Raw genomic sequence first — 72,089 nt, 5'->3', positions numbered from 1 at the left:
AAGCAGAGATCAAATTGCCAACATCTGCTGGATCATCAAAAAAGTGAGAGTTCCTGAAAAATATCTACTTCTGCTCTATTGATTATGCCAAAGCCTTTGACTGTGTGGATCACATCACACTGTGGAAAATTCTGAAAGAGATGGGAATAGCACACCACCTGACCTGACTCTTGAGAAACCTGTATGCAGGTCAGGAAGCAACAGTTAGAACTGGACACAGAACAACACTGGTTCCAAATCAGGAAAGGAGTACGTCAAAGCTGCATATTGTCACCCTGCTTATTTAACTTATATGCAGAGTACATCATGAGAAATGTTGGGCTGGATGAAGCACAAGCTAGAATCAAGATTGCCGGGAGAACTATCAATAACCTCAGATATGCAGATGACACCACCCTTATGGCAGAAAGTGAAGAGGAACTAAAGAGCCTCTTGATGAAAGTGAAAGACAAGAGTGAAAAAATTGGCTTAAAGCTCAACATCCAGAAAACTAAGATCAAGGCATCTGATCCCATCACTTCAGGGCAAATAGATGGGGAAACAGTGACAGACTTTATTTTTCTGAGCTCCAAAATCACTGCAGATGGTGACTGCAGTCATGAAATTAAAAGACGTTTGCCCCTTGGAAGAAAAGCTATGACCAACCTAGACAGCATATTAAAAAGCAGAGACATTACTTTGCCAACAAAGGTCCATCTAGTCAAGGCTGTGGTTTTTCCAGTGGTCATGTACAGATGTGAGAGTTGGACTATAAAGAAAGCTGAGTGCAGAAGAATTGATGCTTTTGAACTGTGGTGTTGGAGAAGACTCTTGAGAGTCCCTTGGACTGCAAGGAGATCCAACCAGTCCATCCTAAAGGAGATCAGTCCTGGGTGTTCATTGGAAGGACTGATGCTGAAGCTGAAACTCCAATACTTTGGCCACCTGATGTGAAGAGCTGACTCGTTTGAAAAGACCCTGATATTGGGAAAGATTGCAGGCAGGAGGAGAAGGGGATGACAGAGGATGGGATGGTTGGACGGCATCACCGACTCAATGGACATGAGTTTGGGTAAACTCTGGGAGTTGGTGATCGACAGGGAAGCGGGCATGCTTCAGTCCATGGCGTCGCAAAGACTCAGACACGACTGATCTGAACTGAACCATTTTTAGGAATATCAGTCAAACTTTTAGGATGATTGTTCATTTGAGAAAGTATCAGTGATCATGTTTTATACATTTTAAATATGCTGGGGATATTTTCTAGTATAGTGATTAATCAGAATACTTTCAGAATCTTTGACACTTTTAAACAGTTTGCTCTTGATACACTCTTTGTTGTGGTATATTGTAGGTATTTTTAATGAGCATTTGGTATCTAGTCAACATGAAATTAAATAATATAGTAATCAAACCAGGGTCTTCTGCATTGTAGGAAGATTCTTTACCAACTGAGCTACCAGGGAAGTTCTCATGAATTCATATCGCTTCACTAATAATAGTAACAAGTAAGTTAAGAATCCTCACTTTACTTTCAAGTTTATATATTTCTTTTGGTAGAAGATTGTTTTCGATACAATAACGTTGCTTCTTGATGTCAGAATACTTTCTGTTGATTTCATTATTCATTTTTATCACTTTTGTTTCATATTCTACTAATTTTATGAATGATTTTTTTCTCTTTGTATTTTTAAATAGTTAAATTTAAAGATAATAGAAAAGGACTTTTTGTATACATTATAGTAATATGCCATTTCTCACTTATTTTATTACAACATGCCAAAACATCCCATCAAATTTCAGTTAGCAGTATTTTTGACCTCATTAAATACATTGTTCCTATCTCAAAAGGAAAAATTGATGTCTTCATAATATTATATGCTGCCTTGTTTTTTATATTCTTGACAGAAGAGAATATCTTTTTGACTGATGATTGATGAAAAAGAAATCTTCAGCTTACAGTGCTAAACATCTCAAGACTGCAACATTTCCTCAGACTGGTATCTTTCTCCATAAATTTCAGACCTTATTTTTCCATCACCACCCCGCACTTCCAAAGCTGAGCTTCATGTTATGTTCACATCATGATACACAGTCGGCCCTTCCCTCTGATCCACAGAGCACCGTGAGTCACCACGGTGGGGACCAGGAGCCCACTCAGAAGCTGTTCGTTCACTGAGAGAGCTGGTAATGAAAGCTGAAAGTGACAGCAAGCTGCAGAACTATCTTCTACAAAATCCAAGCTCAAGGTATGGGATTCAGTGGGATTTCCCCAAGGCTGATCCCCAAAATTCTGGTGGCTTCAGCAATGCCATCTGGCAAAGGCGACAAATAGTATGTTTTCTATTGTGTGTCTTTTACCGCAATGAACAATTAAAAAAGAATTAGAAAATCATCATTTTTCACCTCCCCTAAGAAGTAATTAATTTGGCAACTATTATGGTAAAGAATCTCCCCACAGTGCAGGAGACCCAGGTTCAGTCTCCCTGGGGAAAGTTCCCTGGAGAAGGGAATGGCTCTCCACTCCAGTATTCTTACCTGGAGAATTCCATGGACAGAGGAGCCTGGCAGGCTACAGCCCATGGAGTCACAAAGAGTCAGGCACGACTGACCAACTAATTGAACAGGCCTTAAATCAAAGATTGATGTGGAGTGTTGCAAAGGAGAGACCAGACTGTCACCACTTGAAATCTCTGATCAATTTCAGCATCACTAAAAGTGGAACCACCAGATTGTTCAGGCCTCTGATATGGTGCAAACTGAAACACAAGGTTTTTATACCCTTTTCAAAAATGTTAAATCTATTTCTAATCAAGACTTGAAATAATTTCCATTTAGACTAAAAAAGTAGGTGCAGAGAGATCAAGACTATAACATAAAATTTTGATGAAAACTTTTGATTGTTACAGATTCACACCTAACACAGTAAGACACAGAAGCCAACTTAACATTATTTTCTCAGGGTTTTTGTGTACTATTTTCCACTTTTAAAATGTAGACATAATCATATTATATATCCACTCCTCTGGAAGAAGGCAGGAATAGATTGAAAACTATGATCAAGCAAGTCAGATACAGTTAGACAACACAGTAAATGCATGCTTGAGATCATTTAAGCTCCTCATGGCTGGTGTCCATTTGGAAGCAACTAAGGAACCAAGGATTCCCTGGTGGCTCAGAGGTTAAAGTGTCTGCCTCCAATGCAGGAGACCTGGGTTCGATCCCTGGGTCGGGAAGATCCCCTGGAGAAAGAAGTGGCAACCCACTCCAGTATTCTTGCCTGGAGAATCCCATGGACGGAGGAGCCTAGTGGGCTACAGTCCATGGGGTCACAAAGAGTTGGACACGACTGAGCGACTTCACTAAGGAACCAACAGAGGGCTTCCCTGGGGGCTCAGACACTAAAGAATCTGCTTGCAATTCAGGAGACCTGTGTTTGATCCCTGGCTGGGAAGATCCCCTGGAGAAGGGAATAGCTACCTACTATAGTATTTTTGCCTGGAGAATTCCATGAACAAAGGAGCCAAGCGGGCTACATCCATGGGGTTCCAGAGAGTCAGACACAACTGAGCAACGATCACTTTCACTGTTTGTTTTTTTTTTTCCCCCCAAGAAACCAACAGAACCATTAAAGGCAAAGCAAGCTTTCTGGAGCTCCTTTTTAAGCCTCATGGCAGATTTTGGATATCAGTTTTATTATAAAACTGATTATCTGTCTTCTAGTAAATTATTCATTTGAAGAAATGATTAAATTGCATCAAAAGGAAAAATTCATTTGAAAACTCCAAAATTACAAAATATTTGTTTTCCATTTTGTTGTTTTTATACCTACTTCTTTGTTTGAAAACAGAGGTGGTCTATTTATTTATTTGGTAAAGCATTCTGAGGGCTCACAGAGGCACCTGATTATGACCAACCTCAGCTTGCTAGTCAAGGTTCCAGAAAGTTCAGTTTCTTAAGACCTATAATCATTGGAAGCACTGATGCTGAAGCTGAAGCTCCAGTATTTTGGCCACCTGATGTAAAGAACTGACTCATTGGTAAAGACTCATGCTGGGAAAGATTCAGGGCAGGAGGAGAAGGGGGCAACAAAGGATGAGATTGTTGGATGGCATCACTGACTCAATGGACATAAGTTTGAGCAAACTCCTGAAGTAGTAAAGGACAGGGAAGCCTGGCATGCTATCATCCATGGGGTGGCAATGAGCCGGACACAACTTAGTGATGAAACAACAAAATCATCTCCAAGAGTACTGGCATTGTCTCTTCCTCCATTTTTTTTGGAATTGGGGATGACATGTTGGACATACAGAAAACTGTTTATTTACTATCCAAATTTTATACATTCAACTTTAAAGTGTTCACTTCCATCCCCCATTCTTCCCGAAAGAAAAGACAAAAATATTTCTGTTCCAAGTTGATGGAATGTTAAACTACCCATTCTAGCTTTTTCTTTTCTTTCAGGTTATATAAAATATCACTTCAAATAAATTGAACAGGTCGTCCATTTAAATAGTGCATAGATGTCTCATTTCCTGAGATGAAACAAACTTCCTGCAAAGCTAAAGTATATATTATGGAAAAATACAATGCAAACAATCAAGTACATAGAAGTGCAACATACTTTGGAACTACTTCAGGCTTTTAGATTGGTATGATTATGCTGTCATGTAAACAATCTATATGAATTCCTTTTGCTCTAGCAATTGCAAAATAAATTGTTGTCAGAGATTGGAAATCTTTTGATATGCCCTCTTAATATGAAAAAGAATCGGAGACCACACATTTCTGAAATAGCAACATTGGACAAGGTAAACTATGTGAAGAGAAACAAGTGGAAAAATACATTGCAGAACAATTTTCATAGAGCAAAGAAATTGCCGACGACATCTTGTTAGAAATATGTGTGAAGTTCCTCCCTTAAAGAAGTTTCATGAAAGTTTCCTAAGTTCAAGAAGATAAAGTATAGAAAATGATTTTTGAAACCTTTAGATGTGGTGGAATCTGCAGGGGAGATAGTGACAATTGTGAATAAACGAAGACAACTGGAAATTTTAAACTGCTTCTTTGGTGAACCTGACGAGGAAATGATAAAGAAATGTGTCAGACCTCTGGTTCACTATTTTAGGAGGTATCTATGCAACATCTATGCAGTCAGTAAGAATGACTGAAAGCTTTGTATAGTCACTGTGAAACTTTATCTACCTCAATGTTTTTAATAGAAACAGATGTTGATGCGTGTTGCCTGTTCCCTGGTAACATGCACATCCAGGTTCACACACACTCTTAAAGATGCTCTGTTTATCCCCCACCATGCTGCTCTGCATACAAGCCAGAGTCAAATTGACTTAATGATTTGGGCTGCATTCCAGAGTAAACCTCTGAAGACTGATGGATGAAAAGAAAAACCCACCTGTTACTAGGATACCAAGGTCCTTTATCTTCTGACATTCAATAGTAAATTGGAAACAAGTCGAAGACACACTCATAATGCAAGAAAGCAGCTTGAAAGCCATGCTGCTTCCATAGACATCTCATTACAAACTGGCTTAGAGAACATTGCCCATATTAAAGACATTGGTAAAATCTTCCATAAAGTAAGAGTCACTAAAATGCAGATTAGAAACAGCAGAGGGATTTAATTTGAAAGAGTCGCATAAAGTTTGGGTCATACCACTGAAGCAGAATACACCATTCCTGCTTTCATTCTCTGGTGCAAAGTTTTAAGCTGAGCTAAATGAAAAAAAAAAAATGTTTGAATGTGCTCCAAAACCTGGAAATAATTTTGTACTTTACATGTCCTCTGTTATTATACCTATCAGGGAGGGACTATACAAATGCTTTATGAATGTAGTTATTAAATTACTCTCCAGGCTTGTCTTCCTTGTCCTAAATAATACAATTTCTTTTTAACATATTCTCCCATTTCTCGACTCTTTAATTATGGCTATCACTTACCATGATTTCTTCAGTTTCTCTAGGCGACCTTGACTTGCCACATTGTAAAATTTTCATCAAATGACTGAAACTTAGCTATTTGTATTTAAATTTGTGTGAGTTGTACAGGATTGTCATGTGATTTTCATGACATATTTTCATATGACATACAATATACACATAAGATTAACATTTTCTACTTACAAGTATCATTGGTATAAGACAGCTATAGAATTTCTATATGATTTTCTATATAATTAACTAGAACATCAGTATAATCTGAGAATCATAAGACAATTTTAAATGATTATCTTACCAGTGTAGTAAGGTGTTGTTATCATAATATAAGAGCAATCAAATTTTACATTTTCTGCAATATTTCAAAGGTAGCAATCACTAGCATGGGAAACGCATCACTTAGCTTTCTCTTCTTTTCTGAGAAATAAGAAAACGTGTTGTGGGTGATTTTAGCCAGAAGAGTACATTCAGTTTTCTGTACACAGAGTTGTCTCTCTGTTCCTAGCCTTGAGCTCTGAGCAGTATAGTACCAAGAGACTCCCATTTAAAAGGACTCTGGAGACCAGATCATTTATGTCAGCACTGTGCTGTGTGAAATTAACACATTGTACTTGTCAAAGGGCTATTGTAATGGAAATCTATTCTGCAGTTGACTCCAGAGACCACAAATCATTTTCCCTGCCTGAAGACATGTCTTCAAGAAAAAAGCCAAGAGATGGCTTTAGGTTGTTATGGAGGTGACATTGCTGCAAAGACAAGCTTAACCACACGAAGCAGCAGAAGAGTCAAGCTTACCGTATTTCTCAAAGTCAAAATGATGATCCTTAAAAAGATACTGGGACAAAGAAACTAAAAATCCCTGACTTTTCCACACTCTTTAGCTTACTACTTTGAAAGGATGAGCTGTAGGACTTTGAATCCTATAGGCAAATGTCTTTCAGTGGTTTGTGTCCCTTCTAGGGGCTATAATGTGGTGTCATGGAAAGAGCCCTTTCTTAAGAATCAGGAGACCTGAGTTTGAGTCCAGATCTGACGTTATTTGGCCCTATAACCCTGACAAGGCCACTTAATCATTCTTCAAGTTCTTTATTTGTAAAATGAAGGAATTTGACCAATATTCCAATGATACCATAAGAAATTTATTTTGTTCTATAATTTATCAGTCTCTACTTATTGTTAGAACATATTTAGATTAGTTCAAGATAATAATTGATCACAAAAATAAACATCTCACATTCTGGTAGGCAAAATAAGGTGCCGAATGCACATTTGAGGGTTTCCCTATAGGCTTCCCTGGTCTCAGGCGGTAATGAATCTGCCTGCAGTGCAGAGACCTGGGCTCATTCCCTGGGTCAGGAAGATTCCCTGGAGAAGGCAATGGCAACCCACTCCACTATTCATGCCTAGAGAATCCCACGAACTCAGAAGCCTGGCTGGCTACAGTCCATGAGGTTGCAAAGAGTTGGACAGAGCTGAAAGACTAACACTTTCACTCCCACAGCACAGGCCTTGGGACAGGTTTTGTAAAAGCCTTCTCAACCTGACTCAAGAATGCAGCATCTTGGACTACTATAAACAAACAAATGTTCCTGCTTCATTCCCACAAATTTGGCTTGTCAAACCTATAGAAAATAAATGCATTTTCAGCTACGTTTTGGGGTGAAGATAATATCTTGGGGCATTTTCTCAGCAACCCCCTGTGAATTGGTCATTATATCTACAATGAGAAAAAAGAGACACAATTATATTTAATGGAACAGATAAAATATGGTGAACATGATCAAGCAAGAGCAGTTATTGTAATTTGCATTCTTAGGAATTTCTGTTACTGACTGATGTTTAGATTAGGTGGACAAAACAGAACTCAACCTTGCTCTAGACCCATAGAATCCACACATGGTGGCTTGTAATTGACACTATAAGACCTCACAGCCAAATTGTAGTAATATTAATAGTTAATATTGTCATTTATAAGCAATATTGAGAAGCTAATTACTATTATTAACTAAAATAATGTTAGAAACACTCAAAAAGTTGTTAATGAACAGCAGAAAACTGGAATCGGGTTATACAAAAAGGCACCAATAGGTCATTTGGTAGACCTGAGTTTGAGCAAGCTCCGGGAGTTGGTGATGGACAGGGAAGCCTGGCGTGCTGCAGTCCATGAGGTAGCTAAGAGTCAGACATGACTGAGTGACCGAACTGACCTGAATTGGACACCTGGTGCCCTGTGATGACTTTTGTGTAGGGCTTCACTCTCTTTACTCCCGTCTCTGCCGAACCATCATGCCAGGTTAACAAACCAGGGAGGTAGTTGGCAGCTTCTTTGACTTTTATTCACCTAGGCAGCTTAATCTTTTGTTTTTCCACTTTAATTATTTTATTTTCCTGATTATTAATTCATTCTTATAAAACACGTAATAATGCAGAAATGAATAAAGCATCAGTCATAAAGCTCCTATAATTGAGAAAATGTTTAGGGATGAACTAAAACTCAAGGATATTTGTTGCACGTATATGACTTACAAGTCCAACAAAAAAGTGAAGCATTTTTGGTTCAAAATATACGGAATTATGAAGAAGAGTGGAATAAGGTATCCCTTTTCCAAATATGGTCATTCAAATGGCAAACAAGCATTTCTGAAGTATAAAGACAACCATGAGAAAGGTGAGCCATACACACCAGATATCTGGAGAACAAGCCTAGTTTTCTATTTTATTTCCTAACAGAACATACACTTAAACATGTCCTTTCATGGCCAGCAAGCAGAGTGCAGTGGAGCAAAACAGTCTTGTCTAGTGGTCTGAAACAGACTTAGGAATAAGTAAAATTAGTAGGTCATGAATCAAAAATATACATGAACAAAATAAAGACATACCAAAAGACTGACTTTTTAAGCACCTTAACATTCAAGAAGGATGAATAATTTATAACTACAATGTACTCTTTTTGTTTTTTTACAAAAACACTCATAAGTAGGGAATGAGAAGTTCTTTTCTTAATAGAGAAAATAAATCCACTTTAAACCAAAGTAAATGTTTTTAATCAATCATGGGACACTAGAGGCATTACTATTACAATTGATTAAAGAATAAAACAATGATTAGGCTGCTGAATTTGAAGGAAGAATGTAAACATTAAATTCGTATTAATGGTTAGCTGCTTTTATCTTCATTTAGTAGCAATCAACATTAAAAAGTTATGTATTAGACTCCAATGATGTCTCAGTAAACTGGTAAGGTATTGAGGATTTTGGTGATAAGTAAACACGGTTGCTGTATTTAGGGAGTTCTTAGTTTAGAGAGGAGATAGACAAGTATACGAAGAATTTTAGATGGTTATGACCTCTGCTATGATGATAATGGTTAAGAAGTGATTGCTATGGGGGGTATTTAAGAAGGGTAGCCTCTATATTATGTCCTAACAAGCAGACAGGACTCAGGACAGTAAATTGAAAATGGAATGCAAATTATAGATAAAAGGAAAGGGGTGCAAAAAGCTTTGGGAGCAAGACAGCAGAATGTATTTAATGAATTGTGAATGGTTTTCAAAGGCATTGTCTAAACAGTCCTTAATATGTTAAGCTTCACTAATTTTGTATTTTGATATATTTTGGAAATGACCAAAATATTATATGACTCCATTCTTTATGGCTATGAGTTGGTATTAATTATTACTGCAAGAAAATCCTTTCTTATCATTAGTTTGACTTGATTCCTAGTCATAGCAGAGCCTCCTTATGTTCCAATTCTTGCACTGGCCATTGCTTTTTATAATTCATTTACTGAAGCATCAATTCCAAATCTCTGTGTTTGTATTTAATATCTGCCCCAGAACTCCAGAGTATTTCCAGCTTTCTCAAAACCATGGCGCTAGCTACATAGGACTGTCTTGGGAAATCTTCCACAGTTCATTATTTATACTAGAAGTGCTTGATTAGGTCATGTCTAGAAGACTGACAGGGTCTACTTCAAATATGGAAGTCATCTTCATAAAGTTATTAATTCATCCTACCCCCATTTTTACGTCTTTCAGAACTTTAACAACCCTCTGAAATTTTCTATGTGCTCTCATGGGATGAAACATTGTATCCACAAATAAGTAATCACATTTCATTTCAGTAAGATTTACCTTTAAAATAAGCTTTATCTCTTGTTTGCTGATAGAAGTCCATTTTGAGCTAGAGTAGTTTTTATGATGGAATATAACCAGGAAGCTTACAGTCTTTTACTTTGTTTTTTTTTTCCCTTACTGTACCAGGAGGCTTGTGGGATTTTAGGTCCTGGATACGGTATTTAACTCAGGCCCATGGCAGGACCACCAAGGAATTCCCAATCTTTGCCTGCTGACCTTAGAAAATAGCTTGCAATTCAGCATCTATGTGGAACATATAGTCAATAAACACGCATTGAATAAATAAATGAATGTTGATGGATCTGCATTTACATTACTGACTAGATAGTCTCTGAGGTCCAAGTTAGCTCTAAATTTTGAAAGTTCTCTAGAAAAAAAAAGTGTAAGGAAAACCACAAATTTTCTTCAAAATTTTTAGAAGAGGAAGAAGAGAGAAGGAAAAGTACAGGTGAAGGAGAGGGAGGAGGAGAAGGATAGAAAATCTGCAGTTGGGAGACGCAACACAGTGAGGAGTTCGTTTTGAATGATGGTCTGGAGTGTCCCATGTCATGCATATTCAGACAACACAATTCAAATCATAACATCTGTTCCCTTAGGAAGGAATTTGAGCCCTAAAAGGTAAATAATGTGGAGGACTATTTAATCTATCTGCAGAACACTTCCTAGGTAACACAAGTGTCCTGATCAGGTAAAGAGGTTTTGAGAACTACAAAGGTGATTTATTTAGTTGGGCAAAGATGTTCGTCAACAGCAGAAAAATCTTGGAAAATTCCTTAAAAAGGAAATAATTTTTTTTTTAACAAAATACAATTCAGTTTGCCCAGAAAGCTAGGAAGTTGTGGAGCTGGCTTGAACAAGAATTAATATACACGTTGGGAAACTTTCCTTCCTTGGCAGGTCCTTCATAGCACACGTACAAAATGTTATTTTTCAAGACACAGTATGAAGCTTAGATCATGCCCATGTTTAAACAGAACTGCTCTTTATACCAAGGCTTCATCAGACTGTAGATCGGGTGACGGGATGGTTACAGTTCTACACAGATACAACCAGAGAGAATAACTTCCTCTGGTGGGGTAAAAGTACCCACGACCTCGAAATTGGGCAGGAGGCTTTTTTTTGTCCAAAATGATTTTGAAAATGACTATCTCTCTGAGAACACTGGATTAGAAAACCATACTCCCAAGATTTCAGCAGAACAGAGGCACAAGAAGCAAGAAAATCTAATTATAAAGTAGCCCCTGGAAGAGAGGCAGAGAAGGAAAAAGCCAACAACTCTGATCAATCATTCACTGATTCACTCATATGGGAATGAATGTATGAATGCCCGCTGTGTGCCAAGTGCTATTCTAGGCTCTTGCAATAGGAGAGTGGGTACAAGTCAAATTACCTCTGCCCGCTTACACTTTATGTTCTTATAGAAGATAGTAAAGATAAATAAATAGCAATAGCCAAAACAGAAACTGTCAGCTTGTGACACATGCTATAGAGAAAAATTGATCAGAAAAGGAAAGATAGGGATTGGTGAGTTGAGGAAAAGGGAAGATATGATTTTCAACAGACAGGTCTGGAAAGGCTTCCCTGAGAAGATTAATTTAGGCAAAATCTGAAGCAGGTGAGAGTGAGAGTTAAGGCTATCTAGGGGAGAATGCTGGCAGAGGAAGAAGCTCTTCTTTTATGCAATAAGATTTGGCTTCAGTATTTTATTTAGCTTATTGAAGAAAAGCCAGTGTTCCTTAGAAATAGACACAGTGAAGATTCTCAAGTGTAAACTGTGAGCAGTTTCAGAAATTTCAAACAGTTGGCGTGAAACACCTTCCAATGAGGAAATAATAGGTTGTCAAAGACTAGCATGGACTCAGAAGAGCATAGGTTATGCAGGCAGGCTCATAGAAAACATGTCCTGGAATGCACTCCTTTAGTTGCATCTGGCTCAGAGCTTCATCAAGCCTGCATAGGTAAATATCAAAACCATCCGGTGAAGAATTAGTAGTTTATTGTGATTAACATGTACTGAGGGCTTCCATAGTGGCTCAGTGTTAAAGAATCCACCTGCCAATGCAGAAGACATAGTTTTAATCCCTGATCCAGGAAGATCCCAAATACTGTGCAGCATCTAAGCCCATGGGCCACAACTATTGGGCCTGTGTTCTAGACCCGGGAGCCACAGCTACTGAAGCCCATGCTCCCTAAAGCAATGTGCTCTGTGTGCTCTGCAACAATGAAGCCACTACAATGAGAAGCCAGCCCGCCACAGGAGAGTAGCCCCGACTCTCTGCGAATACAGAAAAGCCTGTGCAGCAATGAAGACCCAGCACAACCTAAATAAACAAAGAAAATGATTAAAAAATATGTATTTAATGCTCATTGTGTGTCACCCAATGTACCAAGAACTTTCCAAGCACCATCTCATATAATCCTCACAATAACCTTAAATAATCTGTAGGACTGCTGTCTTCATTTTAAAAAAATAAAATTAAGATATGGGGAGGTTACATAATTTGCTCAGAAAGTTAGTAAGTTGTGGAGCCAGAATTTGAACTGAGGCAGTTTAGTTTCTGTGTTACAGGTTGAGAAAGAATGTGTCATGTTCAACTGTATAGACAACAACATAAAATTCTCATCCCTTCTATCTTTAATTAAGTGTATTTAAAAGAAACACATCAAGAATGATAATGTAGATAACTTCAGACATTATTACAGACATAAGAAATCAGGCAGAAGCATCAGCTGTCAGCTGGTTGTCATCAAGGTAAACATTCTGCCCCATGAGAAGCTGCCCTTTAACAAAGGGCATTCATAATGGGCTTTATTCTTTAAGCTTAGCTGTGGACAGCTGACCCTGGCTATGGAAACTGAATGGGGAAGAGGAAACCCAGAGGAACCCCTTCCTTACTGCTTCAGGAGGCCAACATACAGAGCAATTACATATAAAACACAAGCGGGAACAGGGTCTCTGAGTTGGTTTTTGTCTAATAATCACTGTAAATGTGCAGAAAGGAAATTGCAAACACTTATCATTAATGCCACACCCCTTTAGCAACCTTCATCTAATTTTTCTTCCCAACTTTATCCCTTTTTATGTATCATTATTTCCTGAAAAATGCTTGAACAAAATCTGGGAACAATGCAAAGACTTTGGAAATAAAAACACGATTTCTCGTATCAGGTGTTTCAAAACCGATAAAAGCTTTCTCTTTTTAAAAGACAGATGTTAACAATCAAAGGTAATTTTTTTTCCTGGAAACTATTTTCAAGTATTAATAAAAGGGCACTAGAATATTTTCTAGGAAAACAGTCACATAAAGATCCCTCGCATGCATGCATGCGTGTTCAGTTGTGTCTGACTCTTTGGGACCCCATAGACTGTAGCCTGCCAGGATCCTCTGTCCATGGGATTCTCGAAGCAAGCGTACTGAAGGGTTGCCATTTCCTTTTCCAAGGTATCTTCCTGTCCCAGGGATCCAACCCTTGTCTCCTAGGCACCTGCATTGGCAGGGCGGTTCTTTACCACTGAGTCAACTGGAAAACCCAAGGATCCCTTGGTCATTGATGAAGCAAATAATAAAATTAACTTTGTTACATGTCTATTTGGATTTCTTCTGAAGCCATTGTACTGAACTTCTTAAGTAAACTATCATATCTTCTCCTGAATTATCTAGCCAATTGCCTCTGTTTTTTCCCTCGCTTTGCAAGATAAAAGCTCGGTACTTAAATTATTTCAAAATGTACACATTTATTTTGAGTATAATTGCTTTACAATGTTACATTCGTTTCTGCTGTTCAATGAAGTGAGTCAACTATACGTGTACATATATCCCCTCCCTCTTGAGCTTCCCTCCTAACCATCCCACCCCTCTACATTATCACAGAGCATCAAGCCGAGTTCCCTGTATTATACGGTAGCTTCTCACTCGCTATCTTACAGTGTAGATATGTCAATCCTACTCTCCCAATTTGTCTCCCCTCCACTCCTCACATCCACACATCTGTTCTCTACATCTGTGTCTCTCTTTCTGCCCTGCAAACAGGCTCATCTGTACCATCTTTCTAGATTCCATACAGATGCATTAAATTACAATATTTGTTTTTCTCTTTCTGGCTGTCTTCACTCTGTATGATAGACTCTACATCCATCCACATCACTACAAATGACCCAATCTTTCCTTTTTATGGCTGAGTCATAGTCCAGCGTGTATATGTGCCACAACTTCTTTATCCATTCATCTGCTGATGGACGTTTAGGTTGGGGCCATGTCCTACCTGTTGTACACAGTTCTGCAATGAACATTAGGCAATATGCACCCCTTTATTGAAAGCTATTAGTTGCAAGATTTTGTTTGTTGTTCCCCTCGTTTTCTCAACTAGTGACTCTTAGTTATTTTAGGTCAACAAACTGGGTAGTTCCACATAGGCATAATAGCTTTGCTTATGTCTGTATATATATGAATATTACCTGCCAGTTATCTCAGTGAAATTCACAGTTTTGAAATAGCTTTAACATACAGCATCCCTTACTATTTCCAGGAAACCAAGGCTTCTGAGTAGTGGGAATATCATAAAGAAAATGACCCAGCATTTTCCGGCTGGAAGTTAACCTCTATTAGAGAATGAAGTCACTAAATTATAGGCTCTTCACTTTCTTACTCAAATTGACCCTTTCTAATGACTTAATTGACTGTCTCAGATTCTTCAGAACTATCACTGACTTTGTGGAAAACAGCTTGAAATGAGGCATGATCAAGACTTTAAAAGTTTTGATATAGACCCGTGGGCAGAGAAGCCTGGAGGGCTGCAGTCCATGGGGTCGTAAGTGTTGGACGTGACTTAGCGACTAAACCGCCAGCACCAGCATATTATAGAACGATCTCTCAGTGTTCCTTCTGGCTGAGAAACCACACCTACCCGCTTGTCTCTACACACCACACCTGTGGGTTTTGTTTTATGTCGTAATTATGTAATTTAGGCTGGAGTCCCACCAGACTGAAGGACTATCCCTGTAATGGTCGCTTTCATTTTAAAGGTCTGAGTTTGGATGCTCCTGATGCATGCTTCAATATTGCTACTTGGTCAGTGATATTTAAGCTTCTCTCTGTTTTCATACACATGGCACAGAGACCCTTCACAAATATTTGTCTTTGTATCTACTTGATGAGTGAATAGTGGCCTGGAATTAACTTTCGTTGTTGTTCAGTTGTTCAGTCGCTCAGTTGTGTCTGACCCTTTGCAACCCCATACACTGCAGCATGCCAGGCTTCCCTGTCCATCACCAACTCCCAGAGCTTGCTCAGACTCATGTCCATTGAGTCAGTGATGCCTTCCAACCATCTCAGACTCTGTCATCTCCTTCTCCTGTGCCTTCAATCTTTCCCAGGATCAGGGTCTTTTCTAAAGTCAGCTCTTCACATCAGGTGGGCAAAGTATTGAAGTTTCAGCTTTAGCCTCAATCCTTCTGATGGATATTCAGGATTGATTTTCCTTAGGATTGACTGGTTTTATCTCCTTGCAGTCCAAGGGACTCTCAAGAGTCTTCTCCACCACCACAGTTCAAAGTATCAATCCTGTGGTGCTCAGCCTTTCTTATGGTCCAATTCTCACGTCCATACATGACTACTGAAAAAACCATAGCTTTGACTATATGGACCTTTGTTGGCAAAGTAAATTCTTGAAAATTGGATTAAAGATTTACAGAATTCACTTTATTTCTCACAATATTCATTTGCATAGTGATTTTCAGCCTATAACATCCAACAACTCAAATTTTCTAAATTTGATCTTACAATTATATTGTTAATACTCTTTTCTTTATGATGAAAAAGGCACTAGACTGATTGACAGTGGGACTTTGTTTTTCTCATGAGTGAGCTTTGGATTCATATTAGAAGGCTTAACATCTTGGCTCCTTCAAACTGCATGCCAGTCATCACCCAGTTAGGCTTATTTTGGGCACTGGATAAGGTATGCTTCATTACCAACTGTAGCCCCAATGTCTATGTCTGAACTTTAAGAAAAAATTTCAACGTATATTTCCAACATTGAAACTCAACTTTATCTTTTGCTTTCTCTTTGTTTTAACTTTATTGTTCGTGTCAGTATTTGCTCAAGTTGGCAGAAATTCCCTTCAACTCATTTTCTTTGACCAAATAGGTCAGCAGGTCTTCATCTTGTTCTTGAATCATTCCCCATCTTTGAAAGTCTTAGAGATAACGCCAGCTGTCAGTGCTGTCAAGTTATTGCTGCCCCAGAGGCTTAGGAGTCCCTCACACAAATGATCGGATACATGTATCCGTGTTGTCGAGTCCGCTTCCGTCCACCCAAAATTATCACAAGACAGTTCATCAGCTGTTCAGTTCAGTTCAATTCGGTCGCTCAGTCATGTCCAACTCTTTGCGACCCCATGGACTGCAGCATGCCAGGCTTCCCTGTACATCACCAACTCCCAGAGCCTACTCAAACTCATGTCCATTGAATCAGTGATGCCTTCCAACCATCTCAGACTCTGTCATCTCCTACTCCTGTGCCTTCAATCTTTCCCAGCATCAGGATCTTTTCAAATAAGCCAGTTCTTCATATCAGGTGGCCAAAGTATTGGAATTTCAGCTTTAGCATCAGTCCTTCCAGTGAATATTCAGGACTAATTTCCTTTACAGTGGACTGGCTGGATCTCCTTGATGTCCAAACTATCAAGAGTCTTCTCCAACACTGCAATTCAAAAGCATCAATTCTTTGGCGCTCAGCTTTCTTTTTAGTCCAACTCTCACATCCATACATGACTACTGGAAAAACCATAGCCTTGACTACACAGACCTTTGCTGGCAAAGTAATGTCTCTGCTTTTTAATAGGCAGTCTAGATTGGTCATAGCTTTTCTTCCAAGGAGCAAGCGTCTTTTAATTTCATGGCTGCAAACACCATCTGCAGTGATATAGGAGCCCAAAAATATAAAGTCTGTCACTGTTTCCACTGTTTCCACATCTATTTGCCATGAAGTGATGGGACCAGATGCCATAATCTTAGTTTCCTGAATGTTGAGCTTTAAGCCAACTTTTTCACTCTCCTCCTTCACTTTCATCAAGAGTCCCTTTAGTTCTTCTTCACTTTCTTCCATAAGGGCGGTGTCATCTGCATATCTGAGGTTACTGATATTTCTCCCGGCAATCTTGATTCCAGCTTGTGTTTCATCCAGCCCAGCATGTCTCATGTTGTACTCTGCATATAAGTTAAATAAGCAGGGTGACAATATACAGCTTTGACATACTCCTTTCCCAATTTGGAACCAATCTGTTGTTTCATGTCCAGTTCTTCCTGACCTATATACAGGTTTCTCAAGACACAGGTCAGGTGGCCTGGTATTCCTATCTCTTTCAGAAATTTCCACTGTTTATTCTTATCCACACAGTGAAAGGCTTTGGCATAGTCAACAAAGCAGAAGTAGATGCTTTTCTGGAACTCTCTTGCTTTTTCAATGATGCAACAGATGTTGGCAATTTGATCTCTGGTTCCTCTGCCTTTTCTACACTTGATCTTAGCCAAAAGGCTGAGAAGCGATCCTCTGCCTTTTCTAAAACCAGCTTGAACATCTAGAAGTTCACGGTTCATGTATTGCTGAAGCCTGGCTTGGAGAATTTTGAGCATTACTTTACCATTGTGTGAGATGAGTGCAATTGTGCAGTAGTTTGAACATTCTTTGGCATTGCCTTTCTTTGGGATTGGAATGAAAACTGACCTTTTCCAGTCCTGTGGCCACTGCTGAGTTTTCCAAATTTGCTGACATATTGAGTGTGGCACTTTCACAGCATCATCTTTTAGGATTTGAAATAGCGCAACTAGAATTCTCTCACTTCCACTAGCTTTGTTCATAGTGATGCTTCCTAAGGCCCACTTAATTTGTGTTCCAGGATGTCTGGCTCTAGGTGAGTGATCACACCATTGTGATTATCTGGGTTGTGAAGATCTCTTTTGAATAACTGTTCTGTGTACTCTTGCCACCTCTTCTTAATATTTTCTGCTTCCAGAAAATTAGAGATACCAAGGGAACTTTTCATGTAAAAATAGGCACAATAAAGGACAGAAATAGTATGGACCTAACAGAAGCAGAAGATATTTTTAAAAGTTGGCAAGAATACTCAGAACTATGCAAAAGAGATCATCAGCTGTACTCCTATAAAAAATAAAAAGTTAAAAAAAAAAAGGAAGCTCAGATACTCAGCCACTCTTTATATCTCACTCATGGGTCAATATGGAAGCTCTGTGTTTTTCATCAAACTCTCAAGAGCAGGCACTAAGGCTATATTTACAAATATGAGACTCAAGCAGCAAGTTGAGTTTTAAAGATTTGATCAACTAACCAGTTGTTTTATTCATAGGCTGTCAATCATTGCAAATATTTACTCCAAATTGATAACAGTTTTTTTCATAATGTATATAACCAGAACTTCAAACGAAACTGAGTATAAAATCCTATGATAGTGAGTTAGTAAAGATCATCAACTGATGTAACAATACCCAAATCTTGGAAGCAGCACAATGAAAAGGAAGGGACCCAAGTTTCTGTCCTCCGGAGCTTTCCCCTTTTCTAAGTCCATGCACTCTTCTCTGTTTAGCTGAAAGATATGGAAGGAGGACAAGAATTATGCACTGGAGTGTTTTGAAGTCCAGATCCGGTAATACATTACATCACTTCCGCACACATGCTATTGTCTGGAATTTTGCCCCAGGAATCTCCTGATTGCAAGGCCCCTGAGAAATGTGGTGCGGCTTTGTGCCCAAGAGGAGAGGAAACCATTCTGATAAATGCTCATCGCTGTCTGCCACAAACAGTGCTGTGGGCCGTTCTTATGTATTCTCTGTTCACACTACTGGGATGGTAGAGGACATAATGACAGTGGAAACAATCACTGTCAAATACATCTATGAAACTCTCAGGTTGAAATATGAAGAAATCGGTGCCCAGATTCCAGAATCACTCCTCAGATATTTAGAAAGTTGTATGAAGCAAGTTTGCTTCCTTGTTTCTTATTTTCAGCCTTTAAGTAGGTTTAAAAGTTTGCCTGTTTCTCTCCTTAAAAATACAAATATGTAACAATAATATTGCAAGTGTGTGTAGCAACTTCAGATTTTCAAATATATCACTGCAATTTGAGATTTAGTTTTCACTATCCTAATTTCAAGGGAAAATTAATGATTTGAATCAGTGTAATGGAAGCTATTAGAGTAGAAATAAGGCTGCAAGTTGGTTTTCTGACATTCAGTGCAGGTCTTTTTTTCTTCAACACAAAGAAATAGAGGAAAACAATAGATAAGAAAGACTAGAGATCTCTTCAAGAAAATTAGAGATACCAAGCGAACATTTCATGTAAAGATGGGCTCACTAAAGAACAGAAATGGTATGGACCTAACAGAAGCAGAAGATATTAAGAAGAGGTGGCAAGAATACACAGAAGAACTATACAAAAAAGATCTTCACGACCCAGATAATCACGATGGTGTGATCACTCACCTAGAGCTAGACATCCTGGAATGTGAAGTCAAGTGGGCCTTAGGAAGCATCACTATGAACAAAGCTAGTGGAGGTGACAGAATTCCAGTGGAGTTATTTCAAATCCTGAAAGATGACGCTGTGAAAATGCCACACTCAATATGTCAGCAAATTTGGAAAACTCAGCAGTGGCCACAGGACTGGAAAAGGTCAATTTTCATTCCAATCCCAAAGAAAGGCAATGCCAAAGAATGCTCAAACTACCGCACAGTTACACTCATCTCACACGCTAGTAAAGTAATGCTCAAAATTCTCCAAGCCAGGCTTCAACAGTACGTAAACCGTGAACTTCCAAAAATTCAAGTTGGTTAGAAAAGGCAGAGGAACCAGAGATCAAATTGCCAACATCCACTGGATCATCAAAAAAGCAAGAGAGTTCCAGAAAAGCATCTACTTCTGCTTTATTGACTATGCCAAAGCCTTTCACTGTGTGGATCACAATAAAGTGTGGAAACTTCTAAAAGAGATGGGGATACCAGACCACCTGACCTGCCTCTTGAGAAACCTGTATGCAGGTCAGGAAGCAACAGTTAGAAATGGACATGGAACAACAGACTGGTTCCAAATCAGGAAAGGAGTATGTCAAGGCTGTATATTGTCACCCTGCTTATTTAACTTATATACAGAGTGCATCTTGAGAAATGCTGGGCTGGAAGAAGCACAAGCTGGAATCAAGATTGCTGGCAGAAATCTCAATAACTTCAGATATGCAGATGACACCACCCTTATGGCAGAAAGTGAGGAACTAAAGAGACTCTTGATAAAAGTGAAAGAGGAGAGTGAAAAAGCTGGCTTAAAGCTCAAGATTCAGAAAACTAAGATTATGGCATCTGGTCCCATCAGTTCATGGCAAATACGTGAGGAAACTGTGGAAACAGTGGCTGACTTTAATTTTTGGGTCTCCAAAATCACTGCAGATGGTGATTGCAGCCATGAAATTAAAAGATTCATATTCCTTGGAAGGAAAGTGATGATCAACCTAGACAGCATATTAAAAAGCAGAGACATTACTTTGTCAAGAAAGGTCCATCTAGTCAAGTCTATCGTTTTTCCAGTAGTCATGTATGGATGTGAGAGTTGGACTATAAAGAAAGCTGAGCGCTGAGGAATTGATGCTTTTGAACTGTGGTGTTGGAGAAGACTTTTGAGAGTCCCTTGGACTGCAAGGAGATCCAACCAGTCCATCCTAAAGGAGATCAGTCCTGGGTGTTCATCGGAAGGACTGAAGTTGAAGCTGAAACTCCAGTATTCAGCTACCTGTTGCACAGATCTGACTCATTGGAAAAGACCATGATGCTGGGAAAGATTGAGGGCAGGAGGAGAAGGGGATGACAGAGGATGAGATGGTTGGATGGCATCACTGACTCAATGGACATGAGTTTGAGTAAACTCCAGGAGTTGGTGATGGACAGGGAGGCCTGGCGTGCTGTGGTTCATGGGGTCACAAAGAGTCGGACACGACAGCCGCTGAACTGATTCAGCATTTATATCACAAGTACCTAGTATACCTTCTAATAGAAATAGAAGGAAATAAACGTCACGTTCACTAATTCATTACACCTCTATTTTCTAGATCTTATAGGGAAACATGAAGCATTTTTTATTAGCTAAATAAAAATTGGAAGAGTATTTTAATTTTTTTCCCTCTCTAAACAGCTTAATCACAGTGAATATGAGACTGTGTTGTTTCCCTCAAACTTTCTTACTTACAAAGAAGATAATTTCCAAAGTCAGCAACCACAACAAAAAAACATTTTTAATGTTTTGTTCTATTCAGTGTTAAGGACCCAAAGAATCTAAATAGACTAGACCAGAACTCAAATTCAAGATTTCACCTTACTACCTTGAAGACTGCCCATTTATGGTTTGGAAGAGAACACACAAGTAATGTTCAAAACTAATACTGCATAAAATGTTTTTGAAAGAATTAAAGTAGTCTATCCACTAGATCTCTCACTGAAATGTAAAATTTTTGTCTCAGTATAAAGTATTTATTTAAAAAATTGTGGGTCAAATAATCATCTTGTAATAAAATTCAGAAAGCAAATAGTTTTTTTTGGTTGGGTGAAAATAAAGAGAAATTAAAGATGCTTACCACCAGTGGGGGAATGGGATTAAAAAGGATATGAGGAGAAAATATCTCCAGGCCCACCCACTGTGAGAAGAGGTTCAGTTGGACCCAATAGCTGTAGTCTAAAACCAACATGACAAGAAACAGCAAAAGGAATGAAAACTTGGCCTTCATTCCTGCCCACACACATGCAACTGCAGTGGAAAGACTCAAATGAATTGGCATCTGATAGTTTGCATATTAAGAGAATCAGCAAAGGCTTTCTTGCTCATGTTTGGTTGAAAGCTGTTTTCTAAGTTCACAATATAAAATTATGAACATATTAGTCAAAAGAATTTGTGCTATTATTATTCATGAAAAAGTGCAAGAAAGTATGGAAATAAATAAAAACAGTAAATAAATATCAATGGAAAGGTTATATTTTTTTGCCATTATTGTAAATATTATGTATACTATATTAGAAAGTGAAAGCTATAATGCAGGAATCTTCATCATTAAGACTTGTCATATGTATTTTTTATAACTTTCAGCAAAAAAGGCACCAGATATATTGACTTATCTGTAGAAATAAATCTCATATGCTTAAACACTGGTAACCGATGACTATAATGATTAATAAGGTAATGAAGTTTGTTGTATTAAATCATTAATATAGTCTTATTTGCTTTGCAGTTCTCCCTAGATGGGCATTCCACATAGCAAAAGCTCAATATATAGTTGTTATAATCAATGATAATAATCATAAGATTAATGATAGTTACTGTGGCTCAGATCATCTTTTTTTTTTTTTTTTTTGATCTAATGGTTTTCAAGCCAATCCATCATTTGGAGACCTCTGTGTACCAAAATGCTGTATCCAAAAGTCACCAAACTTATTTGAATTCCATTAACATGTCAAAAGTTTTCCTTTTTAAAGTTTCCAGTTTCAACAAATATTTCTTAGGAACAAAGAAGCAGATACAAATACAAGCTTGCTATGAAAATATTTGATCTGTCCACTGACTATAACTCACTTCAGTAAAAAATTTCTGGAGAAGAAAAAGAAGAATGTCATCTTAAGAAATTATATTGGGGACTTCCCTGGTAGTCCAGGGATTAAGAATCTGCCTTGCAATGCAGGAAATGTGGGTTTGACCTTTGGTCGAGGAACTAAGATCCCACGTACTGGGGACCAACAAAGCACGCAGGTCACAACTGCAACAAAAGATCCCACATGTGTGTCCCATGAAGAGCCTGTGTGCCACAACTAAGAGCAGGTGCAGCCAGATACACAAATAAACATTTAGGTTTCCCTGACGGTCCAGGGGTTAAGAATACACCTTGCAGTGCAGCGAACACCAGTTCAATCCCCGGTCCAGGAAGATGCTACAAACTACGAGGCAACTAAGCCTGTGTGCCCAAAGATGAGCCAATGCTCTAGAGCCTGCGAGCCTTCTAAGTCCATGCATCACAACTACTGACACTTGCATGCTTAGAGCCCACGCTCCACAAGAAGAGAAGCCATCACTATGAGGAGACCAAGCACCACAATGAAAAGTAGCCCTCAGTCTCTGCAATGAGAGAAAGCCGCTATGCAGCAATGAAGACCCAACACAGCCAAAAATAAATAAATAAATAATAATTTTAAATAGATAGATAAATATTTTGAAAAAGGAAAATGATGATGAATGGCAATGGCAATGACTAAATAAAGCCCACCAAAACCTCTCTCTCCCATAAAAACAATAAGAGCACTGGCAAAAATATATATATATATATATATTTAATTTTTTAAAACTCTGGAAATTAACCAAAGGCTTGCAACAAGCTGGAGATCATTTAAGAAAGATGACTAAGCTTCAGTAAGAACAGCAAGCTCTGTGGCATTTACCTTGTTCCAGTCCCCACTCACCTTCACAGTTCTGTGAGAGTCTTAAAAGCCAATAGCCCTGAAATTGCAGTGAAAGCTGGCTGCCTAGCAGAGACTGGAAGTTAAAGAAGGGCTTTGCATTCCTTCAAGTTCTCCTTCCCAGATAACTATTATTTTCTGGCCTCCCTGGCATTGCCCTAGAAAATCCTTTTTGTGAGCCTTGTCTATTTGACCTGATTGAGAGCTCTTTTTCCGAACTGTGGTGTTGAAGAAGACTCTTGAGAATCACTTGGACGGCAAGGAGATCAAAGCAGTAGATCCTAAAGAAAATCAGTCCTGAATATTCACTGGAAGGACTGATGCTGACACTGAAGCTCTAATACTTTGGCCACCCGATGCAAAAAAAAGTCAGTTCATTAGAAAAGACCCTGATCCTGTGAAAGATTGAAGGCAGGAGAAGGGGATGACAGACGATAAGATGCTTGGATGGCATCGCTGACTCAATGGACATGAGTTTGAGTAGGCTCCAGGAGATGATGAAGGACAGGGAAGCCTGGCATGTTGCAGTCCATGGAGTCACAAAGATTCAGACACGACTGAGTGACTGAACAACCAGCGCTCTCTCAGTGCAAAAAAACAGCCTTTTCTCTGGGGTGTTTGTCAAAAACAATCAATGGCAGCTGTTTAACATGACGTGACAACTGCTTGAAGCTGTGATAATGGTTGGGGCAAACAACAAATAGAAGAAAGCACTTAAATGAATACCTGGAGAGTGAAATGCCCAGAGGAGGCTTTAAAAAGTTCCGACAGATTCCTGAGAATCTGAAAAGCAATGTACAAGAGTTGAGTTCTGAAAGTGCATAAGATCTGAGAGGGCTCCACCATCTCACTTCTGGTTACTCTGAGGTTCTGTGTGATCAGGAAGAGAAGACTAAGACAATGCGGCAAACTGCCTGCCTGTGCGTTTAGGGCATGTCTCAAAATAGACCCTGGATCCTTCTTAAAAGGTTTCATCAAAGGCTCCAAAGAGAGACTCATTGGTTCAAGGCCTTTAAAAATATCTCAGACCAGTCATTATCTAACCACTAAGCTAATTGAACAAAGATTTCAGTAGGCTCACACAACAAACAATACAGACTTAGTTTAGGAAATTAAAAGAAAAAGAAAAAAAAAAAAAAAAAACCCAGTCATATTTAAAAAACAGCAACAACAACAAATACTGGTGAGGGGGAGGAATTTTATTTCCAGTGTTACTGCATTATATCACTAAAATGTCCAATTTTCAAAAGCAATTACAGACTATGCGAGGCAATAAGAAAGTGTGGCCTATTCATAGGAAGGAGAAAAGAGTCAACAGAAATTGCATGTGGAGAAGCCCAGACATTGGACTTACTAAACGAAGACATTCTATCTAGCTTAAAATCAGCTATTTCAAATATGTTCAAAGAGCTTTATGAAAGAATGATGTCTCATCAAATAGAGAATATCAATATATAGATATAAATGATGAAAAAGAACCAAAGAGAAATTCTGAGTTGTAAAGGACAATAACTTAATTGAAAAATTCTGTAGAGAGGCTCAATGGAAGATCCAGATGGAAAAAGAATCAATGGACTTGAAGATAGATTATTTGAAGTTCTCTAATCTGAGGAACAGAAAGAAAAAGAAATGAAGAAAATGAATAGAACCTCAAAGTCCTGTGAGATACCATCAAATGTATCAACATATGTATAATAAGAATCCCAGAAAGAAAGGAACAGAAAGAATATTTGAAAGATTAATGACCAAGCCTTTCCAAATTTGATATAAACATTACTCTACACATCCAATAATCTCAATGAAATTCAAGAAGGAAAAACTCAAAGATAGCCAAGTGCAGAGATACCATAATGAAAATTTCATATGCCAAAGCCAAAGAGAGAACCATGAAAGCAACAAGAGAAAAGTGACTAGGACATTCAAAAGGTCCTCAATAAGATTAATAATTCTCATCAGCAGCTGTGAAGGACTGGGGCTTCCCTGGTGGTCTAGTGGTTAAGAATCTGCCTGCCAGTGCAAGGGACACAGATTTGATCTCTGGTCCAGGAAGATCCCACATGCTTCAGAGCAACTAAGCCTGTGTGCCAAAACTACTGAAGCCTGGAGCCTGAGCTCTACAACAAGAGACGCCACTGCAGTGAGGGCACCGTGCACTTCAACAAAGTGTAGCCCCTGCTTGTTGCAATTAGAGAAAGCCCATATGCAGCAAAAATGGCCCAGTGCAGCCAAAATTTATAAATCTTTTAAAAAAAGGAATTGTGAAGGCCTAGAGGCAGTGGAACAACATTTTCAAATGCATAAAGAAACTTTGCCAATCAAAAATTCTATTTCTAGCATGAAGTGAAGTCACTCAGTTGTGTCTGACTCTTTGTGACCCCATGGACTGTAGCCTACCATGCTTCTCTGTCCAGGGGATTTTCCAGGCAAGAGTACTGAAGTGGGCTGCCATTTCCTTCTCCAGAGGATCTTCCCGATCCAGGGATCAAACCTGGGTCTCCCACATTGTAGGCAGATGCTTTACCCTCTGAGCCACCAGACGCTGATGCTGGGAAATATTGAGGGCAGGAGGAGCAGGGGATGACTGAGGATGAGATGGTTGGATGGCATCACCGACACAATGGACATGGGTTTGGATGGACTCCAGGAGTTGGTGATGGACAGGGAGGCCTGGCGTGTTGTGGTTCATGGGGTCACAAAGAGTCGAACTCAACTGAGTGACTGAACTGAACTGAACGTATTAATTATATATATATAACAAAATTGACAAATAGGAGAAGTATACAATTCCACAGTAAGTGGAGATTTTAATATACTACTTTCAATAATGAATAGAAAACTAGACAAATGATTATTGATGAAGTAGAAGACATGAACAGCATCATGAATCAACTGAACCTAACAGACACTTTAAAAACACTCCACAGAACAACAGCAGCAAACACATTCTTCTCAAGTACACAAGGAACATTCTCCAAGACAGACCATATGTCAGCCTATAAAAAAAAATCTCAATAAATTGAAATCATAAAAAGTTATGCTTTCAGCATTATGAGTCCAGGTATCTTTACCGAAAGATCTCTTCATCTGGAGCCTTCGTTACAGGCCTTCCTCAGTTGCTGCCGCAGAGTCTACCTTACTTGGGAAAGAATAGGAGACTCCTGATGACATTTTCCTTCACTGTTAGTGCTTCCTGTTTCTTGCCTTTCCCCATGGTGTTCCCTGGGGTTCTGGGTACATGACCCTTCAGGAACCTTTTCTGTTCAGGGCTCCCTCTACAGAGAGATGACTCCCACCCATATGCTAATTAACTTGGTCCTTGACCAGTGTCATTTCATGAGGAAAATGGAACAAAGAGAATCAGCATTCTCTCAGGTTTAGCCTCTTGCATAGACTAAGTAAGGAAACAGTTAAAGACTTGGCTGTTACTTTGGCTTGCTATCTTAACTGGCTACTCCAACACCTGGCAGCTTAGCTCTATCCAGCTCTCCTGAGTTCCTATCCGACAGAAGACCAAACTGGCAAGTCTTTAGTTAGACTGGCCAAGAAAAAAGAAAGAATGCTCAAATTACTAAAATCAGAAATGAAACAGGGAACATTACTACCAATATCACTAGAAGAAAATTACTAAGAGAGAAAATTATAAGCAATTGTATGTCAACAAATTAGATAACCTAGACAAAATGACAAATCCCAGAAAGGCATAAGCTACTGAAATAGGAAATCTAAATAGATCTATACCAAATAAAGAGATTCAATCAGTATTCAAAAAACTTTCCACAAAGAAAATCCCAAGACTGAATGACTTCAATAATGAATTCTTCCAACATCTAAGAGAATAACAATTCTTCACCAACTCTTCCAAAAAATAGAAGTATTCTATACTATTTAAGTCATCCCTTAGAACATACCACACTGATTCCAAAAATATCACAAAGACAAAGACATCACAAAAAGAGCAAATTATAGACTAATATCCTTTATGAACATAAATGCAAAAAGACTCAACAAAATACTAGAAAAATAATCCACAATGCATGAGAAGTATTATACAAAATGACCGAGTAGGATTTTCCCCAGAAATGCAAGTCTGGTTCAAAAGTCAATCAGTATAATAAACCAATTAATACAACAAATGTCAAAACATGCATGATTATCTTAATATATGCTTTGAAAGCATTTGACAAAACATTCAATACTCTAAGATAGGAAAGAATTTCTTCAGTCTGTTAAAGCACTTTATAAAAAAACCTACATTTAACATTTTACCTCATGATGAAAGACTGAATGCTCTCCCTTAAGACTAGGAAAAAGGCAAGGAAGTGTATTTTTCTTTTTTTTTTTTGGTTGATGTTTTTATTTACTGAAGTGGAGCTTCAGTCACTCTACACACATTTAAGAAACATAGACTACTCTTTTTTGAAATAATCTTTTTACTTGTTTTCTCTAAGGAAGTGCATTATATTTAACATTTTTCTAGAAATTCTGACCAGGGAAATGAGGCAAGAACAGGAAAAGAACATCTTCCATATTTGAAAGAAAGAATGTAAAAGTATGCTTATTTACAGATGACATGATCTTACATAAAGAAAATGATAAGAATCTCCTCTGCCCAGTACTAGAGCTTATAAGTGAGTTTAACAAGGTTACAAGATAAAAGATCAATATAAAAATCCAATTACATTTCTATGCACTTGCAATCTAAAAATAAAATTAAGAAAATAATTCAATTTACAATAACATCCTTAAGAATAAATTTAAATGTAAGACTTTTACATCAATAAACTACAAAACTTCATTGGAATAAACTCAAGATATAAATAGATTCAAAGACATCCTGTGTTTATGATTTGGAAGACTTACTATTGTTAAGATCATCATCGTTCTCAAAGCTATCTACAAATTTACTGTAACCCCTATCAAAATCCTCTTTGATGATTTTGCATAAATTGATAAACTGATACTGAAATTCATCTAGATGTGCAAGATACCTGGAATAACTGAAATAATGTTGAAAGAGAAGAGCAAATTTGGAGGGCTCACACTTCCCAATTTTAAAACTTACTACAAAGCTATAGTAATCAAAGCCATGTGCTTTGACATGAGGATTAGTATATAGATCAATAGAATGTAATTGAGAGTCCAGAAATTAACCCTTACACCTATGGTCAACCAATTTTCAATAAGGGTTCCAAGGCAATTCACTGTGAAAGAATAGTCTTTTCAACAAATAGTACTGTGAAAACGATATCCAAATGTCCAGAAATAAAAATAGATCCTTATCTCCCACCACATACAAAAATGAATTCAAATGGATCAAAAGCCAAATGCGAGAGCTAAAACAATAAAATTCTTAGAACTCATAGGCACAAATCTTTGTAATGTTAGATTGTTGTGTTTTAGTCGCTCAAACTGTGTGACCCCATGGACTGTAGCCCACCAGGCTCCTCTGTTCATGGGATTCTCCAGGCAAGAACACTGGAGTAGGTTGCCATTCCCTTCTCCAGAGGATCTTCCTGACCCAGGGTTTGAAGCTGGGTCTTCTGCATTGCAGGCAGATTCTTTACTGTTTGGGCCACCAGGGAAGCCTGTGATGTTATATTAGGCAATGGCTTCTTATGAATAGTGAAGTGAGTGAAGTCGCTCAGTCGTGTCCAACTCTTTGCCACCCCATGGACTGTAGCCTACCAGGCTCCTCCATCCATGGGATTTACCAGGCAAAAGTACTGGAGTGGGTTGCCATTTATTTAAAAAAAAAAAAAGATGGATAAATTGTACTTCACCGAAATTAAAAATTTTTATGCTTTGAAGGACACTATTAAGAAAGTGAAAAGATAACCTGTACAATGAGAGAAAATATTTTCAAATTACATATCTGACAATATTTTCATATATATTTACAAATATTTACAAATATTCATATCTGTAATATTTTCATATTACATATCTGAGTTCTTATCCTGACTATATAAAGTATTCCTACAACTCAATAGTAAAAAATTAAAAGTGGGCAAAGAATTTGAAAATAAAATTTTCTGCAAAGATCATCAAATGCCTCGTAAGTACATGAAAAGGTGCTCTACAGCATTGGTCCTCAGGGAAATGCAAATCAAAACAACAATGAGAGCACTCATGTTCAATAGGTTAAATATTTTAAAAAACGTTTTTAAAAAACCAACAAACAAAAAATAACAAGTATTTGGGGAGGATGTAGAGAAATTGGAACCCTCATACATTGCTGATAGGAATGTAAAATGCTACAGCCATTGTGGAAAATGGTTTGGTGGCTCCTCAGTATGAAAAATATATGATAGAATTAGAATACAGTAGAATCCAACACATAGAACACAGAATCCAACACAGCAGTTCCACTCCTACTGGAAGTGAAGCTACTCAACAGAACCGAAGACATATATATGTTCACACAAAAACTTGTACATGAGTGTTCATAGCAACATTCTTTGTAACATCCTAAATGTATAAATGGTCCAAATGTCTAGCAACTGTTAAATGTGTGAAAAATGTATATTCATACAACAGAATATTTTTGTTGTTTAGTTGCTGAGTCATGTTCAACTCTTATGGTACCACATGGACTGTAGCCTGCCAGGCTCCTCTGTCTTTGGGATTTTCTAGGCAAGAACACTGGAGTGGGTTGCCATTTCCTTCTCAGGGGATCTTTCTGACCCAGGGATCAAACCTGAGTCTCCTGCATTGGTAGGTTCTTTACCACTGAGCCACCAGGGAAGCTCCAACAGAATACTACTCAGCCATAAAAAAGAATGAAGCTCTGAAATATGCTACAACATGTATGAACCTCAAAATAATACACTAAGAAGTTGGCCACAAAGGTTACGTGTTGTATGACTCTATTTATCTTAAATAGGCAAGTAGAGACAAATAGTAGTTACCAGAGGCTGGAGGTAGGGAGGGATAGGAGTGATGACTAATAGACACAGGGTTTCCTTTGTGGGTGATGAAAATGTTCTGGAATTACCAAACAGTGATGACTGCACAATTTTGTGAGTATACTAAAATCCACTGAGTTGTATACTTTTAAAGGTGAATTTTATTATGTGTAAATTATATCTCAATAAAAAAAGAATTTTTACTGTTTTTCATCAAACTTTCTGTTACCATGATACAGTTGAGAAACAGCTAATAAAATTTTATTTATATAATTTATATATTAGGCATCTTTCTTTTGCTTGATCTTTTGCTTTTTATTAAAAACCATAGTTAATGTAATCATTGGCATTATTACTCTACAGTTTTCCACATACAAGAGGTATAAGAAACTGTCTGTAGGGCTTCCCTGGCGACTCAGTGGTGAAGAATTTGCCTGCCAGTGTAGGAGACATGGGTTTGATCCCTGGTCCAAGAAGATCCCGCAGCCCAGGAGCAGCTAAGCCCTTACATCACAACTACTCAGCCTGGGCTTCAGAGCCCAAGAGCCACAGCTACTGCACCCAGGGATGCGACTGGGGAAGCCCGCGTGCCCTAGGGCCCGCGTTCTGGGCAAGAGAAACCAAGGCAAGAAGCCTGCTCGACTCAGTTACAGAGTAGCCACTGCTCTCCACAATTAGAGGAAAGCTCACAAAGCAACAAAGACCCAGCCCAGTCAAAAATAAATAAATAAATAAAAATTAAGAAAGAAAACATCTATAGACTATCTTAGACAAAATTGACAACGCAAAACAATGTAGAGTCAGCTAACTGGAAATTATGGAAGATGTAAAAGAAACACATTTGTAGATATTAGTGACTTTTCAGGTAGGAGTGTGTGTGTAGAAATGATAATGAAAAAAATATGGTTTTCTCATTAACTTGGATGTATGCAACCAGAGATCTATCAGCAGCAGGGTAACTGGTACCAGAAGAATCTTTGGTGCCATTTAAAAAAAAAAGATACACTGTTATCAACCAGTTTTCTGGAATGTACCCCCTTTATAGGGATCCATGAGCTTGTGAAAAAGTGAATGGCTAAAATTTTACATCAAATCACTTAGTTGTACTAGGAAAGTTCCACTAATGTTGCTTTAATATGATTTCTCCTAAAATAGTACTCTTTTTCCGGCAATGATTGATTAATATAGTCATAGCAATTATTTCTATTCTTTTTCCACCCACACAATGTCAATGAAAACAATTAGATAACTTCAGTTAACAGAAGATTATTTTTAAAATAATTAGTCTTTATTTTCACCATTAAATTTAAATGAAGAAATATGACTAATTCTTACAGTTATCTTAGTCCTAGAAAAGATGCTATCTATAAGTTAATTCAAACTTTCAATGTTGTCACAAAGATTTCTCAATAGTTTATTATTGAATATTTAAAAAACATTTTATTATTAGATATTAGTACAGTTATATATCATGCTCCATTCTTAGTTAAATTATTTTCACTTATTCATGTTAAGATTTTGGTCCCAAGCTGTTTTAGGTTGCTAATATTTATTGTGAATAATTTTTTTTAAATTTTTATATCAAATTTAACAAGTGAAAGAGGAGGGTGAAAAAGCTGGCTTAAAGCTCAACATTCAGAAAACTAAGATCATGGCATCTGGTCCCATCACGTCATGGCAGATAGATGGGGAGACAGTGGAAACAGTGGCTGACCTTATTTTGGGGGGCTCCAAAATCACTGCAGATGGTGATTGCAGCCATGAAATTAAAAGATGCTTACTCCTTGGAAGGAAAGTTATGACCAACCTAGACAGCATATTAAAGAGCAGAGACATTACTTTGCCAACAAAGGTCTGTCACTAGACAGACAAGGCTATGGTTTTTCCAGTGGTCATGTATGGATGTGAGAGTTGGACTGTGAAGAAAGCTGAGCGTCGAAGAATTGATGCTTTTGAACTGTGGTGTTGGAGAAGACTCTTGAGAGTCCCTTGGACTGCATGGAGATCCATCCAGTCCATCCTAAAGGAAATCAGTCCTGGGTGTTCATTGGAAGGACTGATGTTGAAGCTGAAACTCCAATCCTTTGGCCACCTCACACGAAGAGCTGACTCACTGGAAAAGACCCTGATGCTGGGAGGGATTGGGGGCAGGAGGAGAGGGGGACGACAGAGGATGAGATGGTTGGATGGCATCACCGACTCGATGGACATGGGTTGGGTGGACTCTGGGAGTTGGTGATGGACAAGGAGGCCTGGCGTGCTGCCATTCATGGGGTCGCAAAGAGTCGGACACGACTGAGCGACTAAACTGAACTGAATCATGTGATTATTACTACTGTTGTCTATTTTGAAAGATACGTATTTCTATTTCAAAGCTCTGAGGTGCCTGTGTTTATTCTTCTTAGGGCGTTGTCTGATAATTGTAAAGGACTAAACTAGCATAGTATATTATTCTTTTCAGAGAACAAATTAACTAAGACTTGGATCTTTATTTTTACCTATGCTACAATTTCTGACTTTAGTCATTGCCCATGTTACTACTTTTTATTATATGTACTTGCCTTTGGTTCCTGCAGAGGGCTTTGCTGGTGACTCAGACAGTAAAGAATCCGCCTGCAATGCGGGAGACCTGGGTTCGATCCCAGGGTTGGGAAGATCCCCTGGAGAAGGGAACAGCTACCCACTCCAGTATTCTGGTCTGGAGAATTCTATGGGCTGAGGAGCCTGGCAGACTACAGTCCATGGGACCACAAATAGTTGGACATTACTGAGAAACTTTCACTTTCACTTGGTTCCTGAATCCTTTGTGCTTGGGTATAAAATTCATGATAAATAAATGACCAGTATCTTCGGGCAGATAAGTTGAGAAAAAGAAGCAGCAGGTAAGTGAATTAAGGAGGTAGAGTGATTTAGTGCACAAGGAGGGAAAAGGGGGAAGAGAGATTAAGAATCAAATGAGGATTAGTTTACAATCAATTAAAAATTAGATGTAAAAGTACTTAAAAACTTTAGCCTTGAATTAAAAATAAAACACTGTACTGAGGAAAGGGACATATTAATGTGTGTTGAACTTGTAGGTGATTCTCACAAATCTTTGGACAGTTAATAGAAATTTTGCCACCCAATATTTCAGCAGAACATGTGAGAAGAGGTCAGTCATGTGTTGCCTAAGCATTGTCAGTTTACTTGATCGATGGCTACAGGTCATAAATTGTGGATATTTAACTTCCTCTTCTTTACATTTCTGTGGCAGCTTAAGTTTTTCAGAAGTAACAGTCCAAAGAGTGAGGAGAGAAGCAATGAATAGACAAACCACGGAGGATTTTTCGGGCAGTAAGACTCTTCTATGATACCATAATGATGTCTCTTTGTCATTATAATTTTGTTCAGATTCGTAGAATGTACAACCCCAAGAGTGATCTCTAATGTAGACTATGAACTTTGGGGAAATGTGATGTGTCAATGAAGGTTTAATCGATTGTAACAAATATTCCACTGTGGTGAGGGATGGTGGTCATGGGGAAAACAGCATGTGTGTGGGTGGTGAGTATGTGGGAAATCTCTGTACTTTCAATTTTACTGTGACTGTAAAGGTTTTAAAACAGACAACTCATGCTGAAAACAAACTTTTGCTGCTACTTTTACAGGAAAGCATTTAATTTATTGTGTTGCTAATCAGGTGAGTATCTATGCAATCTTCTATATAAGTTTGTTTTGCAGTCTTTACAAAATGATAAAGTTATAAATAAAAAGCCATCTGGTTTCTCTAAGTTCACAAGAGTATGTTTTCAGTCTTCAAATGTATATTGTTATTAATATCTTGGCTATATTACAAATTACTTCAAACAGCAATCTAAAACAACAAAGAGTTTAGTTAGTCCAGGGAATCATGTGGTTGTAGTCAAGCCATCAGCTAATACTGAAGTCATCTTGAGGTTTAATTAGAGCCGAAAAATCTACTTCCAACCTCACCCATGTGGTTATTGGCAGGGCTCTGAGAAAGGGCAGTGGTTCTGTAAAAGATCTGTCAAGAGAATGGAAACTGGGAGAAATTATTTGCAAAATATATATCTGAAAAAGGATTGTTATCCAAAATATACAAAGAACTCTTAAAACTCAACAATAAGAAAACAACCTGATGAAAAAATGGGCTAAAGACCTAAACAGACACCTCACCAAAGAAGATATACAGATGGAAAATAAACATATGAAAAGATGCTCCACATCTTATGTAATGAGGAAAAAGCAAAACAAAAAAATTATTTAGGTGTTTTCATTCCTCAAATGGTATTTGCAGCTGAAACCTTTAGTTCCTGGATGTGTGAGCCTTTTCATTGTGTTACTGAGTGACCTCCAGTACACGTGTTGAGTGAAGGAGAGAGAGAGAAAGAGGCAAGATACAGCCAGTCCTTTTGTAACTTAATCTTGGAAGTAACATCCCATTACTTCTGCCATATTCCAACCAGTAGAAGTGAATCATCAAGTCCAACTACACTCAAGGGGTGGGTACTCATAAGGGTGGGTGAGTAGCAGTGTGTGGGATCATTAATGGCCATCTCAGAGGCTGCATACCAAAATATGGCAAAGTCACCTCAGACTGAGAGGATATCAGGCTACATAGAGTTGTAATCTTTTCTTTAGAGAAAATGTTAACTCCCAAGTTTCCAATGGGAACAACTGGATAGATGGAAAGGTCCTTTATTAAGCCAGAGAATACTGGTAGAAGGCTGGCTTTCGGAAAGGAGAGCTCAGTTATGGGTGCAGTTAAACTGGTTAAGCATGTGGTTAATTTGAGATGTACAATGGGAGGTGCCAAGTCAACAATTTGTTAGATGTGTGTAGCTCAGAGGGAAAGTTTGGAATAGAGATATTTACTTGAAAGTATTCATCATATGGATGATAATTAACAATATGGGCATGGAATAAATCATAAGAGAGAGAGACTATAAAGTAAGAAGAAGAAGAAACCAGTTCAACGCCTTGAATAACTCAAGGTTAAAAGCCAGTTAAGGATAGTTATCCTGCCAGGGACTCTGAGATAAATTAATGCCAAAGATGAAAGAATAGAGAAAGTTAGATCCTACTGAAGTCCAGAGCAGAGTGTTTCAAGAAAGACAGAAGAATCTACAATTTCAAATGTGCTGAGAAGTCCAATAACAGAAAGACAGAAAAATGTCCACTGGCATGGCTGACAGAGAATTCACTGGTGACCATTGCAGGAAGCCATGTGGATGAAGGAGGGGGACAGGAGCCCAGATTGGAGAGAGCTGAGGAAAGAATGGCAGATGAGTGAATCAGTGAGTACAGGCAGTTTTTTCAAGGCTTTGCACAGGAGAGGAAAAAATACAGCAACTATCGAAAGGAAAGCATTAATAGAATCCAAAAATGGTGGTTTCTTTTAATTATGGAAGCGAGTATTTCTTCACTTTTTAAATATGTGCATTATTTAAACAATGATGAGAAAGATGCCACAGAAAGAAACTAAAGAAACAAGAACAAAAATGACTGGTGTGAGGTCCTGGGGAAAGCATGGGGATGTGAGACCGCTAACACAGTGGAGGGCTATCTCCTGCACCACAGTAGGAGGGAATGACAGCAGAAGAGACAAGAGATAGGGATGCAGAAAAGTTTACAGATTTGATGGCTGAAAAGTGAGGACATTTTCAATCTGCTGGTTCTATTTTCTCTGTGAAGTTGAAGAAGTCATGTGTGGAGTGCGTGCATGTGCGTGTGTTCGTGGAATGACACTCAGGTTAGGGAAGAGATACGTAAAGTAAAGCAGTTGTTGGGAAACCTTCAAGTAAGCTGAAATAGGAGCAAATACAGTTTCCCTGAAATGGCCTAATCCTTCGGAGAAAGCCAGTGCTTGGTTAGACCATGATGTTCACATGGACCACTCTACTCTCGTTTATGACCTTGTTTCCTCTGTCGTGGCTTTTGTGCATTCCTTGCTCCTTCTGTTACAAGGAGATGAATCTAATGAAGGAAGTCTCCCCATGTGTCAGGGATTTGAGTGATAGGGACTCTCCGAGTGTTTGCTTTTAAAAGAAAGATGTCCGAAGAGGGTAATGACCTCTGCCTACTCCCAGAGAGTGAAGTGCTGATTAAGAAATATAATTCATAGCAGGGTCTGGGGTCCACAGCTCTACCACCTGCAGGCTATGTGCCCTAGCTGGGCCTCAGTACAATCAGCTGCAAGTGTAAATAATCGTACTTAATTTTAAAAGTTTTAAAGAGACTTGACATGTTATCTATCAAGTTCCTGACACTCAGACACAGTTGTTACATTCAAGCAAAATAGTAATAGCTGCCACTGCCACCAGCGCCACTCTTATCAGTGCGGTTATCATCATTCTTGCTGCTTCTGTTGATCACGGGAACTTTCTTGGAAATAGCGCCCCATATACCAATACCTAAAGATCCGCTGGAGAAGGAAATGGCAACCCACTCCAATATTCTTAGTCTAGTAAATGACTAACACTTTCACACTTTCATACCAGTACCTCTTGGGAGAGGAGTCAATTTATTCATTCATTAAATAAATATTACTGAAAGCCTGTTCAGTTCAGTTCAGTTCAGTCACTCATTCACGTTTGACTCTTTTCAACCATATAGACAGCAGCACGCCAGGCTTCCCCGTCCTTCTCCAGCTCCCGGCGCTTGCTCAAATTCACGTCCATTGAGTCGGTGATGCCATCCGACAATCTCATCCTCTGTCGTCCCCTTCTCCTCCCGCCTTCAATCTTTCCCAGAATCGGGGTCTTTTCCAATGAGTCAGTTCTTCTCATCAGGTGGCCAAAGTATTGGAGTTTCAGCATCAGTTCTTCCAATAACTATTCAGGACTGATTTCCTTTAGGATGGACTGGTTGGATCTCCTTGCAGTCCAAGGGACTCTCAAGAGTCTTCTCCAATCCCACAGTTCAAAAGCATCCAATCTTCAGTGCTCAGCTTTCTTTATAGTCCAACTCTCACATCCAAAAATGACTACGGGAAAAACCATAGCTTTGACTAGACCGACTTTTGTTGGCAAAATAATGTCTCTGCTTTTTAATATGCTGTCTAGGTTGGTCATAGTATTTCTTCCAAGGAGCAAGTGTGTTTTAATTTCATGGCTGTGTGCCTCCCTAAATTCACTGTCAGCTTGAGAGGGCAGGAAGAGGGCACATTACAATGTGCCAAGTGTGACATCCCTAGACAGAACCAATGTGCTGTGGGGGCCAAAGTGAAAGTGAGGTCACTCAGTCGTGTCCTATTCTTTGTGACCCCATGGACAATAGCCCCCCAGGCTCCTCCGCCCATGGGATTTTCCAGGCAAGATTACTGGAGCGGGTTGCCATTAAAAGGGGGTCAAAGGCAAATGTGCCTGGGAGAATGGGAGGATCCATCACTAAGATGAAAAGTTTAAAATGGGTTTTGAAGAATGAGTAAGAGTCTGCTAGGTAGAGAGAAGGTACTTACGACAATGGGAACAGCATGGACAAAGGGCCACTCATCAAGGAAAAAGGCAGTTTTAAGTGCTCTTGGGTTTCTGTGACTTGAATATATGAGTCAACACTTCACAAATATTGCTTCTGATACAGAAATTGGACTTTGAGCCTGAGAAATAGTTATACAAAGAGTGAAATCCATCTGGTCAGAAATAACTATTTCTTTGACACGAAGTTCAAGGATAGGGAGAAACTCATGAAAGTTGAAGTTTAACTTAACGACTTACTAACAGGCAAGCACATACCCTTCCTACAAATGCTTTTTATTGCAGCAGAGTTATAAGACAAACACCCCGTCCATGTGGAGCACATGCAAACCAGTTCTGTCAAAGGTGGTTAGTTCCCTCCTCTTCCCCTACCGTAATAAAATCCCTCATTTGGGGTTGAGTATATCATCACCTGAACACACATTTTATTTGTCTTTCAGCTACTAGGTGTGGTAAAATGACTAAGTTCTGGCTGATAACAAGTGTAGGGAAGTGATGTGGTGACTTCTGGTTTGTATTCTTCTAAGTGCATTCCTTTTGTCCTCCTGTTTTGATCCTTGGAATGCATATGTGATGATTGGCACTCTAATGATCATGATCTTGAAGTCGAAGGAGCAAGATAGCTCACTTTTGGGATGGTGGAACAGAAAACTATAAGTTCAGAAGACTGTACAATGATGGGACCAACCTTAATGGTCTATGCTCAAAATAAAATTTTATATTGCTATAATATGAATACTTAAGCAACTGCTTCAAAAAACTGTAACCCAACCTTTATTCTAACTAATACATCAACTAGCAAAATAGCATTCTGCTTATTTTGTAAAGTTTTAGCTAGCTTTTATATTTCTATGTTCTTAGTTCTGCGCAAAGGGGTATCTTTTTAGTTGGTATGCTTTTTCTCCTAAAGGGCATTGTGATAATTATTTTATAGAGGCAAAACAAAAAATAGAAAGAGAATCCTTTTAGTTCAACGTGAAAAAATAAATATGTGCTTTTTACCCCGAGTTTCTCAAAAAGTAGAATTAACTGCCTGCCTACTTGCTCTGAATCTTCTAGTCTCTGAGTTAAGTTCTTCCAGCGGATTAACTCATTCAATCTTCCCAACAGCTCTCTGAAGTCGGTGTTATTTTCAGCCCCATTTTACAGTTCACAGAGGTTAAGTAACTGACTAATGCCTCATAGCTGGAAAGCGATGGATTGAGGCTTTTAGCCCAGGCAGGCTGACTCCACAGCTTAACTATTAAACACTACTCTCACTGCTCCACAGGTATGGATAGTCCTTTAAATTCTATGACCAGGGCATGTCGTTGGCAGAAAAAATACAAGTAGAAACAAGCAACTAAATGGCCTGGCATGAGGCGCTCTTGTTGATCTATTGCTTAGTTCTTTTTAGACTTTACTCCTTGTTCCTGAGATGTTTACAGAGTGAATTCCTAGTTGGTCCTTGGTGACTGACTTCTCTTTTGCTGGACCCAAAGTAAGTTTTCTGTGACCCTGTTCTGTATAGTCAGACACCTGGAGCCAGAACATGGTTCTGACTATTTGTTGTCTTCTTCCCTTTCTTCCTGGGCTACTGTATCATTTTCTGTCCTGACTTTAGATTTGTGCTCTTGACTGTTTTTTAAGTTTCCTTATGGAAATCTCAGTCACTGACTTGGAACCTTTGTTCCAACTCTATATGTAGCCTGGCTTCTGGATTTGTCTAAAATTTCATGGTCTTGTCTCTTGGCCTTACTTCCAAACCCAAATTTTAAACACTTAGGACTGAAACCACCAAATTTGGTTTCTAGTTAGATTCTAAAATAAAAGTATGATTAACTGTAGCATTGTTGGGCCACAATCTAGACACTCATTGGCTGGATCCATTCTCTCATTTATTCACCAAATATTCACTAAGCTCTAGTCATGTGCCAAGTACTGTGTTCTGTGCTAAGACCTTAAATGGGTTGATTCCTACACTTATAGAATAGTTACAAAGTAGTGAACAATATTTTCAATATAAGCAGTAGTTAGCGTGGTAAACAATAGTAACAGTAGTAAACAGTCGTCACAATAGTAAACAATGGTTACAAAATGGTAAGCAAGGAAATTAGAAAACTGAGTGATGAGGATGGAACCAAGGCAATAGTAGACCATCTGTGGTAAGTGGAGCTTGAGCTGGGTTTTGAAAGCTATATAGTTAAGGAAATCAATCCTGAATGTTCATTGAAAGGACTGATGCTGAAGCTCCAATACTTCAGCCATCTGATGTGAAGAGCTGACTCACTGGAAAAGACCCTGATGCTGGGAAAGATTGGAGGCAGGAGGAGAAGGGGGCAGCAGGGGAGAGGATGGTTAGATAGCACACCGACTCAATGGACATGGATCTGAGCAAACTGGGGAGACAGTGGAGGACAGAGGAGCCTGGCGTGCTGTAGTCCACGGGGTGGCAGAGTTGGACACGACTTAGAGACTCAACAACAACAAGAGTTCGCCAGGTTGACAAGAGGAGGGAGGCAACTACAACCAAGGGAGAAGAACTTACACAGGCACAGAAACAAAATGGAAAGCTCAGGACAGGACGGACGGAAGAGCTGGAGATGACGTGGAAGAGAGGTGTAGGCTGTATTAGGAAATGCCTCATTTACCATGCAAAGGAGTTTAGGTTTTGAAGGGTTTTCAACCAGCCAATAAAATGATGAGAGTTGCCAGCTTACCCACTCCTTAAGGCTTCTACACATCAACCTGCCACCAGGCTAGTGAACACAGAGCAGTGATTAATGAGCTCTGTGACCACCCAGAAAACATTGCTGGCAGCTGCAGGCCCCAAGATACATCTAGGAATCTGCTTCTCTGGCAACATTTAGGTCAGAAACAAGTCTGTGTTTGAGAATTCCGCTGCTGCCCAAGTCACATCTCTTTTTATCTGCCCTGTTGCTGTTACCGGAGCTGATTGCTTCTTCCTCCTTTGGGTTATTTTCAGAGGTTGATGCATAGATTAATTGATACAAAGAAGGTTTTCATCTCCCTTGTTTTGAGATCAGGTGAGATCAATTGTGCAAATATAAAAATAATTTGATAGCACATATAAATTCCTCTTCCTAAGAAGGGCAATAACTTATTATTCCCCTGTGAAACTGTAGTTTATTGAAATGGAAAACAACAATATCTTCTTGAGAACAGCATACTGACGGGTCTTCTGATCCTTTCAGCCTTGTCCTCACTGTCTGATGATGCCAGAAAGGGACGTTTCTAGAGAGGTCCTGGAGTTGCTCTTCCTGACTCCAAACTTAAAGGTTGATGGATAAAGGCAATCACACTTGATGAACTCACCAGTTCTGTCTCCATGACCATTTAACTTCATGCGTCACTTTGCGTCTTCTGACAGCATTGGAATATGCAGTGGATTCGTACCAGGGATTTATCAAGATGATGTTGTTTATTGATATAAGACTCCTTTGGATCAAATAAGAAGTACCGAAGTCTAACTTTTGGAAGATGGAAAGGTCTGTGTGGTCTTGTAATCACCACAGACAGCTGTATAATATTCAGCTCATTTGGGACTCTCTAGTCTAGCCTCGGGGAGCTGCTTCATGTCTCCATCTTTTAAAACATGAGAACAGTGTTTCCTTCAACTTCTACAACAACTGAAATTCCCAGTATCTCAATTCAGTCCAGAGAGAAAGAGTACAAGCAGGAGGAGAATGTTCCAGGCACAGGATACATATTTTTTCTTGGTGCAGCAATACTAAGAATTGAATATCAAGACAATGATTATCTTCCTGGATTTAACACACACACACACACACACACACACACACACACAGAGAAGGTTACAAGGAGAAATGAAACGCTGGCTAGCAGAAGCAGCAAAGATTTCATATTGGATAGTAACTAGTTCTGAGGCATCTTGGATGTCTTCTTGCTGACAACTAACTGGAAATTAAACGTTCCCTGGTGGCTCAGCTGGTAAAGAATCCACCTGCAATGCAGGAGACGCTGGTTCAATTCCTGGGTCGGGAAGATCCCCTGGAGAAGGGATAGGCTACCCACTCTAGTATTCTTGGGCTTCCCTGGTGGCTCAGCTGGTAAAGAATCTGCCTGCAGTGCAGGAGACCTGGGTTCAATCCCTGGATTGGGAAGTGTCCCCTGGAGAAGGGAAAGGCTACCCACTTGAGTACACTGGCCTGGAGAATTGCATGGCCTGTATAGTCCATGGGGTTGCAAAGAGTCGTACACGACTGAGTGACTTTCACATATAAAAAAGAGGTTCCTGCCTGCAGCTTTGTATTCTATTATTCCTTCTTTTCTCCTTTATGCCTGACTTCCACGTGCTAGGAATAATTCATGAGAATTACTTTAAAATTTCAGGGAAAAAAAAGCAATAGCTAAGAGCTTGCTAACTACACAAGTATTACAGGGATGATTCCTGAGATTTAAAAGAAATGTGGCAATCTTTTCCCCTGCACTATATTCAAGGGGAAGAATAAACTTGGTATCATCAAAAGCAATGATTTTGTAAAGCAACTATGCTCCAATAGAAACTAATTTTTTAAAAAAGCAATGATTTTAGAGTCAGGAGTCCTGGGCCCAAGACCTCACTTCTATTGCTAAATAACTGCTAGACAAATTCTCTGAAACTCAGTCATGTGGTCTGTAAAATGATGAGAAGTATTTGATAATCAGTAAGGACCCTATGTTCAACAATCATTTATGTTGTTTTAGAGTAAGAAAATCTGCCCGCCACTGCAGGAAATGCAGGAGACATGGGTTCAATCTCTGGGTTAGAAAGGTCCCCTGGAGAAGGAAATGGCAACCCATTCTAATACTCTTGCTTGGGAAAATCCCATGGACAGAGGAGACTTGTGTGCTATAGTCCATGGAGTCGCAAAGAGTCGGACACGACTAAGCACACACACATTTATATGCTAGAGTAAACCTCAAGAAACTGAGAAATGATGGGCACTGCCATTAATGTGTTTAGAGGGATGGGACTCATACATGAAAAAAATGGAGTTGCTCTTTCCTCACACTTGAAGCTGGAATTAGCAACCATGTATTTTAAAAGGAAACTTTGGAACACAAAGAAGCTAGCACGTATCCTCTTTGATTTCTCCAAAGAAGACATACAGATGGCTAGCAAACATATGAAAAGATGCTCAACATCACTCATTATCAGAGAAATGCAAATCAAAACCACAATGAGGTACCATTACACGCCAGTCAGGATGGCTGCTATCCAAAAGTCTACAAGTAATAAACGCTGGAGAGGATATGGAGAAAAGGGAACCCTCTTACACTGTTGGTGGGAATGCAAACTAGTACAGCCGCTATGGAGAACAGTGTGGAGATCCTTAAAAAACTGGAAATAGAACTGCCATATGACCCAGCAATCCCACTCCTGGGCATATATACCAAGGAAACCAGATCTGAAAGAGACACGTGCACCCCAATGTTCATCGCAGCACTGTTTATAATAGCCAGGACATGGAAGCAACCTAGATGTCCATCAGCAGACGAATGGATAAGGAAGCTGTGGTACATATACACCATGAAGTATTACTTAGCCGTTAAAAAGACTTCATTTGAATCAGTTCTAATGAGATGGATGAAACTGGAGCCTATTATACAGAGTGAAGTAAGCCAGAAAGATAAAGATCATTACAGCATACTAACACATATATATGGAATTTAGAAAGATGGTAATGATAACCCTATATGCAAAACAGAAAAAGAGACACAGAAGTACAGAACAGACTTTTGGACTCTGTGGGAGAAGGCGAGGGTGGGATGTTTTGAGAGAACAGCATCGAAACATGTATATTATCTAGGGTGAAACAGATCACCAGCCCAGGCTGGATGCATGAGACAAGTGCTCGGGCCTGGTGCACTGGGAAGACCCAGAGGGATCTGGTAGAGAGAGAGGTGGGAGGGGGGATCGGGATGGGGAAAACATGTAAATCCATGGCTGATTCATGTCAATGTATGACAAAAACCACTACAATATTGTAAACTAATTAGCCTCTAACTAATAAAATAAATGAGAAAATAAAGAAAGAAAGAAAGAAAGAAGCTAGCACGTAGGACTAGAGAAGAAGCCAAGCGGCAGCCTCGGAGGGCAGCGGAGGTCCCAGAACAAACTGCACCCTGTGGTTACTCTGTATCTGGCACTTGAAGGGTGAGATTACAATTCACAAGGGGCAGCCTTTCTTCTCGCCTGCAGACCTCAGTTCCCACTAATATTCCAAATCAGTGGGAGTCCACCATGTCTGCCTCGGAAACAGCCAAGTCATTTCCGGTCTAGGAAGGAATTAGGTATCAACACTGAAGGCTTGAGTAATGAAAGAAAAATACGTCTTCTAAGATCCTGGAACATGGGCCTCCAAGGAGGTCCAAGGATAGGATTCAGGGTTGTTCAAAACGAGTTTTCTTTCATTTTGTTTTATGACTTTGAAAATTATCCTTTGGACTGATTTTTGTCAATTAATAAAGTCGAATTCTCAAAGTATTTATTAAGGCAACTGTACGGCGGCTTGAGGCGCTGCTGCAGACAGTAAAATGACAAGTGATTGTTGTGCTGCCGAGCTATGATGTCCAGAATAATTTTTCTCTGATAAACATTAGGAAAAAATGTATCCTTGCTCTTATTAGGTAGTTCTGAGATCCCTTTCTTAAATGTATGCTTTTCTTAAATTTTTAATTACAGATCCAGATGCCGCAGAAGAAAGATGTATTTGTCATTTGGGCTTAGGTGTCCATCTCTTAGCTCAGTGGCTATGGCTATTGAGTTGGGTCATATTACAGAATCACGGGAGCGCCTGTTTAACTATATGTATGGAGGAAAAAAGAATTTTTAGAAAAGGTCTAGTAGACAATCCTGTAAATAAGTCCCAGTGCAAAAGCTGAAGTGCTCTGTGAATTTTTTTATTGTACTGCCAAGAAGAGATGTGACAGAAATTGGAGAGGCTTCAAGGAAACTATGCTTTGGAAACAGAAGTGATTTGTGCCTCAGCTTGCGGTTTGTGCCTGTCTGTATCATCCACTCCAGAAATGTGGCTATTTCACTTAATATTTTGAAGGAAGTCTTAGAGAAATTGGCAGGTATGGCCTCTTTCTTTGGCATAAACTGGATGGAATTACTGATGTCCTCAAAGGCAGATAGTTCCTGGTTTTCTTTCCTCACGGCTCACTACAGGACTGGGGACCGGGTCTAGATGGTTTACTGCTGCATCCACAGTGATTGGCATACAGTAGGTATTCGGGATATTTGTTGAATATATAAATTATGATGCCATCAAAATATTTTTCTATTTTATGTCTGTTCTGGAAACTTCAAGGAAATTGATGTCCCTGGTTTGTTAGAAAACGAAAACACAGTGTCTTTGACTGGAAGCAAAGTGTTGGGACATTCTAGTTAGGTAGAGCATTTGAAAGATTTGGCAGTACATCTGGTTTGTTATTTTTTTTTTTTTTGGTTGGCTAAAGATAGAAGCCCTACACCGCATTACAGCTTGTTGCAATAATTATCTTTCCCATTCCTTGTTATATCCATAAAACCCAAGAGAAGTCTTGATCCATAGTTGGTACCTAATAAATATTTGCTAAATTAATTATTACAAGTACATCAGAATGTAATGACATCAAAGATTTTTGCCAATTATCTTGAAATAAGCCATGTCTATTGCTATGATGCTGTTGCCTTCATGAAAAATAGAATTTCTTCAAGAAGTTTATAAGAAAGGGAAACAGAATATAAATTTCTTTTTCACTATGTACAAAAATCTATGATTTTCCAGAAGACAAGTTACAAAAACCTTGATTGAACCTGAGAAAGACATTTCATTTTTATTGAAGATTAGAGAAAACCCATTCTAAAGCAGTTTGACAAGGAGAGGCTCATTACTGACCTGGATTGTTTGCTGGATAACTTTAGCCAACCTAATCTGGTAGCTTTCTGTTTCAACGCCCTGCAGTAACTAACAAGCTTTTACTGAAGGCCTTATAATCTCCTTTGACCAAGCTGCTCCAATAGAAAAGAAAATGAAGGCAGAGTGAGCTGTCTGATACCAAAATAAATGCTTCTGTAAAGTGCTGTTTCTAAAGCAACAAAATAAACTGCAGCAACATTTTCTGTACATAAGTCTTACACGTTTCAGGGAAGGCTGGTGATAGCTTTCAAAGAATTCTCAATGAGCTTTTGACTCCAGAATGTTAAGAACCACTGTTATCCCAGTATTCAATTTATAGATGAAGCTACACAAAGGTTAAAAAGTTCTCTGTTATGGCTTCTGTGGATAATGTTCATTTTCCTCTCCCAGGAAAGCCTTTAAATGAGGGTGAAGGCGGAAGGCTTTGAGCTTCATGTTTATTATCTCATTTATTTATTCATCTAGATGTATTTTCAGTTTTGAGGCTGTGGCCAGAAGCATGTTAGTTTCCTTTCTTGAGCAGCTGGTTAAATCCACATCCCACACTCTTCCATTAAGTTCTCAAGTTCCAGGCATCAGCCCTAACTGTCCCTGAGGACAAGGGACAGACCCTGTACCCAGGAGCCTGAAAATTATTCGAATTAGCCAGTCCACTGCAAGCCTGCAACGCCCTACCCATCCACACCTGACTGCCCAACAAAAGCTGTCCCTCTTCCGGCCCCCACGTTCCAGCTTGCTGGCACCTTTCCTCTGGGAAGAGCCTCTGCGCTGTCGTATGGGGGTGTCAACACTTAGAGTTCTGCCTTTCCTCTGTCCCGTGTCATCACACTCTGTCCCACCACAAAGGTCTTTAAATCTTATATAACACTCTCTCAATAATCCTGTGAATAAACATTATGGTTCATGCATTGCAGATGAAGTAACAGCCTCAGAGAGGTTGGTCCATAGCTCACATTTAACAATCTGTTAATTGATAAAGCTGACATCACAGTTCATATCTGCCTATTATGCTACTGCATCTGGTCCTAAGAATGTTTTAAATTTGCAAATTCAAGTAACTCAAAATACTATATATTTCAATGATTGTCCTAGATTCCTTTGATCTTTAAACACAAACGAGAACAAGACAGAGACAAAAACTACCAATATATGGTTTTAAAAAGGTGACTAAAAATATGTAAATATCAATAATCATCACAAGTGACAGTGAAACTTTATTAGCAATTAAAAAAGAAATCAGTCGTGGCGGAAGCACTTATGCTGTGGAATTTGGCAAACGTTACAAATAAGCACTTCTTTTGAAACCCAGGAAATATAATGTACCACTGTGACCATATATATATTGTGGAAAAAAAAATGGTACCTAACAACTGAACGTCAGTCAACAAATTAATAAATTAACATGAATTCTTACAAAATAAATATTATAGCTGCAATAGACGAATATCAATATAGGGTAGTATAAAAAAAAATATAGGGTAGTATACAAAATATATTGTTAATTTTAAACTTCAATTCGCAAAGAGGAAGAATTACATAATATCTTTTTGTAAAAAAAGAAAAAATATGCAAGAAAAAAGTCTGCAAGGTTATATATGTATGGCTGGAAACTGGTTACATGTGACTGATGAAATCATGAGTGATTTTTTTTGTTGTTGCCCTAGATTTTCTAAATTTTCTGCATTTTGCATGAATTACTTCTGCAAAACTTCTGAAGTTTCCTCTAAAAGTAGGGTCTTGGTGCTGTAAATCTGACTCCTTTTGTCTGATCATTCATGCAAAACCACTGGAATAGTCAAACACAATCAGAGGTATTAATAGCAGGTAAAGGGCAGGACATTGTCATGAAGCAGACACACAGTAGATCTGGAGCCAGAAGACCTCAGTCTGAGTCTCAGCATTGTTCCTTCTTAGTTGGGTAACATTAGACAAGATAAACGTCCCTGTAAAGACAGAAGGGCCATGCCTGCCTGCAGCATTCCTGCAGGGTCACTGTGAGACAATGTAACCTAAAGAATAAGACATTTTGTAAGCTCAGAACAAAAGACATATGTATGATTAGGAAATATATTCAAGAGTCTCTTACTTGATGTTAGATGACTTCATCTCTTAACTGTTTTCAAAGCTCCACCCCTCCATTAGGAAAAATCCTCTGTGTTATCACCTTAACTACTTATTTACTTATTAATGAACTCTTTTCTGGTTTTCTATATTCTTCATGTACTCTACTATTCAGAATTTCCTGTAATTTTATATTTTTGCAATGTTCTGTTTAAAATTACATTTAAAAACTTAAAAGAAAAAATCATACCCACAAAATGGTAAATCTGAGTTATATGAAATGGAGTTCTACTATGTACTAAAAGTAGGAAGTAGGAATTCTGTATTTAATTTAATCAACAAATTATGATGCAAAGTGATAATAACGAAGTGCATATTCAGGACAGAGAGCAATGAACACATAAAAGTGAGACTTCGAGAAATCACCCACACTTTTTTTTTTTTTGGCTGCACTACATGGCTTGTGGAATGTTAGTTCCCCAAGCAAGGATTCCACCTGTGCCCTCAGTACTGAAAATACCAACCACTGGACACCTGGGGAATTCCCTCACCTAGCCTCTTCTGCTTTGGTGCCATCACCTGCAAAATTGAGCACTTCAGCTTGTATATTGTACAGAAAAAACAATATTATGAAAGAGCCGTGCTTCAAAAGAAAACACTTTGCCCAACACAGGAGACTCACTATAATGTGCATTAATTTATTGCTGTGATGGTAATTCACATTTTAAATTGTAATTAATTTCTCATTTAATGGACAAGTTTCTCACAATAGACTCTTGCTTTCTGAGATTAGGCATGGAGTTTTCCCCAGCATCCAGTTTAGTTAGGAGCACACAGTAGCCACTCCAGAATACAATTAAGGAATACACGCATCCTTAACAACAGAATGGATTCACAGAAATGTGGAAATGGGTCTACACAAAGGAGAATGTTTTTGCTTGTATGAATACATTTAATTATGTCCTTCATGGCACTGAGGCTGTACTGATTGCTTCCTTCCAGAGACAGAAGGGATAAGGTTTGACCTGGAGCAAGAGGAACTGATGGGCATAGGATGTATCTGATCAATATGGCAAGTCCGTAGTGATAGGTTCTCAAACAGAAGCCACCATATCCAGTGGACAGGGAAATGGGGGCTCCAGTGGTGTTAATTCAATCTTCAAGATCCTTTGCTTCAGCTGTCCTTCCATGTCACACACCTGATGGGTCTGCCCCACACTGCTACCACCAGCTACCACCTTCAAACTCGTCAGGTGTCCTAGTGGAAAATCTTTGTTCTTGGACCTGCCTTCTTCTTCTGTAGTCCTGCCCCTCACCAATAATTCTAATGAAAATTATTTCATCCGCAAGTATTTTTCCATTTCAACTTACGAGATATGGTTTCCTTCAAAAGCTACACTGCTCTTGTGTTCCTACCAGAGGTGTTTTCTTAGCAAGAATAGTCCGTGTATGTGGATGTTAATGACTTAATCACTTTCTTGTAAAGTTATGTCCATCTGTCGCATAGAAGAACAGTACCCTTTAGAGAGCACTAAAAGGAGCTGGAGGACGGGTAGGAAAAATGAGCAGCTATTAAAAGAGGTAAAACGCTGCCAGTGAGTCTGATAAGAACAATTAAGAAAGCATTAAATGTAGAGTAGCAAATATACAGCTTGGCATAAATTATAGTCACAGTTCACTTTTCTGTTCTTCCTAGAAGTTAACACAAAACCCCATGGCCTTCCAAAACAATACTTTCAGCTCTGTTGATGACGCTCGTTTCCTTGTTGAATGTAGCAGGGATCTTTCCAAGTGACTCAACTGCTGGGATATGATTAAAACTATGTCCCAAAAGAGCTGAGGCAAACCGAAGCTCTAAGTGGGAGGAATGAAGAGCTAAGGTATGGAGGAACAGGATTTCGGCAATTAGGAGGAAATGAAGGAGGTTATATAGTTAAAGCTATTCTGACCTTCTTTTCTAAAGTACTTGAATGTTTATCAGCGAATACTATCTCTCTGCCAGCTCTTTCACATAGCAATTATTGCAATTTCTTAATCTCCAGAGAATGCTAGTATCTTCGAAGGCAATAAAACCTGTTCTAGAATGATGTTATAGGCTTACAAAATACTTTTGTAAGCCTTACAAAATACTTTTGTAAGCCTTCTAACAATGCCATCTCCAGAAGTTTCCACTTTAGAGATGATATCATACCCCACATATTTGACATTTTAAGAAGAGCAGGGATTTTAAGTACAATTTATTTCTGATGAAGACAGAACAGAAAGCATGCTCTATATTGATTGAGAGGCAGCCATGAAAATAGGTGAGTTTCAGTACTTTTTGCTGTTATGATTAGAAGTCATAAAACCCTGAATGAAAGACATATGATTTTAAATCTGAGGAGGGCCAAATAAATCTGATGGCTTTCTCTAAGCAAGAGGTGAGGACATGGCCTAGAAACCTGTTTTGTGTGATGATGGTGAGGTTGATCATAGCAATTTAATTGGTATAAAAATTGAAATAGGTGTGCAAAATCATTCCTCTGGGGTTATTTTTTCCCCAAGATACTATAGATTTACACCCATCTAGGTAAAACTTCCTGCAAAGGATAATTTCCATCCTGAACTCAAAGTCTAAAAACAGTTAAAAATAAATTCATGCAAACTTACAGTTGACAGTTGAAAAAAAAATGCATCTACAGGGTATAAAGTGGCCTTTGCTTATTGGATACAAATTCTAAATACCTCTCATGCATGGATTCCATTTCAATCAGCTGTTAAAATGCATGATGATATAAAAATAAGACAGAAAGGGATCTTAAAGAAAGTGCATCCCCTCAGGCAGTTTGATAAGTGTCTGGAGGTGATCCAGGTCCATTCCCTTTGCATAAGATTGGCCGAATCTACAGAAGGAATGTGAAAGATTAATGGCATTATAATTCAACATTACAGGGCTCACCAACCATATTTCATTCATTACCCACTAGATTAGCAACGCAGGGCGCTGCCAATAAGCAGCAAGACAACACAAAGGGAGAGAAAACTGGAGCCATGTTACTGCTCTCTACACGCTAAAAAGAAACCTGTTACTGCACAGTTCAATACAAACAACATTGGAGCCAGAGATCTTCCAAAGAACCCTGAAATGAATGAAGACAAGACACATTTTTACAAAGTACTGTTTCCCAGGGAAAGGGCAGAGATTCTTTCTTTGATAACACACAGAACAATGATGGAAGTCTGTTCCTCTTGGAGTTAGTTGTTCCCTCTATATGGAGAACCAATCAATTTACAACCATTTATCTCGTTTTACTGACATAGCAGCTCTGTGAGGTAAGAATGATTGCCCTTATGCAAAAGACAAAGTTACAAAGTCTTAGAGAAGTTCAACGCCTTCCCCCATGTCCCTGGCCAGTGGCTGAGGAGCCAGAACCCGAGCCCTCTTAAGGAGCAGGTGCTCAAAAGTGGTGCTTCTCAAATTATGCATGTTGAAAGATGTTTTTAAATTCCCAATTTGTCATGATTTTTGTGATGATGCTTGGGCTAAAAGAGAAGATTTTCCTAAAGCATTCATAGTTTTCTAAAAGTACTTCACAAACACTTATGAAGCACTTATAAATGTCAGACACTATTCTAAGTCCTTTGCACTTATTAGCTTAGCCTTTGTAATGGGCTGCCTGGTGGCTCAGCGGTGAAGAATCTGCCTGTGATGCAGGAAATGGAGAAGACGTGGGTTCAATCCCTGGGTCAGGAAGATCTCCTGGAGCAGGAAACGGCAAGCCACTCCAGGACTCTTGGCTAGGAAACCACATGGACAGAGGAGCTTCGCGGGCTATGGTCCATAGGGTCCCAAAGAGTCGGAAATGATTGAAGTGACTGAGCACACACGCAATGACCTTATGGGCTAGTAGATAATTCGTAAGATATTATGGTCATTTTAGGATGGAAGACATTGAGGCTTCTATTATCTAATATTAATGACTTTTTCCTTGCTCCAGTCTGGACCACGATTATCTACACTTGCTAAGCAGCCACCTTGGGCATTCCTTTTACCACTCTCTGGTGTGAGAGATCTACTTGAATCTGGTCTTATCCTCATTCTTGATTTTCTGTCTCCTTTAACTCTTAAGAAAGGGTACATGGGAAATAAAGATTTTTGACTCGTGGCATATCTGAAAATATTTTTATTCTGCCTATGTTATTGAGTGATAATTTAACTAGAAAAAGTAATTTGATCTTGAAAAAATATTCCCTTAGGCATTTGAAAGCATTGTTTGATTATCTTCCAAAAGCTTTTATTGCTGATGATAAGTCTGATAATTATCTGTTTCTTATTCTACGGTATGTGGTATACTTCTACCTTACAATCTTCTAATCACTTTGACGTTTTGAAATTTTGTATATAGGCCTAGTGTAGGTTCTAAGATGTCTCTCAAGGTTTTCTGCCACCCTGATCAACATGCTCTACACAATCCTAGGGTCTGTGAATCTTATGGGTTTTACTCTCATTAATGAGTTTAAGTTTATGGCACAGTTGAACTTAAGATAGGGGGATTAACTAGGAGCTTGAATTAATTACATGAATCCTTTAATAACAGAAAAGTTGATTTTGTCTTTTTGGGGGTTTTCTTTTTTTTGTTTTGGTTTTGGTTTTTGCTGGTCACAGAAAAGAAAATCAGAGATTGAAAGCTTAAAAATGATTCAATGCACCATTGCTATCCTGAAGCTGGAGGGGGTCACTTGGCAAAAAAGCAGGTGGCCTCTAGATTCTGGGAACTATCTCATCAGGATTTCAGTCCTTCAACCACAAGGAACTGAATTCTGCCAACAAGAATAAAATTGGAAACAGATTTTTCTCAAGAGCTTCCCAGTAAGAACTTAACCTGGCCAACACCTTGTTTCCAAGCCTTGTTCACAGAACCTAGTCAAAGTACATTTATTTTGGATTATTTAAATAATTGTTGGTTTTACTCTTTCGTTATAACTTTTTCACATATTTGGTAATCCTATTAATATTGTCAATTACATAATTACAATTTGTTTTCTTCCCCACTAAGCCCTCAACAAATACTTGTTGAATTGAGAGGAGGAATGAACAAGATGATAGAACTTTGTGTGCTGGGTAGAGTTTTAGTGAAAAAGTTCTATTTTATGGCGAACAGTCTAGGGGAAGTTTTCTTTTTGGGAGATTGACTCCTCCAATATTTTTCCTGAGATAAATGCATAGTCATGATGAACACAGAGATGATTCGAAAGAATCAAGAAGGGTTAAGACTCTGCATACATCTTTATTTTGTCTCCTTTTTCTCAGCCCTTCCTAATGTTTCTGGACTTCACTGTACCCACCACCGACAATGCCTAACTGCGAAGGCTAAGGTGGTGCGGGCAACATAGGTGCCCCTTTTCTTCATGTCTAGTTACTCCTAGCCTCTTTTTCTATGCTTAATCAGTAAATGTTTTTCAAATTCACTTTCCAGAAATTTATTAATTTCTCTATCTGCTGAAGAGCCTCTGCACTCTTTTCACTGGTGAGAATTTATAATAGTTTATGCCATTATATCATTTTAATATAATATCAAGATGGGGAGAGGAAGTGGGGAGATAAACACATGTTCAGCTAATAATCTTGAACCAAAAATCTGCTATTTCTCACCACATGCCTTTATTTCTCTGACACCACGTACCTCTTATCAGAATTTGAAGAAAACATTAATTACATTAAATAGATATATATTAAGCTCTGAGTAAATGCTATTCAGTTCAGTTCAGTTCAGTTGCTCAGTCATGTCCGACTCTTTGCGACCCCATGAATTGTAGCACACCAGGCCTCCCTGTCACCAACTCCTGGAGTTTACTCAAACTCATGCCCATCGAGTCGGCGATGCCATCCAGCCATCTCATTCTCCATCGTCCCCTTCTCCTTCTGCCCTCAATCCCTCCCAGCATCAGGGTCTTTTCCAATGAGTCAGTTCTTCGCATCAGGTGGCCAAAGTATTGGAGTTTCAGCTTCAGCATCAGTCCTTCCAATGAACACCCAGGACTGATCTCCTTTAGGATGGACTGGTTGGATCTCCTTGCAGTTCAAGGGATTCTCAAGAGTCTTCTCCAACACTACAGTTCAAAAGCATCAATTCTTCTGCACTCAGCTTTCTTCACAGTCCAACTCTCACATCCATACATGACCACTGGAAAAACCATAGCCTTGACTAGACAGACCTTTGTTGGCAAAGTAATGTCTCTGCTTTTTAATATGCTGTCTAGGTTGGTCATAACTTTCCTTCCAAGGAGTAAGTGTCTTTTAATTTCATGGCTACAGTCACCATCTGCAGTGATTTTGGAGCCCCCAAAATTAAAGTCTGACACTGTTTCCACTGTTTCCCCATCTATCTGCCATGAAGTGATGGGACCAGATGCCATGATCTTAGTTTTCTGAATATTAAGCTTTAAGCCAACTTTTTCACTCTCCTCCTTCACTTTCATCAAGAGGCTCTTTAGTTCCTCTTTACTTTCTGCCATAAGGATGGTGTCATCTGCATATCTAGGATTATTGATATTTCTCCTGGCAATCTTGATTCCAGCTTGTGCTTCTTCCAGCCCAGCATTTCTCATGATGTACGCTGCATATAAGTTCAATAAGCAGGGTGACAATATACAGCCTTGACGTACTCCTTTTCCTATTTGGAACCAGTCTGTTGTTCCATGTCCAGTTCTAACTGTTGCTTCCTGACCTGCATATAGGTTTCTCAAGAGACAGGTCAGATGGTCTGGTATGCCCATCTCTTTCAGAATTTTCCAGTTTACTGTGATCCACACAGTCAAAGATTTTGGCAGAGTCAATAAAGCAGAAATAGATGTTTTTCTGGAACTCTCTTGCTTTTTCAATGATCCAGCCGATGTTGGCAATTTGATCTCTGGTTCCTCTGCTTTTTCCAAATCCAGCTTGAACATCTGGAGTTCATGGTTCACATATTGCTGAAGCCTGGCTTGGAGAATTTTGAGCATTACTTTACTAGCATGTGAGATGAGTGCAATTGTGCAATAGTTTGAGCATTCTTTGGCATTGCCTTTCTTAGGGATTGGAATGAAAACTGACCTTTTCCAGTCCTGTGGCCACTGCTGAGTTTTCCAAATTTGCTGGCATATTGAGTGCAGCACTTTCACAGCATCATCTTTCAGGATTTGAAATAGCTCAGCTGGAATTCCATCACCTCCACTAGCTTTGTTCATAATGATGCTTTCTGAGACCTACTTAACTCACTCCAGTATTATTGCCTGGAGAATTCCATGGACAAAGGAGACTGACAGCTACAGTTCATGGGGTCACAAAGAGTCAGACATGACTGCGTGGCTAACACTTTCACAACCTCTTCCAGAGGAAGATAGTCTACCTTGGTTTAAGGCGAAAAGAATAATCCTATTCCTCTTTCTAGTAATTGGTTTAGGAAAGGGGGCATATGACCAATAATTGCCAGTGAGATGTGAAGGGAAGACAGCTTTGGGACTTTGGGAAAAGCTTTCCACCCTTTTAAAGGAACTCTCTTTTTTCTCCTGCTAGATGTTGTGTCTGGAAATGTGGAAAGGGCCTGGCTCCTGGAAGATGTATTTGAATCATTAAATTAACCAATTTAGGAGCTGTTTTCCCTCAGGACTTCTTGTTTTGTGAGATAATAAATGTTCCTTGTTTAAATCATTTTGAGTTGCTGTTACAGGCAGCTCTGACATGCAGCTGAAAGTCTCCTTACTATAACGCCATTGTGCTTCCAGTACCCAGGCCAGCAGGGGGAGAGGAAAGAAAAACTAAGCTTCTGTTTCCATTTTCTCTCCCACAGTTTTGAGAACTCTGCTGCTCTGGCTACATTACTGCTTTTTAAAGAAGGGAGATCAATTCTGAATCAGGCTCCTCAGAGCTGCAGCACTGTGTCTGTTCCAGGTCCCATTTGGATCCTTTCACCTGCTAGAAGCTTCTAGAACATTCATGCCACAAGGGAAACGCTTGCTTTAAAAGTAAGGAAATATGTCTCTCTGGATTCTTTAAGATGTATCTAAGTTACTTTACTTGAGGATTAAAAAAAAAAAAAGATAGGCATTTAAATGCAAACATCAAATGTATCAAGTTTTCCAGTTTCTACAAAATTTTAACACAGTTGCAGATTTCAATTCATACTATGTGTATATATGTGTTAAATAATTAATTTTTTCTTCCAGGTAATGGTCTAAACTCATGATGGTTTCTAGAAGAATAACATGATTATTTTATCTTATAAATACTTAGTGAGTACAGTTTTTTATGCATTATCTCAAAGTACTACTACCTTAAACTTAATTTAGTAAATCTAGTACCTTAAATTCCTTTGATTCATCACCTGATCTACATAAATCAAGGTTCCTCAGAGAACTAATTGAAGCTATTTTCCTATTTGTAGCTGAAACAAGTATTTTTTCAGTGCAACCCCATTTCATAATAAAATGCTTTCTGGCAAATTCTCTTCTAGTACCTTATTGTGATAGTCCTAAAAGCACTTTTAGTTTTGTTAGCGTCAAATTGCTCATGCCACTAGGTGTAAAACTCATAAAATAAAGATGAAATTCCCAAGCAACATGAAAATTTGGATCTCTTTATTTATATTGCTGTATTTTGTCTGTTTAATCTTTTATATAGTTTCTTTTTGCTTCGAGGGGAAAAATAGACACTGACACCAAGGAGATTTTGAAGCGCAAAGCAAGTGCAAGCTAAAGAAATATATTACATTCTTATTTATAAATATTCCTTTTTTTGGAATCATTCCCCATAAGTACTAAAATTATCTATTCCTTAGTCTGATTTGGGCAAAAAGAACAACAGTTACAATATTACATTCTTAATCTCTACTTAAAATTAAATACATAAATTCATTTAAACATGATAATAATCCTACTATTGTTATTATCATATTATATTGCAGAAAAAGGAACCGAGGTTTTTTTTAGAGTAAGTAATGTAACCAAGGGCTTCCCTGGTGGCTCAGGGGTGAAGAATCTGCCTGGGCAATGCAGGAGATGTGGGTTCAGTCCTTGGATTGGAAAGATACCCTGGAGAAGGACATGGCAACCCACACCAGTATTCTTGCCCGGAGAATCCCATGGACGGAGAGGCCTGGCGGGCTACAGTCCGTGGGGTTGCAAAGAGCTGGACATGGCTTATCGGCTAAGCAACAGCAACAAGGGACCACGGCCACACAGTTCTTAAGTGGCAGTCAACCGACAAAGCCAGTTCTGTCTGAGCAGAAAGCCACTCTGCAATGTTCATAAGCCATTCAAGATCAACAGAAAGAAATGAATCATTGATAAGAACTAGGTTAGTAAGAATTTATTATAATAAGCAAAACTTTGATCATGAACAAAGCATAATATGTCTGGATGAGTCAGTGTTGGAAGGGAAAATTTAGTTACCAGTTAATAGAGTTTCCATTCAATCTTCTCATTTTCCTAATTAAAAAGAAAACAATGGTGAAATAACACCTATTTATTCATAAAATCAAAGTAGACAAAACTCTTTTACCTCCATGTATATCAACTTCTCTAAAATGGATAGAAACTCATACATCTCAATTACAAAAAACAAACAAAAATTCCAATTAAAAAGTGAGCAAAGATTCACATTGTTGTAAGGCAGAAAACAACACAGCATTGTAAAGCAATTTTCCTCCAATTAGAAAATAAAATTTTTAAAAAGTGAGGGAAGGGTCTGAATAGACATTTTTCCAAAGAAGATGTACACTAGTCAATAGGTATAGGAAAGTGAAAGTTGCTCCATCGTGTCCGACTCTACGCCACCATGGACTATATAGTCTGTGAAATTCTCCAGGCCAGAATACTGGAGCAGGTAGCCTTTCCCTTCTCCAGGGGGTCTTTCCAACCCAGGGATTAAACCCAGTTCTCCCACACTGCAGGCAGATTCTTCACCAGGGCAGCCACCACGGAAACCCAAGAATACGGGGGTGGGGAGCCCATCCCTTCTCCAGCCTGTCCCCAGGAATCACTGCAGGTGGATTTTTTACCAGCTGAGCTATCAGAAGCCCATGTGAGGTGAGGAATGTGCCAACCAACCTTAGTGTGATAATCATTTTACAATTTGCATGCTAAATCACTCTAGTCGTGTCCAACTCTGTGCGAGCCTATGGACTGAAGCCCACCAGGCTCCTCTGTCCATGGGATTCTCCAGGCAGGAATACTGGAGTGGATTGCCATTTGCTTCTCCAGGGAATCTTCCTGACCCAGGGATCAAACCCACGTCTCTTAGGTCTCCTGCATCAGCAGGCAGATTCTTTACCACCAGCACCACATGGGAAGCCCATATTTTACAATATGTATGTACAGAAAGTCATCATGTTGTACATCTAAACTTACATGGTGTTGTATGTCAATTATATCTCAGTAAAGCCAGGGAAAAGATAAAATTTGCCATTGTACAAGAAACCTGAAATATTGTGTTTCTTATAGCTCACAGATGAAGGAAATTACTGATAGATAAAGCTTATCACAAATTTGACAAGACTCTAAAGATTTATTGACATTGTAATGAGTTGGAAGTAAATAAAAATTTTCTAAACTATCAGTAATTTTTTAAAATCCCACAAATTTCTAGCAGACTGAATTGTCTTTCTTATCTCTCTTTGGACAGATTATAAAAAAGATTTTGACTATAAAGAGATAGCTAAAAATTTAGGGTATATAAAGGTGTTGTAGGCAGTTCACTAGCAAACATTTTCTGTCATTTGTTTCTCTGGATTTTCTTATGTGTGTGGTATTTTTCAGCTTTTAGAAAATTTAGTATTTTATTAAGATTTGTTACTTCATTTAAAATAAGTATTCAGGGACTTCCCCGGTGGTCCAGTGGTTAAGACTCTACATTTCTAATTCTGGGGACACGAATTCAATCTCTGGTACAGGAACTAAGACCTCACATGCCTTGGGTATAGCCAAAATAAAATTAAATTTAAAAATACTTTAAAACAAAATAAACATTCAATTTGCACTAAAAATAATAAATTAAGGGTTGTAGGTAAATATAAAGTTACATGAAAATTTTGAAAAATAAAACCTTAACCCATTTTATTCACCTTAGGCCTTCAATACATTATTGCCCATTGTCTCTTTAGATATCTGTCGTATGCAAAGAGTCAAATTGAGCTAGCTAGGGTTGAGTATATTTTTACAAATGTTTTAAAAGGCTGGAATTAAAATAACTCAAATATGAAACAGCTGCAAAGTATTAAATAAAGTTATTATAGCCTGTAGCTCTCTTATAACTCAGTTTAACTCACTGGGATTTAAAGACACTATTTTTAATCTTGCAATATTAATGTAGTATGTGCAGTTTAAGTAGACAAGCTTTACTTATCACTCATCCTTTTACCTTTTCCAGGGTAAAAAATGAGGGTATTGTTTGGTTATGTCTTCCTTGCTAGACTGTTATGATTAAAAAAACTTCCGTCAGCTTTCTTAATCAGTAATCCACAAATAAAAGATGCTTCTCCTACATGTATAGTTCAATGAAATTTCACAAGCTGAATGCCTTTGTAGTCAGTACCTTCTGTGCTATTCAATATAGCCATATGCAATCATTTACATTTAAATTAATTAAAATTAAATACAATTTAGATTTTTTTAATTCCAGACATAATAGAGTAACAAGGGCCAGACTCCCATTTTTAAACTGAAATAACCAAAAGCCAGAAAACCATATGAAATAGTTTTCATAATACTGAACTTTAGACAAAAAAAAGGAAGTGATCCCTGAAAGATGAAAACTAGCAAGGAGGGACTTCCCTGTTGGCCCAGTGGCTGAGACTCTGCACTCCCAATGCAGGGGGGCCCAGGTTTGATCCCTGGCCAGAGAATACCCCGTGTGCCGTAACTAAGACCCGGTGCAGCCAAATACATGAATAATAAATAAAATAAAATAAAATAAAAACAGCAAGGTGAACCCTGCCACTGCTATTGCTTACTGCCTGGAGGCTCCAGCAATCAACACAGCAAGGGGAAACTAAGGTAGAACCTGATGAGAAGGCACACCTGGGACCCCTCAGCGTCCAGGATGATTTAAGTTTATAGGACAGAATACCAGAGAGGAGAAAGCTGCCCAGAGAAAGAATCCTGGGAATTTGCTGATATTCCTCTTCAAGTACTTAGTTGTGGAATTATCAGTACGTGTGTGTGAGGAAATCTCTTAAGTCTGGAAAATGAACCACCTGAAAGAATTAGAGGGAACAGCGTCCATCACAATTTCAGGAACAGTGTTTGTCTCTCACAGGGCAGAAATTTCATAACTGTCAGGACTTGGGTTAGAGCACAAGAAGGCTATTGGCTAAGTGGTGGGAAAAATTAACCCTAGACTAAAAGAGGTCACCTCCAGCAGACCTCCACAACCAGAAATGTCACAGGAAGTCCTTCAAGCAGAATAAAAATGCTACCAGATGGGAACCCAGACCTTCACAAAGGAATAAATAGCACCACAAATGGAAACTACATATATAAACGTAAAGTCTTTTCTTCTTATTATTTACATCTCTAAAAGACAGTCAACTATTTAAAACGAAAATAATCACAATGTGGGACTGGATTGTAACATGTAGCTGTGTGCGTGCTCAGTCGCTCAGCCCTGTCCGACTCTTTGCAACCCACGGACTGTGGCCCGCAAGGCTCCTCTGTCCCTGGGGATTCTCCAGGCAAGAAGACTGGAATGGTTGCCATGCCCTCCTCCAGGGGATTTTCCCAAGCCAGGGATCTAACCCAGGTCTCCCGCATCGGAGGCAGATTCTTCACCCCTGAGGCACCTGGGAAGCCCATATGTAGCAGTGAAGCAAATTAATAAGACAGTGACTGGGAGGGGCGAAATGGAAACACTGTTGTATACTCCACATGAAGTGAGGTACTGTTATTTGAAGGGAGAATATGATAAGTCAAAAATAGATATTATAAACTCCAAAGCAACCACTGAAGTAATACAACAAAGAGTTATACCTAATAAACCAATGGCAAAGATAAAATGGAATCATGAAAAAGAACAAAAAGGAAACAGATGTGAAAATTAGAAAACAAATAAAAAGATGGCAGATTTAAACCCAACCATATCAATATTCACATTAAATGTTAATGGTTTAAGTCTCTAAAAGGCAGAGGTAGGATTTAATTAGAAAGCAAGGCCCAACTGTATGCCACTTACAAGAAACTCAATGTTTTTAGGCAAAATTCTTTAAAAGTAAAAGGATGACAAAAAAATCACTAAACAAAAGTTAGAATGTGATGATTGATATTAGATAAAATTTCAGACAAGTACATTATCAAAGAAAAACAAGGTAATTTCTTTTCTTTTTTTCCATTTATTTTTATTAGTTGGAGGCTAATTACTTTACAATATTGTAGTGGTTTTTGCCATACATTGACATGAATGAGCCATGGATTTACATGTGTTCCCCATCCCCATCCCCCCTCCCGCCTCCCTCTCCATCCCATTCTTATTGATAATGGGGTTAATTTATCAAGAAGCAATAAGAAACCCTAAAGGTTGAAGCATCTAATAACTGAGCTCAAAATAAATGCAGCCAACCAGTAGAAATGGAAAGAGAAATAGACAATCTAAAACGTATTTGAGAGTTCAACACTGTCTCTTCATTAGCAGTAGAACAAGTAAATCCCAAAACAAAAAAGCAGAGTAAGTGACAATTATAAAACATTCCTTATTCTCTGTGCCTTGACCCAAGCTGTTTCCTTACCCCCACTGTTCCTTGCCTAGAATTCCTTTGCTTGTCCTTTCACCTTGCCCCTTTTATTTTTACCGGATTGACACATAAATATTCTATGTTCTCAGTACCTCTGAGAATCTTACCTGTATATCTTTTGCAACTTTGGGCCTAAAAGCTCCTTCTTAAAATTTTCCAATTTCCTTGTTCCATACTGCTTTAAAATCAGCTCATTTTGAGACTGTCTGGAGGGTACGGACTTCATGCCACCATTCATACTGTCAATACATTGAGAATGCAGCAAATATTTTGTGTTACATGTGAACAATACAGCTGTGAAATTTATAAAACATACATAGATGAGAGTCTTTATCTGGAATGCTGATTGTGAGCAATTTATAGACATATAAATTATCTTTGGGGCAAACTGTTGTGAACAACACCAAAAATGCAGTTATATTCTATAGAAATATCAATCTCCATCAGTTTGCTATATATATATATATATATATATAGTGTAATATTTAAAGGGGAAATGGCATTTTAAAAGCTATGTTATATAGACTAATTGCTTTAGAATTCTAGCTAGACATGGCTGTCATTGTATTCATTATGTCTTGTAGGAGTACTACACACATTTCAAAATACACACACCATTTCATCTGCATTTTAACATTGGATCTGTTCAACAGCACTGTAACAAAGGTAAGACAGGTATTGCCATATTATATTGTTGTATCTGCCTCAAGGAATAGTGAAATTCTTGCCACTACAGGTATTGCGGCTCAACTGGTAAAGAATCCACCTGCAGTGCGGGAGATCTGGGTTCGATCCTTAGGTTTGGGAGATGCCCTGGAGAAGGGAACAGCTACCCACTCCAGTATTCTGGCCTGGAGAATTCCATGGACTGTATAGTCCATGGTGTCACAAAGAGTCAGACACAACTGAGTGACCTTCGTTTTCACAGGTATTGAAGTCAAGGCTGGATGACAAACTATCCCCAATGGGCCCTTTTATTAAAAAAAAAAAAAAAAGTTAACCACATAAAAGTCAGTGTCCTCTTGGCTGTTGACAATGACCTTTTAGGAAAAGTTATTTTTTATGTAGGTCACATGTAACATAAAACTTAAAGCTTTCATTTTTGTCTTTAAAATTACAGAGCTATACTTTTATCAAAAGAAGTCATATTTCACCAGACACATCTAACGGAATCACTCATGTTTTTCTTTAGTTATTTAAAATAAACTGTCCTCACTGTGCTTTCACAAAGCTCTTCTTCCATCTTTATGACTTGCTATTTAGATGGGCACGAGTTAAACTATGTCTGCTGGCCAACCTGTGAACCAGCAATAAACAAGACAAATCAAACACTTTTCTGGTATCACATGTCTAGTGCTACAAAGGGCTGGCAATACCATTTTGCATTAGACACGCTTTTATTTACAGTTTATTTTTTGACACAGGCAAGAGTCAAGCAGGAGGTAACGGTGAAAAGGACCAGCAAGCATCTCCTGAACAATAGGTGTCACTCTTCCTCCTAACTGGATCCTATTTGCTTTGGAAGAGCTAAGGGGTTTAGTTTTGTCATTCACTGTTTGTAGAGACTGTCTTCATAAGTCAAGTCTTTTATTAGCGTGAATAGAAAATATCGTCTCCCCTGTTACTTATAGACAATAATCACCCACTTTACAAATTGCTGATTGAACTGATCATGGCCATTAACATTTGTTGAGCAGCCCCTGGGTACAGTGGGGCTATAACAGGAAGAAGAAAAGGAGAAATGAATGTGAAGTGAAGGGCAGTTTCCAGAGAGATTTTAAGCTGCCTATTAAGACTCTTAGACATACTATGTGTGCTAGGAAGGTAATTTAATTAAGCAAATATTTATTTAGTATTAAGTGAAGAACTGGTATTAAAAGATGATTTTAAAAGGCCCAGAAATAATATGAGGGACTTCCCAGGTGACTCAGTGGTAAAGAAGTCACCTGCCAATGCAGGAGACATGGGTTTGATCCCTGGATCAGGAAGATACCCTGGAGGAGGGCACAGAAACCCCCTCCAGAATCCCATGGACAGAGGAGCCTGGCCTACTGTCCGTAGTGTTGCAAAGTACTGGGGATGACCAAAGTGACTTAGCATGCACATGCGGATAGGATATAAACTTGTAAAAGGTAACTGATAATACAATTCAGTAAATTAGGTTCATATGTGTAAGAAAAAGCTATGGATATGACCAACTGTATAGGAAGAAAATATGACTGCTCAGAAGAAATCTCTTTTGAGATGGATCTTTAAAACTTGGCAACATTTGCTACATGGAGGAGAAAAAGGGAGTCTGTAGAGAGAGTCAGTGACAGGGCCACACAAATTCACGAGAGTTATGCTGAAGAGAGTGTAATAGTTGTTGTAGAATAAATCAAAACCACATGAGTTTTCACATCACTTCAATCAGAATGACCATCATTAAAAAGTTCATAAATAATAAATGCTGGTGAAGGTGTGAAGAAAGAAGAACCATCCCGCACAGCTGGTGGGAATGTAAATTGGAGAACAGTATGGAGGTTCCTTAAAAAGCTAAAAAGACTTACCACATGATCAAGTGAGTCCACTCCTGGGAATATATCTGGGAAAGACCATAATTTGAAAAGATACATGGACTCCAATGTTGATAGCAACACTATTGACAACAGCCAAGACATGGGGGCAACCTACATGTCCACTGACAGATGAACGGGTAAAGAGGATGTGGTGCATATAAAGAGTGGGATATTATTCAGCCATGAAAAAGAAGAATGAAATAACGGAATTTGCAGCAACCTGGATGGACCTAGAAATTATATGAAGTGAAGTACATCAGACAGAGAAAGACAAATATCATATGATGTCCCTTAGATGTGGAATCTAAAAAAGTGACACAAATGAACGTATTTAAAAGCCAGAAGTGGACTTGGAGATGGAGAAAGCCATCTTGTGGTTACTAAAGGGGATAGCAGGCGGAGAGCTAAAGTAGGAGTTTGGGATAAACATATACACACTGCTATATGTAGAAGAGATATCCGACAAGGACTTACTGTATAGTACAGGGGACTATACTCAATATCTTGTAATAACTTATAATGGAAAGTATCTGTGAAAGAATATAGATGCAAAAGAATCACTTAACTGTACACGTAAAATTAACACAACATTGGAAATTAACTATACATCAGTTTAAAACAAAGTTCTTTCAGAATAATGGGAGGCAAGCACAAGAAGATGATTTGGGTCATGACTGTGGCAAACTTAGAATAATAATAACTATATTTTTAATGGATTCTTCACACCAAAACCATGAAGGAGATAAAATTTTTCTAATTAAAATTTTTTTTTCTTTTTGTGCTTGGAGAATTTGTTCTCCTATATTTTTTAATAACTTTCCCACATTCTGAGTTTTACTTCAACCAACACACGTACACTGGGTAACAACTCTAGGAAAGGCTCTGGGCTAAGTTCACAAAACTGTGTTCAAGAGCTTACCCTGGGAAAACAGAGACCTAGAACATAAATGAGTCTAATTGAGGGGAGAGCATACTTCTCTGCGTAAGAGAGGTTTCAGGTGATATGGGGTTCAGATAAGGAAGAATTTACATATCACTAAAGGTAACAACACAAATACACTCTAAACGTTTTCGGTCATGGTGCCTGAGATGGCACTCGGGTGTGAGGGTTTTCCCAAAGGTTCTCTGCACAACCAGAAGAGGGCTGTCACTCCCCAATAAGCAGTGCAGTTTCAGGCTCCATGGCCAAAATTTGGGATAGTTAAGGCGAGGATGAGCATCAGGATGGTTTTTTTTGACGAATTTCTCATCAGGTGACTGCCTCTCTGTGTGATGACACTCATGGGACCACAAGGAACCCTTCACTCTGCGCTATAAAGAGTGGGTTGCAGACAGCTGAGCAAACGGTGGGGCTGAGCCACGCACACGGGTGAGACCATGGGTCTCCAGCTCACAAGGAGGGGGTCTGTACAGACACCTCTCGGGGTGTTGGTGATCTTCCGGCATCAATAGCTATTTTGGGGGGAAACAGCCACACCTGCTTTCATATTCAGAAGAAAAGTATACACCTGACTTTTCAAAGAAAACTGTCATGAAAGTAAGGTAATGAGGGGAGCTGGTTGTCAAAAAGACAGAAGGGAAGACCTGCCCCTGTGTGTTAAAATGGTCTTCCTTTCTTACAATGAATGGAACTGTTGAGCTGGTTGAGAAGTAGTACTGCAAACTAAATGTAAATCAACAAAAATAATTTATCTTTTATTGAAGTTAATTTTAGTAAGAAACTCGTTTTCTACCATTAAATGGTGATGATTCAATGCCTATCACATACTATGGTAACTGAGAAACATCTACAGGGTGGTTTTTGGTTAACTAAATGTATTATTAAAATTTGTTTTTGATGCATGCCTAGTGGCTCAGACAGCAGAGGATCTGCCTTCAATGCTGGAGACCCAGTTTCGATCCCTGGGTCAGGAAGATCCCCTGGAGAAGGGAATAGCTACCCATTCCAGTATTCTTTCCTGGAGAATTCCATGGACAGAAGAGCCTGGCAGGATAACAGACCATGGGGTCACAAAGAATTGGACATGACTTAGCAACTAGCACTTTCACTTTTATTTTTACAACCTTAGCTATAGGTTGAGCAAATATTATGCTTTCTCCTCTTAACAACAACAACAACAAAAAGAGGACCAAAGAACTATCTAGGAAGTCCAAAGTCCATGTTCTTTCCAAATTACAACACTAAACCCCCCATAAAATGGCTCTTTGAAATGCACCTTTCCAAAATTAAGGGAGGTTAAATATCTAGAAATGGATATGAGTAGACAAAAGAATTCAGTATACAACAAAAGAAGGACTCTGTATGAGTAGAACAGGAATGAATGGTGTTACACATGATCTTGGAACACCGTTAAATCATCTGAAAAAAAATAGGTCCTTTCCTTACATCAAAATAAATTCCAGATGGACCAATAATTTAAATGTAAAAAGTGAACCCCTGAAATAATCAGAAGAAAATATAGGTGGAATTTCTATACCCTTGGTATAAAGATGACTTAGGATAATTTACAGCAAAACAAAAGCTAGGAAAGAAGCCAGGGGTGTATTTGATTATATCAAATATAAAATTTCTTTAAGTCAATTTACAACAGAGTTAAGATGAATGAACTCACCTGAGTTGATGCCAGAGGGAAAATTTCTGGGTCAGTGGCCTTGAGAAGCCAAGGAGTATCTAGTGCACAAAGAAAAGTTGTCTTCATGGGTTCCCAAGACAAACAAAGCTTCACTGGTAAGGTTTCATTGGGAGGGTGAAGTCCCAGGAAGCAGCAATGAGGAAAAAGGGAGGGTAGGGGGAAAGGAAGGGAAGCAAATATAAGAGAATCGTATTGATCTGACTACAGCTTGTGACAGGCTGATTGCTCAGTCTTAAGGGAGATCTTCAGAGATGCCGTATCACACATGTTAGTAAGTTCTCAGAGAGACAAGGGTTTATTCAACAGTTCACACCTCCCATCTGTCAGAGTTGTCTTCCTTTAGGGGAGGCCCAGGGTAAGAGGTGAGAGGTGTGTGTGCCTCGCCAAAGAGTAGAGAAGGTGTCATGGGGTTGTGCTCACAGCAACTCTGAAGCCTGCAAGCCACGCAGCCACGCCGGCAGCAGGATGCCCCGAGATCCTGGATGGTACACGCTTTGCTTGCTCCAGGCGAGGACAGGACAGTGCGCTGGCCTGGTTCAGGCAAAAACTGGAAATAGCACAGAAGGATAAAGCCGTTGGCTGAAGAAATGACAGGTCAACTAAAATGAGAGAGATGGCGAGTCAGTTGGACATTGACGCAGACAGATGTAGCGGTGGAGTTTGTGACAATTCTGTTTGCTTCTATTTTCTCAGTAAAGTTAGCTGAGTTGAGAACAGGAGATCAGGAGGTTTGGGAATCTTGTGGACAAAATAAGTTAAAACGATCATTTAGGAGAATGGACGGACTTGTCCTATCCATAAAAACTTCCTGGGGAAGGGGATCTTGAAGTTGAGACCTTAAGAATGACCTGGAGTCAGCAGAATGGACAGAGGACTGTCCGTAAAAAAGGGAATATAGCATGTGCTAAGATTTGAGAACTAGGAAAAGCATAGTACAGTTTCATGTAAATATTGCTGAGTCTAATACATGATGAGGAAAAAATAAGAGTTTGTTGAAATTGATAGGTGGAAGATTTACTCTTCCTTCCTTATATTTCATGGGATTATATAGATAATATCTATAATAAGAAGGAAATATTAAAATATATCAACAAATAGATAATTATTCTTAAGTCCTTAATCACTCAACTGGGTAGGAATTTGGTCTTTTCTGACATTGATAATAAAAATACTTGGTGAATTAGGATCCTTGAAGTGCTAGTCAAGAGTTAAGGAATTTATAAACACTTAAGAAATTCAGATACACTGGGAATTACTGATATCCCAAATTAAAGTCACAGTTAGTCCCATGAATGGAAAAGTAAGCATAACTGTGAAATACAAATAGGAAAAGTACTAATCATTTCACAGACGGTAGACTATCTTATCGTCTTCTCTGTAATATCTTTATAGCTATTACTTCAGAGAGGAATTCAGTGGTATACATGGAATAGTATCATTAGTAGAAGTATCCTAAGAGCATACTCAGAATTCCACAAACACACCTCTAGCAGATAGAGAGGTATTCAGAAGTTTGGCAGGGAAGCTACATAAAATATGAAATGGAAGACCATAAAAATAAAACCAATTACTATCTTGGCTATTGAGTTCTTTTGCTCTACTTAGGCCATCTCTGAAAATAAAGAGTATGCATTAACATCAATTCAGATAGTAATATGTTTTGATACTTATGTCTCTAAAAGTATTTTATTTTTCCCATAAATAATCAAAATATACTTGGACATAATGACATCTAAAACTATAAAGAATTAAGAGCAAATCTGACAGAATAATGAGACTCAGGCAGTTAAAAAAAAGTCATGCTTGGGGTATGTTCAAATTTTAGGTGTTCAACTAAACTTGCTAACACTGCCCTACTTATCGTGTGTGTCCTGAAATAATGCATCTTTGAGGACACTTCTTTCATTTTATTAATTATTCCTTGTAGTATTTTTGTGTCTACTATGCACTCAAGTTGAGTCGTGCTTAGTCATGTCTGACTCTTGGTGACCCTGTGGATTATAGCCTGCCAGGCTCCTCTATACGTGGGATTTTTCAGGCAGGAATAAACACTGGAGTGGGTCGCCATGTCCTCCTCCAGGGGATCTTCCTGACCCAGGGATCGAACCAGCGTCTCCTGGGTCTCCAGCACTGGCAGGCAGATTCTTTATCACTGAGCCGCCTGATAAGCCCCCATGCACTCAGAGTTACACTCAAAGCAATGGCACGTACTAAAAGAAGCATCTACCCTTGGGGATGTTCACGGAGAAAACTTGTGAGAACTACCATTCTCCCTCTATCCTCCACTCAGATAACTCGATTAGCTTAAATCCATGAGGCCTCTCCAAGTGGAAGAAAGGTCAGGTACGACCACATGAATCGTGCGTGTGTCCATCGTTAGCCATTAGAACACAGTGGAACACTTTAGTCACCGAATGCATGACATGCTGTGGTCCACAGAAGGGGGAGAAATGGTGTGCCTCCTTTAATTATTCCCATGGAAACGAGCTTGTGTCTAGCCATGGTCTTTTCTTTTACTGCTTTTCCAGTAATGAGTCCTCTAATTGCTTCAGCTGGAGCAGCCTTGCTCATTTTAGTACTTGGCTCGCAGTGCTCTTTTCCTCTCTCCCTCCCCCTATTCTCCACACACATTCTCCTCTCCCTCTCCCCCGCCCTTTTTCGGTCTGAATTTGACAAAGGTCTGGTTTTTACCCCCTGAAAAGTTTAAGTGCTTGAATTAAATCACAACTTGCTTTGGTTAATCAGTGAGGGAGCTCTTCAGGAATTGGGGAAACATTTTATTTATGACTCAGCTTTCCACCTGTGCTGACATGGCATGGAATTTACAGCTGTATTGAAAGCATTATAACCAGCACCTCAGAAATTCCACATTCTCTTGAGCTGCGTTATTTTGAAACAGTTGTCAGGCAGCCAATTGCTGTGTCAGCCCCTAATTGATTTATATTAGCATCTGTAGGAAGGAGGTGGAGTGAGGGTCTGGGGGAGCCTGGGTCCACTTCAGATTACCCAGGTCCTGAATTTCCTGTGGACATGAGAGGTTTGCAAACAAAATTGAACATAGCCACCCTGTTTCTCTGTTTTATTTTTACACGACATGTTTAAAATTATAGGCATTAACCAAGCCAGTGTAAACTTTTATAACTTTGTAAACAGTTGATGGAGCTTAGGCTCTTCCTGCCCTGCTATCACTTCACTGGAAAGAACACCTGGTCCTAAAAGGTGGGCTTCATTTTTCCCTGAGGGGTGAGGATAAAGAAATCAAGAAATTCCTTCAAAATGTTTTCCTCTGACAGACTTCATTTACAAAAAAAAAAAAAAAGGAGTAGTTAGTTTTAATAGCTCTTTTTTATATGTAGATTCCACTCTTCCTGGATTAGAAACATAAATCTATATTACTCATTTAGAAACACCTGGTCTGAGGTTGGGTCCAAGTTGAGAGCAGCTGGAGAAATCAGACAAAGGGGATCATGGTGGGAATGCCCGTGGCATTCTATTCACTGCAACACTTGCTTCTTGGGCGCACATGGTTTATATAAGAGCTCCCGAATAGTGCAGTTCCCAGACTGTCTTGATCAACAGGTTTTTAGCTGCTTTCATCCTTGATGGACACCATTGTCCTCCCCACAGCCTAACATATCCTATCTGGCTCTAGCACACATTTAGGTTATGTGCCTGGACTCTGTGGGCATGTGAGTTTGCAGTAATTTATACACTGCCTTCCCAGGTGGTGACATTGGTAAAAGAACCTGCCTGCCAAAGCAGGAGATGTAAGAGACAGGGGTTCAATCCCTGGGTCAGGAAGATCCCCTGGAGAAAGGCATGGCAACCCACTCCAGTATTCTTGCCTGGAGAATCCCATGGACGGAGAAGCCTGGTGGACTATGGTTCATAGGGTCACAAAGAGTCGGACACTACTGCAGGGACCTAGCACATACCCACACATACACTGCCATCCTGAAACTTCTGCAGGAGATGCATTTCAGGGGGTGGGGATGAAGGGAGATAGGCCCGGCATGAGTGTGGAGACTCAACAGGTCTATGATGGAAGAAAGGAGCTACTTAGGTTTACTTGGGCCTCTAGCTGGGTGGCAGCCTCAGCTGAGAGTAACTTTACAGAAGGGGCCTCTTTCTGCTGCTCCCAGGGAACTGCTGGCTGGTCAATGGGATCCTGGTGGCAGGCTGCGTGGAACCAAAATAGCTCAGTTGAGAGACCATTAGACCTAAAGGTCCCTGGTTCAACCTCAGGTTTTGCCAGACAAACACCTTTTGGGGCTTCCCTGGTGGCTCAGACGGTAAAGAATCTGCCTGCACTGTGGGAGACCTAGGTTAGATCCCCGGGTTGGGAAGATTCCCTAAAGGAGGGCATGGCAACCCACTCCAGTATTCTTGCCTGGAGAATCTCATGGCTAGAGGAGTCTGCTGGGCTACAGTCCACGGGGTCACAAAGAGTCGGACACGACTGAGCGGCTAAGCACAGCACAGTGGCAGGCTGGGAGCACCGCGGGCCTGGGTCACAGAACTTCTGGGCTGCAGCAGATTGGGGTTACAGGGTTGTCTGACCCCCATGTGCCTGGGTTACTCTGGGCACACTTTGTTCGCAGTATCCTGGGTCACAGCGCTCCTTGGGTACCGGGTACTTTGATTGCAACTTGATTCAGTTACAGATTCCTTAGACCTGTCGTATCTTTAGTCCGAATGCATTTTTTGGCCACACGGTGCTTGGGCTACAGCGCTTTCGGTCCCCAGAGGACTTGGTCCAAGCACATCGACCCAGAGGTCCTCTGACACAGTACGTCTTTGTAACGGCACCCGTGTGCTTTGGCTGCACCACATGTTGGCCACAGGAGGCTTGCCTTCTCATGCAGGTATCTCTGTGGATGGGGCTCACTGGCCTTGGTTATTGAGGGCGTCTGGCTCCGTGGACTTGAGTCACAAAGGGACTACCATGCCTTGGTCACTGCTTACATGATGGTCACCATGTACCTGGGTCACCCTGTGTCCAGATCATGGCTCATCTGGGTCACAGCATGATATGGCTACTGTGTGACTTCTGTCCGCCAAGTGATGGCGAAAAGTGAAAGTGTTAGTGGCTCAGTCAAGGAAAAAAATCAGCTCAGATACAATAAGAACAGGAAATCCATTTTAAACTGTGGGGTCCTGAGCCCTTACACTCAACCTTTATGTAGGGCACCATAGTATGAGTGTTTCCAGATATGTCATTTCCCTAACCTCCACAACACTCC

This window comes from Dama dama, chromosome 3 (assembly GCF_033118175.1).
Source record: "Dama dama isolate Ldn47 chromosome 3, ASM3311817v1, whole genome shotgun sequence".
NCBI lineage: Eukaryota > Metazoa > Chordata > Mammalia > Artiodactyla > Cervidae > Dama > Dama dama.
The sequence above is the reverse complement of the archived record's forward strand: the minus strand, read 5'-3'. Positions refer to the sequence as shown.